Source organism: Mytilus trossulus, unplaced genomic scaffold, assembly GCF_036588685.1.
Source record: "Mytilus trossulus isolate FHL-02 unplaced genomic scaffold, PNRI_Mtr1.1.1.hap1 h1tg000085l___fragment_1__unscaffolded, whole genome shotgun sequence".
Taxonomy (NCBI): Eukaryota; Metazoa; Mollusca; class Bivalvia; order Mytilida; family Mytilidae; genus Mytilus; species Mytilus trossulus.
Genome location: NW_026963295.1, coordinates 3,893 through 75,981, shown reverse-complemented (window position 1 = coordinate 75,981; position 72,089 = coordinate 3,893). Strand labels below are relative to the sequence as shown.

General features: G+C 32.1%; 3 protein-coding genes across 3 annotated transcripts in view; 2 read left to right on the top strand and 1 right to left on the bottom strand.

The window, feature by feature from the left end:
• LOC134699752 (caspase-8-like) overlaps window positions 1-1,297 on the top strand; it is a 16,658-nt gene extending 15,361 nt beyond the window's left edge. Inside the window, exon 9 of the mRNA XM_063561178.1 lies at window positions 802-1,297. Coding sequence (XP_063417248.1) covers window positions 802-1,171 — 370 coding nt within the window. The 3' untranslated portion in view covers window positions 1,172-1,297. The remainder of the gene's footprint in view (window positions 1-801) is intronic.
• A 13,160-nt stretch (window positions 1,298-14,457) lies between these two features.
• LOC134699815 (epidermal growth factor receptor-like) lies at window positions 14,458-23,229 on the top strand. The gene is made up of 5 exons (XM_063561229.1): window positions 14,458-14,566; window positions 16,164-16,272; window positions 20,694-20,858; window positions 22,211-22,413; window positions 23,077-23,229. The coding sequence occupies exons 1-5, from the start codon at window positions 14,509-14,511 to the stop codon at window positions 23,208-23,210; spliced, it is 669 nt and encodes a 222-aa protein (XP_063417299.1). The 5' UTR covers window positions 14,458-14,508; the 3' UTR covers window positions 23,211-23,229.
• Window positions 23,230-33,164: 9,935 nt separating this feature from the next.
• LOC134699728 (solute carrier family 35 member F5-like) lies at window positions 33,165-60,381 on the bottom strand. The gene is made up of 13 exons (XM_063561157.1): window positions 60,259-60,381; window positions 55,621-55,909; window positions 54,254-54,391; window positions 53,640-53,714; window positions 51,237-51,309; window positions 49,969-50,025; window positions 47,580-47,716; window positions 46,495-46,664; window positions 44,005-44,171; window positions 36,477-36,636; window positions 35,439-35,529; window positions 34,332-34,486; window positions 33,165-33,520 (listed from the first exon to the last, which is right to left on the bottom strand). Exons 2-13 carry the CDS (start codon window positions 55,723-55,725, stop codon window positions 33,460-33,462), a joined length of 1,389 nt encoding a protein of 462 aa, XP_063417227.1. The 5' UTR covers window positions 55,726-55,909; window positions 60,259-60,381; the 3' UTR covers window positions 33,165-33,459.
• Between the last annotated feature and the right edge of the window lie 11,708 nt (window positions 60,382-72,089).

Sequence of the window (72,089 nt, the reverse complement as noted above, 5' to 3'; positions counted from 1 at the left end):
TTTCTCATATATTATACGGAAAAAAAATATACTTTGATAATTGAAATTGCTAAACAAATTCATAATTGAAATTAGGTAATAACATTCGTCATTAAAATTGGTGAACTCATTTATCATTGAATTTGGTGAACTCATTTATCATTGAAATTGGTGAACTCATTTATCATTGAAATTGGTGAACTCATTTATCATTGAAATTGGTGAACTCATTTATCATTGAAATTGGTGAACTCATTTATCATTGAAATTGGTACACTCGTCAATAATTGAAATTTGGTAATCACATTAATCATTGAAAATGGTAATCTCATTAATAATTGAAATTTGTTAATCTCATTAATAATTGAAATTTGGTTATCACATCAATCATTGAAAATGATGATCTTAGTGAAAATTGAAATTTGGTAATTACATTTATTATAAAAATGGTGAACTCATTTATGATTTGGTTATCACTTTTATCCTTGGAAAATCGAAATTGGTACACTCATTTATAATTAAAATCTGGTAATCACATTCATCATTAAAATTGGTGAACTTATTAATAATTGAATTTTGTAATCATATTAATGATTGATGCCATAAGAAATGTGAATTTTATCTGTTATTCAATTGCTTTATGAACAGGATGTTAATTTTTGGGTACTATTGGTGTTTGGATTGCAGTTTCCTTAACTTTTTATCTTTGGTCTAAGCATTGTTTATGTATTAATTTTAAAAAGACCTGTCAGATTTGCTCTTGCTCTCTTAATATGATGTACATTTCAGTGTCTAATTATTTTTTGTTATTTTATTTTACAGCCAGGATTTGATATCCATACTGACCAGGGTGAATCATGATGTGTCAACAGAAAACATCCCAGCTGGAAACAACTATGAAATAAGCAAACAAGTTCCTATGCCACAATTTACACTCAGAAAACAATTATTCTTCAGACTTGAAAATTTACCCAGAGATGGGACCGTGCCACGATCAGCTGATGGGTTGAGTATTATATCTCAATCAATTGAGGCTGTAAGGACTATCACACAACCCACTGATGCTACAAGTCAGCCAGGGGAGGTAACTAGTCGGAGTGACGCTACAAGTCAGTCAAGTGAAGTACAAATAGTAACTAGTCGTAGTGATAATATGAGGACCGTTACACAACCTAGTGATGCTAATATGTGATACCATATAATCTACTATGAGTTTAGAAATGTATCATTGCATTTATTATAAATATGATTGTTGAACATTGGTGAAGAATATGTGAATAGTTATTGTGATAGTAAGCAAAGCTCAATAAAATTTAAATAATATCCAAATTTTATATGCAAGTTTTTTTTTCCCCCAACCTTTTCAGTTGTAATTTTGCAAAAAATACAACCATCACAAAAATATAAATTTACAGTATTAACCATCACAGAAGAACATATTTGACATTATAGGATGACATTTTTGAGGAGGGGTCCTGATCCCGAAATCACTGGCTTAAAAACACGAAATCCCAAAATCCAGGGCTTAAAAATACGTAATCCCAAGGTCCCGAAAATCGGAAAAAGAATTCCCGCATCCCAAAAGGGTCAATCCCGAAATCCCAAGCTTGAAAACACACAATCCCTGAGTCCCGATAAAGGTCCTATCCCCCCTCATTTTTGATTTCTAAGTTCATTGTTTTGTAAGATTAAACAAATATTACAGATCTAGTCAAAATAAACCTGATTTTTTGTAATGCTTTACAAACAAGCTTTCTGCAGGAAAACACACTTCTGTAAACCAAGGAAAATAAAAGATATATTACAACTATCTACACACATCTTATTATATTATATTGACTTCAGGGTATTATTGTTAAAAAAAAAAGATATATATATATTAAACAATACAAAAAGTTATCAACCTTTTAGTCACTAGATCTAATTTAATTTTCATAGATTTATGATTAAAAGAAAGGACAAAGTTTTAGAAGATTCCCTCCCCTTATGCAAATTTCCAAAATTTTGACAGAAGTTAATTTGGCTGACAATTTCAATTTATAACACAGTTCAATACACATTTTTGACCTCAAAAGTATGTTATATGTTTGTAATTATGAAATTATTTATTTAAAATGACTACATGTATTTACCTGTAACTGTTGATATACTCTACATGACAGAATGATGTAAATAATTTCTCAGAGAGGAATTATTATAGATAAGAAAGATTATTTTTTAAGATATAAAAATGAAAATAAAATCTGTATGAATAAAATCAACTACAAGTTTGGTCCATTTTACTAGCAAAATCAGTCCTGCAATTATCTCATAAATCATTTTTTTTTTTGTGACAAATATCAGTGTATTCCTTGACAATAAACCTAGCATAAATCTAATTTATATATACAAGAGAGGTGAAAGATACCAAACTAATATCTTAACTCATAAATCGAAAACAGATTGACGTTTGCTTAGTTGACTTGTATTAATTTGTGATAAGGTCAATTTTTGGAGATCAACATAGTAGCTCATTAACCTGCACACTGCACATTGTGTTACCCACTGACATAAATGCATATTGAAGATGGTACCTAACACTACAGGGAGATAACTTTGTAAAGTCAGCTAAATGTTTAAATAACGTTGTGTTGCAAAAGGAATATCAAGCTTCTCAATGATCAAAATTGGTGTTTGTCAAACTGCTATATAACCAGTTTAATTTTTCTGACAAAACGGTTGGTTCAAAATTTTTGAAATTTTTTAACTTTTTTAAAGGGTCAAAGTAAATGCTTTGACAAAATTTTATGAAAATTAAACGAACTAGATTGATATCTTTGACTTCAAAGAGACTACTGTAATGTCTTTTTTTCCCCTTCCAATCCCAGACCCACGTGTACAAAAATAAAAGACAAAATATTATTTGAAATTATGCACATAAAGTTTTGAGTCACTTAGGAATTTGAGCAAAGACTTGTCAGTTAGGAGTTACAATAATATAAATTAACTTGTGATAATAAATGTTAAACAATTGAGTTCAGCATGTTTTTGGCACCAAGACATCCGTCAATAAATGTTCCACCTGTGTTGTTTTTGTATTGTCTTGTTTTGGACATCAACTGGTTAACAAAAGTGTTGAAAACAATCACCCATTAACAAGGGGCGAAATATACTAGAGGGACATTCAAACTCATAGATCGAAAATAAACTGAAAAAACCATGGTTAAAAAAGAAAAAGACAAACAGACCAAAATAGTACTTCAGACACAACATAGAAAAACGAATTACTTTAAGCAGTAAATCTGTTAACATACACCCACTAAGACGTGAATCCGGCAATACCAGCGAAAATATAAGATAAAAAGGGCATCTTATTACAGGCTTCAAACAACGAACATGTCTTTATCAATTTTCCCAGCATTCAATTTCAACTTGCAATATAGTTTTCCCTAATTACTTTCTTTGTTAATTTCGACAATAGTTGAGTCAGGTATCGCCAGGTTTGAATCGGACACAAAGGGTTTGAAAGTGTTGTTTAAACTATATTATTTATATCATTGTATTTCTTTTATCTTAATTGTCAATTTATTGAGAAAAGTTTTTAATGTATACAGTATGTACTATCAAACATAAAATTCCTTTATTTTTTATGGTGATGTTGTCTAATTTACACCAATGATAAGTCTTACTGCACCTTTTTGTAAACGTCTTTATTAGATTGTTATGCCCCACCTACGATAGTAGAGGGGCATTATGTTTTCTGGTCTCTGCGTCCGTTCGTTCGTCCGTCCGTCCGTCTGTTCATTCGTCCGTCTGTTACACTTTAGGTAAAGGTTTTTGGTCAAGGTAGTTTTTGATGAAGTTGAAGTCCAATCAACTTGAAACTTAGTATACATGTTCCCTTTGACAAGATCATTCTAATTTTAATGCCAAATTAGAGAATTTATTCCAATGTCACGGTCCAGTCAACATAGAAGATGATCGTGCGAGTTGGGCATCTGTGTACTGTGGACACATTATTGTTTGTATAGATGTTGAGTTGTTTAGTCAGTCATGTTGTATGTTGCAGTTGTTTTTACTTGTTCCGTTGATGCGTTTGAATTTATCAGCTTTTATGAAATTCCCCTTTTTGAAATTGCCTTGAGGCCATTTTTTTTGTTCCACTTTTTTCCAAATACTTTAATCTCCAAATCGGTCAAGGCAACACATCAAAATATCAAACAAAAACAATAAGAGCAAAACTCATAGACAGTATAACGTCTCTTGACCTGCATTAATCGCCAAACATATAAATCCAAACACGGTCAACTTGTAACAATCGTCAAAATATGTCAGTCCACACCACTATTTTGGTATACATGGTATATGAAGATTTTAAACTACGGAAACATATGCCAGTGAGCTGAGACCATAATACGAATGCAGTGTCGATTTTAGCCGTCCTCCCTAATCGACTTATGGTAACAGCTTTTGTGTAAAGAGTAGACCCCCTGCCATTGAGGTCCGTATAGTGTAAACAGAAACCGTTTACGTAGTTGCAACTTTTCGAAACTGTGCTAAACACACCATTCCCTCAATATAGTATATATCGATTGGTTGTGGCTGTAGAGATTGGAAACATCTCGAATGAGAAATTCACTGCTCTCTTAACCACAAGTGCTAATATGGATGCCATACTAGTAATTTTTCAGTACTAAAACTATACAGATTTAATCTTCACTTGTTCCTAACCTGAATTCGACCCAGTTCATCGGTCCAAAATATTTATGAAAATTATTTTCAAGTTTCCTATTGAAACATTTACAAACAGTTCACCGATCTTCTTATGACATAGAATAGTGATGAATATGCAGGTTTAAAGTGACTCTGTGTCTACTTATTACACGTCCATCTAGTTAACTTATTTAGTACAACCCCTGGTGGGTGAACATTTAAAAGAAGTTATTCCTACCTGGTGGGATTCATGTTCCTAAGTCTTTAGTTTCTTTGTAAAGTTATCGTATTCTTTGTTACTTGAAGAAATTTTTCGGTAGACATTCATGAAATATTCTATTTGACTTTTTGTCTTTTGTCTTTTCTTGTTTTGTGGACGTACATAATGTATCACGTTTTATCTTATTGGTTAACAATTGTCTTGTATTTTCATAGTTTGTATTTTAAGCCAATTGGCTTTAGGTGTCACACCACCAATTACTCCCTCAAATTTAGAAAGTAGGCCTACTCGGACAAAAAATAGTGCATTTGATGTCATTGTTCACCTATACTAACCAACAAATTTGTAGAAATGAAACTTTTGTTAAAAGAGAAATAGATTAAGATCATTTTGAGCCAAATTTTACCTGTCTAGGAGTTTGTATTTAAAATTGAGGATTAATGCGCTTCATGGTATACTAATTTAAGATTTCCAGAAAACCAGGGGTTATTTTTTTAGTGGTACCTCCTTTCGGGAACTGTCTTCTTTCGTATATGATTTTGTATGTATGTTGAAATTGGCATGCCGAAAGGTGACACCTGTACAAATCAGGATAAACATAGTTTCTATGAATTTAAACTTATATTAAGGTAAAATATTTAGAAAGATGTGAAAATTGCAAAATTTGGTTGAACAGATAGGGACTTTTAATTGGTGGTGTGACACCATTATTCATTTACTTGTTTTTGTTTCGAAAATCATTTTCGCATTAAATGTATAGTAATTATTATCCAGTACAAATGTTGTTCTATAACTATTTTGATCTAAAGTGCAAGTACTATAATCGATTACGAAAAAAATAACTAATTATACCACTGAATATTGTTTGTTAAATTTTTTTGAACCGTCATTACTAACTTATCTACATGATTCAGATGTCATTTTTTATTACATTCACTGCTTTTCAAAAAATGTTGTGGTTAATGCAACCAATAAAAGTACACGAACTTATTTCTTTTGACAGTGATTGTTAATTTAATTAATATTGTAAAAATGTGAAATTTTGTTGTCAATCGACAGACATTGCGATTGAATGAAAGTAAAACTAATTAGAAATAAGGTCTGAAGTTAAACAAATAATATTTCTGTAGAAATACATAAGATATATTCTTGTTTTGTGGTAGTACAGAATGTATCATGCTTTTACTTTAGTGTACAACTATTGGCTTGAATCGTAGGTTCGTATTTATTGAAGTTATGTCATAGGAATTAAAACCAATTTTGCTTATTTATTTAGTGGTTTTTGTTTCGAAAACCACTTTAAAACATTTGTATTAATTATATAGTAATAACAACTAAGCGCAAATGTTGTACTTTTCTCGCTACATTGAAGACCTGTTGGTGACCTTCTGCTGTTGTTTTTTTATTTGGTCGGGTTGTTGTCTCTTTGACACATTCCCCATTTCCATTCTCAATTTTACTATAACTATTATGTTATTATTAGTTATCAAAAGTACCAGACGCGCATGTAAGTAAAGTAAAGTGCATGTACTATATTAGACTACGAGAAGAAATAATTTTTATACTACTGATATTGTTTGTTCATTTTTTACTTATCTACATGATTCAGATGTCATTTACATTATTACAGTCACTGCTAAACAATGTTGCGGTTAATGCAATCAATAAAAGTACTCGAACCTATTTCTTTTGACAACGATTGTTAATTAAATTAATATTGAAAAAATGTAAAATTTTGATTTTAATCGAGACATTTCAATTGTATGAAACCTGTGAAAGTAAAATTAATTATAAATAACGTCTGAAGTTTAACAAAGAATATTTCTGTAGAAATACATAAAATATTTTTCTTGTTTTGTGGCAGTACAAAATTTATCATGGTTTTACCTTACTGTACATCTTTTTGCTCGAATCGTAGGTTCGTGTTTATTGAAGTTTTGTCATAGGAAATAAAACCAATTTTGATTATTTGTTAATTTTTTTTTGTTTCGAAAGCAACTTGTGCATTAATTATTTAGTAACTGCAACTAAGCCCAAATGTTGTGCTATAACTATTATGCTATAATTAGTTAATAAATGTGTTAGGCTCTTATTAAATACACCAGACGCGTATGTAAGTAAAGTAAAGTGCATGTACTATATTAGACTACGAGAATAAAAAGACTTTTTATACTACTGATATTGTTTGTTCATTGTTTTACTTATCTACATGATTCAGATGTCATTTACATTCAATGCTTTTAGAAAAATGTTGCAGTTATTGCAATCAATAAAAGAACATGAACCTATTTCTTTTGACAACGATTGTTAATTTAATTAATATTTTACAAATGTGAATTTTTTGTATCCATCGACAGACGTTTCGATTGTATGAAAGTAAAATTAATTAGAAATAAGGTCTGAAGTTGAAAGCGTACAATATGTTGCTTTCAAATTAGCAAAATTAATTTAATTTTGTCACAAACAGACGAAAACCTTTGTATTGCAGACGCCTACATATACAGACACAATTTGATTGAAGTATTAATAAATGTATGTTTTTTCAATAACTACAAAAAATAAAGAGCAATATTTCTTTATCATTCATCTTTGAATAAAAAGAGACATTTTCTTGATTTTACAAATATATAGTCATACGACACATGGTAGTGTGGTCATAGGAATTATAATTTTAAACGTTGAAGTAAGTTATATTAATAATGTGATCTCAAAAACATGTTAAACGAATACCGTAAATTAAGAATTTATTGCGTCGTTTTATTATTGCGAAAAATGCAACAGGGTTATAATCGCAAAAATTTAAGCTCTAATTTTAAAATTTTGATATGAACTAAACGGGATTTTTCCCAATTTCGCAAAAATTATAATCGCATTTTAGTGTTAAATGACTTAATCGCAATAATAAATGCACGCAATAATTTCTGAATTTATTCAACATTTTTTTAATTTTTTATTGAAACCAGGATAACAGTAATGTGTTCGCGAGTTTCGTCTACAAAATACTCATCAGTGACACTTGTATTGAATAAGTTAAAAAGGCCAAAATATACGTTTGCAGAGAATTTTTAACTTTGTACCATTTCAAACTTGGTTATTACGTTCATCTAACATAAAGGGTATGTAAAGTAAATGGTCATCAATCGATTAAGTGAAAACAAATCCGGGTTACACACTAAAAACCGACGGAAACACATCAACTAAAAGAAGAAAACACCTAACACAAAAACTGCTCAGAAATATGAACGAAATCGATCTTGCTTTACTGTCACAATTGTGGATATGCTGTGTTTTCCTCTAAACTAAGTTAACTAACTAGCAATAGGCGCACAATAAGTCCATGGGTCTGTCCGCTTACATTTCTGCACTTCTTCTATAATGCCTATTTCATTTTTCATGTTTGATAAGTTATTGATATAAAATGATATGAAGTCACAGATCGAGTTTGAATTTCGTTCTGTATGAGATATTTCAATGCAATGTTCGTCCACTTATCATCTAGCATAGATTTTAAATAGAATTTTTTTAACATTAACTAAGTACTAGTATACTATTTATGTACAGAAAAAAACACCAAATTGAAAGGACAAATTACTTAGACAAACTTAGACGAGATTCCTATCATATCTTCTTTGTCAGAATAAGCATAAATCAATAACGAGAAGTGCTGATTATGTCAGAGAAGTCTAATGTATCTTGAACATCGTAGATCGTTATTACAGGAAAAATAAACAACCCATATCTAATGTATAAAAATCAGAAATCTTCATTTCAAATGAACTAAATACTTCCTGTTTACCAAGGCGACTACTGTCTACCGCAGAATAATCATAAATATCTACAACTCACATTCCTGCCTTCGATGACTAGAAAGTCCATATCGTCTAATATGCATGCTTTAAAAAGTCATATAAATAACATCTAAAAGACAAAACTTAGACCAACGAAAGTCCTAGACTATGAACCACCGTATAAGGACCGATAAGATAATGTTGCGCGGTTAAATATTTTAGTGAGCGCGTAGCACTCCCTCAAAACGGAGACAGTGGTGTTGCACAACAGCATTAACACAAAATCTAAAAATGATTTTAAAAAAGACGGGTTATTAGACTGACTTATTAATTATAACCAGTACACTTATGCATGCATTCTACTTGTGTAATCACCCTGCGTTATTCTTTTTCTCGAATTTTATATTCTAAAAATCCCCGAAAAGATAAAATGTTGATAATTTAGTACGCTAGACGACGAATGCGACTTATTATTTCATTGCTTTGAGCAACACAACGTTTTTCATATAAGGGAGAGTTACCCACGATATTTGTGAGGGTTTGTGTTACTCAATATTTAGTTCCCTGAGTAGTGTTTTATGGACCTGTTTGCTTTTTTTTTGTTTTACTTGAAATGTTTTCTTTGCGTGCCTTGCTCTTTTGTCATGTTTGCTTTGAGTGCGTTTCTCTTCTTGCCGGGTTTGATTTTGCGATGTTCCTGTTTGCTTTGGCGTTGCTCTGGTCCTTTTGTCATGTCTGTTTTAACATCTCTCAGCTTGCCATGTTTGCTTTATAGTTGTTTTACTTGAAAATGTTTTCTTTTCGTTCCTTGCTCTTTTGTCATGTTTGCTTTGAGTGCGTTTCTCTTCTTGCCGGGTTTGCTTTTGCGATGTTCCTGATTGCTTTGGCGTTGCTCTGGTCCTTTTGCTAGTCTGTTTTAACATCTCTCAGCTTGCCATGTTTGCTTTATAGTTGTTTTACTTGAAATTTTTTTCTTTTCGTTCCTTGCTCTTTTGTCATGTTTGCTTGAGTGCGTTTCTCTTCTTGCCGGGTTTGCTTTTGCGATGTTCCTGATTGCTTTGGCGTTGCTCTGGTCCTTTTGCTAGTCTGTTTTTACATTTCTCAGCTTGCCATGTTTGCTTTGGAGTTGCTCTGCGTGTCACGTTTGGTTTTGCGTTGTTCTCCTTGCCATGTTTGCATTTTCGTTGCTCAATTTGTAACGTTTCGATGTTTGTTTTCAATTGATGGGGTGGATTGCATCATGGCATCGTCTCTTAGTAACATTGCAATAGGTACAGAAGTTTTTCCAATCTTCATCTATGTTTATTATGTATATATATATTATTCGGATTTGTAGTCACAAGTGGCTTTTGTACTTTGTACTTGTTTTGACTTTCGAGCTTTTATATCTGGACGTCACTGGTGAGTCTTGTGTGGACGCGCTTCTGGCGTATTGAATTTTAAACCTGGTGCCTTTTGTTAACTATTATTCATGCGTTTGTTTGTCTAATATGTTCTCCTATTTATTTGTATTGTAGTCCTGTAATGTTATGTTGTCATTTTAATGTTATATTCAACATTGCCATTAAAGAGGTAGGTTTGGCATGCCACAAAACCAGGTTTTATCTACCATTTTTTCTTTAAAAATGTCCTGTACCAAGTAGGGAACATGGGCATTGTTATATTATAGTTTGTTTCTGTGTGTCTTACATTTTAACGTTGTATTCCCGTTGTTTCGTTTGTTTTCTCTTATATTTGAGTGTGAATTCACATTACTATAAGACGTGTCACGATACTTTTCTATCCCAAATTCATTTAGAATCATATTCAAAACAGTGTGGTCCTGGCCATTGATTGACGACCTAAATTATCCCATTGACTGGGACAGATTAGGTGAACGTTTGTCTGTAACGACCATTGCTCACTTCTTACTTATTATAGAATTTAAACTGTGGGGTCACCAAAGGTTCTTAACGCCTTTAATAATAAAATAATTCGAAATATTATTCAGGAATAACCTTTGTGTTTTGATTTATATTATTGATATAAATCAACACATCGTATTATTCCGGATTCGTTTTTCGAATTGCTTTATTTAGGTGTTGAGAACCTTTGGTGACCCCCCAAATTCAGTGTCTTTAACAAGTACATAGTGAGCAGTGATTGTTACCGACAAACGTTCACCTAATCTGTCCCAGTCAATGGGATAATTTAGGTCGTCAATCAATGGCAAGGACCACACTGTTTTGAATATGATTCTATTTGGTTTTGATGTTATATTTGTTATTCTCATCGGATTATGTATAATGCTGAGTCCGTTTCTATGTGTGTTACATTTTAATGTAGTGTCGTTCAGTTTTAGTTTTAGTTTATTACCCCGATTTTGTTTTTTTGTCCATCGATTTACGAGTTTTTAACAGCGGTATAATACTGTTTGCTTATTTTTTTGTCATTTTTCCTGGTATGCATTTAGTAAGTTCATTTAAAGATTGCAAGGCGTCACTTCGGACAAGGATAAAGTTTTCAATTTAGTGAGAAAAATAAACTCCTTAAAAGACAGACAAAGATACCAGAAAGTCATTCAAAATTACAGATCGAAAATAAACTGAAAACGCCATAGCTAAAATAGAAAAAAGACAAACAGTCAAATAATAATACGCGAGACACAACGTAGAACACTAAAGATATGAGCAAAACGAACTCCACCAAAAACTGGGGATGATCTCAAGTGCTCCAGAAGGGCAAGTGTGTATCTTGCTCCACATGTGGTATCCGTTGCTCATATTAATACGAACCCGGTAAATAACATAATTCGGTAAGTGATCATATTCGTCCTAATAATTGTGTTGTGTTTATGCGCTGCCCTAGGTTGTTTCACGTGTTCGTTTTTATTCTGTGGTTAGTCAACACTTTGGTGTTGACATGAATATCAATTATATTATAATTTTTTGATCTAAATTTACTCTTTGTAAAAGTATGAATGGTATTTTTGATAACTATAACCATGTCGAAATGAATTATTGATTATTTGTGTATTTTTCTGTCCTGAATGTTTTTGCATTTATTTGTGTTGTAGTCCTGTTATGTAATGTTCTCATTTTAGTGTTATATTTAACATTGCCATACAAGTACCCGGTCTAGCTAGCCACAAAACCAGGTTCAACCCATAATTTTATCTTACAATATCCTGTACCAAGTCAAGAAAATGGCAGTTGTTGTCTTGTAGTTCGATTCTGTTTGTGTTACATTGTCATTTGGTTTTTTGTTGCACTTGAGTGTTTCTGTTGTTTCGTTGTTTCCCTCTTATAATTGATGTGTTTCCCTCGGTTTTGGATTGTAACCCGGATATGTTTTCTCTCAATCGACTCATGACTTTCAAACAGCGGTATACTATTGTTGCCTTAATTCGATTTGTCGTGATAAGTCTAGCAAATGAATAGTGTTTCGCTTGGATACGCAATATACCCGATTCAAATTCTCTGATTCGATCTATGAGTGGATGACCCATAATTCGTAATTGATAGCATATAAGTAGTCTATCGTTATCAAGAATTAAGTAACTGAATCAAATTAAAAGTCAATGACTTTTAACACCTATCATGTGTCACGGGTCCAATGTACATTTGTACTAATGATAATTGCAAATTACAATTACACTTTATTAGGATATTTTTTTATTATTTCAACGTAGAAATATTTTTCAGATCATTAGTGTTGTCTTATTGATATAACCCTATTTCTAATTCTAGTATTGACTATACTAATTAAGAGCCATACAAGCCAACTGACGATAGGAATGAAAAGCAGATGTTGATTAAAATTTGTAGTATAGATATTTCAGGTTTCTTATTATATCATTCGTCTAGATCTAACTGAATTTTTCTTATCTTATAAGTACATATAGTTTAGGGAATTCCCTATAAAGTAGGCGACATTATTCTTTTTGAAATAATATGTAATTAAATACTTTGATTGCAAGTAAAATACTGCAACTGATAAATAATCAATTTCTTTTTTACTCAAGATCTTGACAGAACAGTTTTAAATCTTGAAATGAGAAAAATATTTTCTTGAATTTAATCTTAATTAATATGTTAAGTCACATCAGAACGACAATTGCTTTACATTTCATTATGCATGACAATAAGTACCATTGAACTTCATCAATTAAAAACATTTTGTGGGATTAATAATCACTGGTAATAAATGAATTGAGTTTGTAACTTTTCTTAATTTCATGTACATAAATAGCCTTTTGCGGCTCAGCTGTTTGAAAACCTGGCAGATTTAAATAACAAAATATTATTGTAAACAACCAAGTTGATAGATTGTGTAATTCAACTATAACTAAAATTGCAACTATATCAGGTAAGATTGTTCAGTATTAACCAGACTACTTTACGTGGCTCAGTTAAATTTTGTTTTGGCTTTGATATCCTTAAATGATTGGTATTTGACCTAAACAGTTTTTTGTCAAACACACTAACTGATTAAAGGTGGCTCGGATGTATTCTTCCGTCTTTGATTTTGAAATACTACAAAAATAGTCGTGTTAGAAAATAAAATCAAAAATGAGCCACACAATGTTTTGCCATCACCTATTCCTGGATTTCTAATACATTAACCTTACTGTTTGTGTCGTACATGTGCATATGTATGTAATAAGTATCTGCCATAGATTTGATTTTCAAGAGTTAAAAGAGAGAAAAATGATTCCTTTTATGCGTATCCATGGAAATATTATGAATTAATTTACCATAGAATATTGCAAAAAGGGGGTTAAAATGTTACATATCTCCCCAAAATTTGGATCAAACTAGGATGTCATGCCGTTAAGTGATACCTTTTTAGACATTAATCTTCCTAATGATCAAATAAAAAATTGGTGTATTTCGCCTCATTTTTTCGTAAAATCTAATCGCAAAGTTCGTGCGACAAAGAGTTGGAAAACACAATGAATTAAATTGCACACTAGCTCTTATATTTGAAAAATTCCACAGGGGCCAAAATGCAAAACTACACACCTAACTGTGCAGTGCTACCCTAGATCTTTCACAAATGTGAAAAATTAGAGCGTAGAAGGTAATTTATATATGTAAGGTTTTTCGTGTTAATACAGAAAACGACATGTTTTATCATATTTACGGAATCCGATGAAGACCTGTTGGTGACCTTCTGCTGTTGTTTATTTATTTGGTCTGGTTGTTGTCTCTTTGACACATTCCCCATTTCCATTCTCAATTTTATATCCTAAATTTAAGATATTATGTTCAGGAAGTGGGATAAATATACCCAATAACATGTTTGCCACCACTCAAGATGAAATTATTAGTAAAACATGTAAAAGTGTACAACTTCAAAATAAATATTTTGCTAAAACAGTATGAATATTCTTTTACAATTCTGTTACTGTCTATTTGCTGTGTGATTCCATCCAAATGTTTATAACCGGAACATGTCCTTCACCGATAAACCACAAACACGCCCTTGAACACGATTTGCTTATCATGCTTCTTATTCCAAACCCAGTAGGAAAATTGTCTCAGCAAGTGACACACGTTTTCCGTATATATTTTTTATCGTCATATATAACAGTTTACTACAAACAGCAAATTTCATAAGCATCTAATAATCACACATATTTGATCCTATTATCTTTGATACCTAGCGAGACTTGACGCCAATGACACGAGTTCCTATGAAATATGAACGTTCAAAGAATGACAAAAATTTAATACCAGTAGAATTATATTTCAATCCGTCATAATTTTGTAGTTATAAAATCGTAGGTCTGTTTAATAAGCGTTCATCATCCAATTTTGTAGATCGTAGTAGTTTGTTGTTATCACGATGATTCGATTGGTGATAGTTGTGTTAATGCTAGGAAGTGGACAGGGACACGCGAAAGGTCAGTTATATATTTAAATCATATGTCAAAATATGTACGGAATAAACATCAATCATAAAATAATTTATGACATGTATTGTAGTTTAAAGTCCTTTTTGTTTGGGCAGCTGTTCACATTTGTAATGGGTTTTGCATTTTGATATATTTCGGCATCAAGCAACTTCAAATGGACATAACTTGTCGAAATTCGCATATATTGCAGACGTATCAAACAGTTTTGTTAGAATTGTAGAACCACATTTTCAAAAAGATAAAACCGATTGAGCAAAATCTACGGACTGTCATGAAATATTTGATTTTTAACGAACAAAAATTAGCAGCTGTTTTTTTTTACCAGGAATATATCGCTTTCAAATCTGTACGTTACTGGTCAGCTATCATATATGAGCTATGGGATCGGTAGTTCCCGAATTTTAATGTTAATCATGCGAAACAGAGTAATGACTGCATTTTTTGACATCTTGAGGCTGGAGAGGTATTTTTTTTTATCTTTATCTTTGAGTCAATTACGGGAATAAATCTATCAAATTTATGGAAAAAAATGAATACTTACCACCATTTATAATGAAATTGTTCTATGACTAAAGGTCAATGCGTTTTTTTATGATTCAATGAACATTTATTTTAACCCTCAATCGTCATACAAATGCATTAACTATTTACCAATGGACGTTTAGCCAAAATCAGTCAAGATTAAACTCCCAAAATTATATTCTTATACTTTTTCCTATATTATTCGTAACAAATAATTAAAAAAAAAACGTTGTTTCATGATTATATATACCGGTATGAGAATGTAATCACGGCTTGCTTTCCATTTTCAAATTGCATGTCCTAGTGTGTGTTTCAGTAAGTATCCTCTGTGAAATTAGTAAATTGTGTTTAAAAGTTAACTAAATGTCAAACGATTACTGAGGTCTATAATAATAATATCAATATACCAATTACAAGGTTGTTCATTGATCATAACCTTTACACGTCTGGTGTATTACATTATAAGCCTGGTACCTTTTAAATGTTTCATAACTATTTACTTCGGATATCTTCATCTATTCATCTACCGTTTAGTCAACTTAATTTGACGGAAAAGCATTACATCTTATTTATTGTATATATGGTGTTGGTAACTACTATCACGTTTAATAGATTGTTTCTGGAAAATTCGATTAATCGGTACAAGCTACACGCGCAGTGTCAATCATTTCAAGGATATTTTAAAGGCTTCTTGATATTTCTTAACATCAGTTCACTCAGATAAATATTCAAACAAAACTGCAAATTAAATATGTGTAAAACATTATCATTTCCAGGACGTAAAATTGATTTGTATTCTTTTGAAGTACTGTGGATTCACTAATTTTGGTTGGATACCAATTTTTCGCGGAAATCGTCGTTTCAGTTTAACCACGAATATAAATGTTCAACGAATTTCATATTTTTCATTGTTTTGTATGCAGACTTTGGCAAAACGACGAAATTAGATATCCATGAAAGTGAGGGTTTTCAGCAATCCAAGAAAAATGGTACCCAATGAAATGAATGAATCCACAGTAGACTTGATAAGTTTGCCTTTATTATCTTATTTTCCGTATTTCAGAATGTAAAACTAATAATATAGACTATATAAATAACTCAAACCTAGTCAAGCTGACCGGCTGTACAAAAATCATCGGCAACATAAACGTTGTAGAAGCTACATTTGAAGGGTAAGTACTATCATCTTTATTTGCCTTTTCATTTGTTTTTTCTTTTAAAAAATGTCCTGTACCAAGTCAGGAATATGGCCATTGTCATATTACTGTTCGTTACTGTGTGTGTTACATTTTAACGTTGCGTCGTTTGTTTTCTCTTATTTTTGAGTGTAAACTCACATTGCGATAAGACGTGTCACAGTACTTGTCTATCCAAAATTCATGTATTTGGTTTTGATGGTGTATCTGTTATTCTCGTGGGTATTTGTCTGATGCTTGGTCCTTTCTGTGTGTGTTACATTTTAGTGTTGTGTCGTTTTTTTCTCTTATATTTAATACGTTTCCCTCGGTTTTAGTTTGTTACCCCTATTTTGTTTTTTGTCCAAGGATTTATGAGTTTGAACAGCGGTATACTACTGTTGCCTTTATTTGACTTGGTAAGCACTTTCTCCGTCGCCTGACCTGGAAGTGCTGTCTCCTTTGTTTGATTTGTAACGTATTATCTCTTTTATCGACTTCGTTCGACATAATAAGTATCTCTGTCTCCCTCGTTTTGCAAGGTACACTTATCTTATCTTTGTTGAATTGTATGACTATCGTCTCCTTCGTTTGACTTGGAAGTGCTGTCCTCGTTTCACCGGGTACGTTATGTCTCCTTTGTTAGACATAATAAGTATCTCTGTCTCCCTCGTTTTGCTCGGTACACTTATACTGTCTTTGATGAATTGTTTGACTATCGTCTCCTTCGTTTGTCTTGGAAGTGCTATCTTCGTTTCACCGGATACGTTATGTCACTTTTGTTTGACTTGGAAGTGCTGTCTTCGTTTCACCGTATACGTTATGTCACTTTTGTTTGACTTGGAAGTGCTGTCCTCGTTTCACCGTGTACTTTATGTCACGTTTGTTTGACTTGGAAGTACTGTCCTCGTTTCACCGTGTACGTTATGTCATTTTTGTTTGACTTGGAAGTGCTGTCCTCGTTTCACCGTGTACGTTATGTCACTTTTGTTTGACTTGGAAGTACTGTCTTCGTTTCACCGTGTACGTTATGTCACTTTTGTTTGACTTGGAAGTGCTGTCCTCGTTTCACCGTGTACGTTATGTCACTTTTGTTTGACTTGGAAGTGCTGTCCTCGTTTCACCGGGTACGTTATGTCACTTTTGTTTGACTTGGAAGTGCTGTCCTCGTTTCACCGTGTACGTTATGTCACTTTTGTTTGACTTGGAAGTACTGTCTTCGTTTCACCGGGTACGTTATGTCACTTTTGTTTGACTTGGAAGTGCTGTCCTCGTTTCACCGTGTACGTTATGTCTCCTTTGTTTGACTTGGAAGTACTGTCTTCGTTTCACCGGGTACGTAATGTCACTTTTGTTTGACTTGGAAGTGCTGTCCTCGTTTCACCGTGTACGTTATGTCTCCTTTGTTTGACTATCGTCTCCTTTGTTTGACTTGGAAGTGCTGTCCTCGTTTCACCATGTACGTTATGTCTCCTTTGTATGACTATCGTCTCCTTCGTTTGACTTGGAAGTGCTGTCCTCGTTTCACCGTGAACGTTATGTCTCCTTTGTTTGACTTTCGTCTCCTTCGTTTGACTTGGAAGTGCTGTCCTCGTTTCACCGTGTACGTTATGTCACTTTTGTTTTACTTGGAAGTGCTGTCCTCGTTTCACCGTGTATGTTATGTCCCTTTTGTTTGACTTGGAAGTGCTGTCCTCGTTTCACCGTGTACGTTATGTCACTTTTGTTTGACTTGGAAGTGCTGTGCTCGTTTCACCGTGTACGTTATGTCACTTTTAATTGACTTGGAAGTACTGTCTTCGTTTCACCGTGTACGTTATGTCTCCTTTGTTTGACTATCGTCTCCTTTGATTGACTTGGAAGTGCTGTCCTCGTTTCACCATGTACGTTATGTCTCCTTTGTATGACTATCGTCTCCTTCGTTTGACTTGGAAGTGCTGTCCTCGTTTCACCGTGTACGTTATGTCACGTTTGTTTGACTTGGAAGTGCTGTCCTCGTTTCACCGTGTACGTTATGTCACTTTTGTTTGACTTGGAAGTGCTGTCCTCGTTTCACCGTGTACGTTATGTCACTTTTGTTTGACTTGGAAGTACTGTCTTCGTTTCACCGTGTACGTTATGTCACTTTTGTTTGACTTGGAAGTGCTGTCCTCGTTTCACCGGGTACGTTATGTCACTTTTGTTTGACTTGGAAGTGCTGTCCTCGTTTCACCGGGTACGTTATGTCACTTTTGTTTGACTTGGAAGTACTGTCTTCGTTTCACCGGGTACGTTATGTCACTTTTGTTTGACTTGGAAGTGCTGTCCTCGTTTCACCGTGTACGTTATGTCTCCTTTGTTTGACTTGGAAGTACTGTCTTCGTTTCACCGGGTACGTTATGGCACTGTTGTTTGACTTGGAAGTGCTGTCCTCGTTTCACCGTGTACGTTATGTCTCCTTTGTTTGACTATCGTCTCCTTTGTTTGACTTGGAAGTGCTGTCCTCGTTTCACCATGTACGTTATGTCTCCTTTGTATGACTATCGTCTCCTTCGTTTGACTTGGAAGTGCTGTCCTCGTTTCACCGTGTACGTTATGTCTCATTTGTTTGACTTTCGTCTCCTTCGTTTGACTTGGAAGTGCTGTCCTCGTTTCACCATATACGTTATGTCACTTTTGCTTTACTTGGAAGTGCTGTCCTCGTTTCACCGTGAACGTTATGTCTCCTTTGTTTGACTTTCGTCTCCTTCGTTTGACTTGGAAGTGCTGTCCTCGTTTCACCGTGTACGTTATGTCACTTTTGTTTTACTTGGAAGTGCTGTCCTCGTTTCACCGTGTACGTTATGTCACTTTTGTTTGACTTGGAAGTGCTGTCCTCGTTTCACCGTGTACGTTATGTCACTTTTGTTTGACTTGGAAGTGCTGTGCTCGTTTCACCGTGTACGTTATGTCACTTTTAATTGACTTGGAAGTACTGTCTTCGTTTCACCGTGTACGTTATGTCTCCTTTGTTTGACTATCGTCTCCTTTGATTGACTTGGAAGTGCTGTCCTCGTTTCACCATGTACGTTATGTCTCCTTTGTATGACTATCGTCTCCTTCGTTTGACTTGGAAGTGCTGTCCTCGTTTCACCGTGTACGTTATGTCACGTTTGTTTGACTTGGAAGTGCTGTCCTCGTTTCACCGTGTACGTTATGTCACTTTTGTTTGACTTGGAAGTGCTGTCCTCGTTTCACCGTGTACGTTATGTCACTTTTGTTTGACTTGGAAGTACTGTCTTCGTTTCACCGTGTACGTTATGTCACTTTTGTTTGACTTGGAAGTGCTGTCCTCGTTTCACCGGGTACGTTATGTCACTTTTGTTTGACTTGGAAGTGCTGTCCTCGTTTCATCGGGTACGTTATGTCACTTTTGTTTGACTTGGAAGTACTGTCTTCGTTTCACCGGGTACGTTATGTCACTTTTGTTTGACTTGGAAGTGCTGTCCTCGTTTCACCGTGTACGTTATGTCTCCTTTGTTTGACTTGGAAGTACTGTCTTCGTTTCACCGGGTACGTTATGGCACTGTTGTTTGACTTGGAAGTGCTGTCCTCGTTTCACCGTGTACGTTATGTCTCCTTTGTTTGACTATCGTCTCCTTTGTTTGACTTGGAAGTGCTGTCCTCGTTTCACCATGTACGTTATGTCTCCTTTGTATGACTATCGTCTCTTTCGTTTGACTTGGAAGTGCTGTCCTCGTTTCACCGTGTACGTTATGTCTCATTTGTTTGACTTTCGTCTCCTTCGTTTGACTTGGAAGTGCTGTCCTCGTTTCACCATGTACGTTATGTCACTTTTGTTTTACTTGGAAGTGCTGTCCTCGTTTCACCGTGTACGTTATGTCACTTTTGTTTGACTTGGAAGTGCTGTCCTCGTTTCACCGTGTACGTTATGTCACTTTTGTTTGACTTGGAAGTGCTGTCCTCGTTTCACCGTGTACGTTATGTCACTTTTGTTTGACTTGGAAGTACTGTCTTCGTTTCACCGTGTACGTTATGTATCCTTTGTTTGACTATCGTCTCCTTTGATTGACTTGGAAGTGCTGTCCTCGTTTCACCATGTACGTTATGTCTCCTTTGTATGACTATCGTCTCCTTCGTTTGACTTGGAAGTGCTGTCCTCGTTTCACCGTGTACGTTATGTCTCCTTTGTTTGACTATCGTCTCCTTCGTTTGACTTGGGAGTGCTGTCCTCGTTTCACCGTGTACGTTATGTCTCCTTTGTTTGACTTGGTAAGTATCTCTGTCTCCCTCGTTTTACTTGCTCAATGCATTTATAGTACTGTCTCCTTTGTTTTTGGCATAGTTAGTACCATCATCTTTGTTTGACTTGAGAAGAAAATCCGTTTTTTTCTCGTTTGACTTGCCCAGTACATTTATCTTCTTTTCATCTATTGCAGAGATCCCTATCTGAATATTCCTGCATTACATCCGTACCAGTTAGACGTTTTCAAATCAGTGAAGGAGATCACTGGTGTTTTAGTAGTGCAGGGGAAACATAAAGACTTCAAAGACTTGTCCTTTCTTGGAAATCTTACCACCATATATGGAAGAGGAGCTAAAAGGTATTTTTAAAAACGAGGGGCAAAAGAAACAGACGAACAGTCAACTTTGTAGTAAATTGATAATAAAAAAAAACTGTCAACGCGATGGCTAAAATTGAAAAGACAAACAGACAAATAAAAGTACTCAAGAAACAAATTAGAAAACTAAAAAATGAGCAACACTAACCCGAACAGAAACTAGGAGTAATCGCAGGTGCTCAAAGAACAACAAACATCAAAATAACCGAAAGCAAAATCGACTAAAAGATAAACAACAGTTACATGTTTAAGTAATGAAATTTGATTTACCACTGCATTATACAGTTTTATTAGATTCTGTATATGTAGTGTTTTCTATATACCATTTATTCGCGGTTTATTTATATTTTTTTGTATTTAATTTACAATATTTTTTGAAATGCTAGCTTATTCTTTAGTTTTCTGTGTTGTGTCATGATTTTACGAAGTAGGAACATGAGAATATTTGAGTCTTGCAAATTGATAGTGGATTTCAACTGTGGTTTCCGATGGAAAACCCAGTTTACTACGAATCGACGGTGCCAACTGTTATAATGCATAAAATGAGATTCATTCAACCTATATGCTACAAGACGATGTTGCTAATATGAAAAAGAAAATGGAGGTCTAGCTCGTTCCCGCTATCATCATAACGATTTAAAAGATCGAGTGGCATTTTTTTATATATCAAACCAAATCAAACCATGACACATATTTACAATATCATGCCAGCTGTTATAGTCATATGAAACGAGTGACTGGTGAAAAATAATGTTCATCCAATACTTGATCAAATACATGCATGTATCATAAACTTAGTCTTCTGTGCACGATTTTATCATTTTTTACCCAAACATGTTGAATAATTGTCATTATTTTTCCTCTCTGTCTGTTATGATGTGAAAATATGGCAGTTAATTATTTGTCGTGTTTTGAAGCCATAGCTTACTGATTGTCACCTTATAGTTAACAATCAACAAAGAAGCATGGATATTGAGCACGTGTTTAACATGAACAATCAGATAATAGTTTATTTTATTGACAGATTCATGCGAATTGCGATTTGTACGCGAGGGGTCACGCTAAGATAACTTTAATGCGTAAAATATGTCGGCGAATTGCTTTCTGGAAGCAATCAATTAAAAAAAACTCTTTTTAATGTGGACAATTTAAAGAATTTTCTTCAGAAAAAAGAATTTGTACATAACTTTTATAATGAAAACTATCCATTTAGCTATAAAAAAAACCCCATATGCATCCTTTTTTTTTAATATGAGTTTTCATATGACTTTAACGTTTGTTTGCATGCATTTGAAAAAATCCAATCTAACAATGGTGTAGCTGTCTACTTTCAGGTACCAAGGGGCTTCATTATCTGTTGCCTACTCATCAATAGAAGCGTTGAATCTATCTTCATTGAAGAGAATCCGAAACGGAAATGTTGTAATAGCCTTCAATGATAGACTTTGCTATGCTGATACTGTTAAATTTACGAATCTATTCCGACGAAAGGAACAACAAGCTACAGTTGTAAAGAACAGATCAAAACTAGAATGTGGTGAGATTTTTAATCTAATTAAAGCTTTGTCATAGTACGTTCGTTTTAGTCTTAAAAACTGTTGAACTTGACCGGATTTAAAGTTCAAATTCCAGTCTCCATTATCTGCTATTGCTAAGGACATTAATACTTAGAAATTTAGAAGATAAAGGATTTTTTTTAAATCTTGGCACATGTTTCAATTGATACTGTACTCATTTCTTATATTATGGCGTTGAATAGAAAAACATTATTTACCACATGTATAATAATTGATAGAGATCGACCTTAATGCTAATAAATATGATAACTTATTTCGGGTTCAACAAATATTTATGCAAAGTCTGTAACTGTTTGAAAATTTTATTTGATATAATTAGAAACCTATGTAACTATGATTAACCATAAAGAGTATAGATATATCCCTTAATTGAAATGAATATCAATACATCTTTTAACTTATTTCGGGTTTAAAAATCTCTATGCGAAGTATGTAACTGTTTGAAAAATTAGTTCATATATATAAATGTTGGTCTGTTTTGTATGATTATTATAATCATACAAAACAGACCAACATTTATCTTTTATTTAGTACATGAAATATTAAGGATACTTGCATAAGGTCGACGAAGCTCGTAATTATTCTCTTTTCCCCATTACTCATTCAACAAGTTGTCATTTCAGAATTAACGAGAAAACGCTGCTCCACGGTTTGTGGTACAAACGGATGTTGGGGACCAAAAAGGGAAAACTGTGTAGGAAATATCACCGAGAACAATTCAATCGAGGACTCTTTTAGTATTGATGATATGTTGTGAAAACATTGGTTCAGTGTAAAAATACATGCTTTTTTGGTAATTTTCATTTTATTATTATTATAATTGAATAACAATTATACGAACAAATACACAAAAGGGTATTCTTTAATTATTTTTTTTATGTTGTTTACTCTTTTTTTTATTTTCACCATTATCTCTATTCTTTAATGAATTATTATCCATTGTTCTCTTTTTTCTTTTGTTTGCCCATTTTGATAATGGAATTGTATGCGACTGCCATATACGTGAGAGGTTTAGCTAGCTATAAAACCAGGTTTCATCCACCATTTTCTTCATAAGAAAATGCCTGTACCAAGTCAGGAATATGACAGTTGTTACCTATTCCTTTGATGTGTTTAAGATTTTGATTTTGCCATTTGATTAGGGACTTTCCTGTTTGATATTCCTTAGAAGTTCATAATTTTTATGATTTTACTTTTGGCTGCATAATTGATCCATTATTTTCTATTACATAAACCCTTTTTACCCCCTCATGGTTGCATTTTTTACAGATCTATAACAAATGTATTTTTAAGAAAATGAATGTTAAGGTTCTAGAATGTTTTACTTTTGGATGGATTTGTAAATATGGTTGTATTCATAGTAATTTCAATCTTGTATGGTAAATCTGAAACGGTGCAATTATGAGCGCCATGGTTACCACAAGATTTTTCATGGCTCCATGCACTAGTTTCATCAATCACATCGGGGTTTTATTCCTTGGACAGATGAAATATTTCTACTTTTTATTTGTTTATTGAAATAAATTGAATTTGAACACGTTTGTTGAAAATATTAAAGAATACATCTTAACAGCAAAATGACTTGAATTTGTAGATATATGTAATATTATTGGGAAGCTTGCTTAATTGCTAGCTGCACCATGAAGTCATGTTTAGTTAGACAATTTTAAGTTATCGCCAACTGTAAGGCGGAGTCTTTTTGTAATTTTGCTTTTGTGTAGTTTAAACATATTTGATTATAGTGGATTGGGAAACAAGTTTTGCAACTTATATTAATCCCTTTCCACTTTGCGGGTGCGAGTGCTGCCTTGTAGCGGCATTAGCCTGCTCTTTTTCGAAATCTACAAGGGTGTCTTTAACGTGCAAGAGATATGGTTCTCTCTAAACACGGGTCAGCCATTTATCGTCCCCTTCCGACGGACTATCATCGTTTCCTCAAGACCATACTCGCAAATGGTGTCAAGGGAGAGCCCGAAAATTGAGTTCCTGAAATTTTCATCCCGAACGGGAATCGAACCAGGAACCTTTGTGATAGTAGTCCGATGCACTAACCACTACACCACGGCTTTTGTGCTTTTGTGTAAGTACGTGTATTTGTTTGACTTAGAAACCCGTGACTTCTAAACATTAGAGCCTTATTACGTAGGACTAAAGCCGTGATGGGATTATGTAAAACTGTTTATACGTTGTAACAAGATAAATATGAAAAGATATTGTATGAAATATAATATAACAAATACAATCATGTCAGATTAAAATCAGACGAGATGTTAATCCGCTGTGCATGATCTTGTCTTTGTTTTGTTGGTTTCAATTAACAACAGAAGACGTCATGGCTTAACTCAAACTCGAAATAATTTGACCTCAGTCCTGCAATAAGTACTAGGCTGCATGCAAGATACACCCATTTGTGATTAAAAGTAGCAGCAAACAGGAAGTAGGTGTCTGACAGATATGACAGCAACGTAAAACTAGTGACCATAAAGAGCCTGTTTCGCTCACTAAGTAGATATAGGAAGATGTGGTGTGAGTGCCAATGAGATAACTCTCCATCCAAATAACAATTTAAAAAAAAGGAAACCATTATAGGTCAATGTACGGCCTTCAACACGGAGCCTTGGCTCACACCGAACAACAAGCTATAAAGGGCCCCAAAATAACTATTGTAAAACCATTCAAAAGGGAAAACCAACGGTCTAATCTATATAAAAAACATGAGGCTGTCACAAAGACAGCAAACCGTATTTATTAACATTCACTTGTGTCCTGCCAATATCACAAGAACCATAACTGATGAATGGTGAAAGTGAAAATTGTCAATATCAAATTTGACCTCAATTTTGTCATCAGTATCAACATATTAAAATTTGAAATGCTTAGGTTGAATGGTTCATGAGTAAATGCAACAACATGAATGGAAACGCCATTTTTCGATCTTTCAAGAACCATAACTCTTGAACGGTAAAAGTCAAAATCGACATTATTAAACTTGACCTCAATTTTGTCATCAGTAACAACATATTAAAATTCGAAAAGCTTTGGTTGAACAGTTCATGAGTAAATGCACGGACACGACTGGAATAGTAATTTTTCAATCTTTCAAGAACCATAACTCCTGAACGGTAAAAGTCAAAATCGTCATTATTAACTTGCCCTTCATTTTGTTGTCAGTAACAACATATTAAAATTTTAAAAGCTTTGGTTGAACGGTTCATCAGTAAATGCACGGACAACATTTGGTTGCCGCCCGCCCGCCCGACTGCCCGGCCGCTCGCCGTACATCCCCAAATCAATAACCGACATTTTTGTCACAAAAATCCGGTTAAAAAACGATAACGAGAAACACGGTATGAATTACATAAGCAAACGACAACTATTGTACATCAGATTCCTGACTTAGGACAGGTGCAAACATTGGTCTATATGCATCTTCACTTATATCTTAGAATCAAATATAAGATAATTCATGACTCATATCTCTTATTTGTTATCTTGTATTGCTAACATTTTTTTCTATATTCAGTGCGCTGTAATTTTTGTCCCAAAACACAAAAAATGTTAAACAAATCATATGATGGTTAATAACGCCCTTTAGGTAGACAACTAACTATTTTGTATTTGCTGAACAACTTGCCGATTTTGTATAGCTGATCATTTGTGCTTTTTAACGTGATTATTTATATACTATAGTTTTTAAGATGATAAAGGAAACGTTCTAAAATAATGTCTTAGCCAAGGGCACTCACTACAATGAAGAGCTAACCAATAACCATAGCAATATCGATATATTTGTAGATCTGGTCGTAAATAATAAGTGCATTATCTCTTACCAGGAGAAACGGACAACTTTCGCAACTTTGACTAATTGTGGCTCTTGCGTTGCTAATTTCTTTTAACTTCTAAAAAGTTGTCAGAACACAAAACACAACATAGAAAACTAACCCCACCAAAATCTGGGGTGATATCAGGTACTCTGCAAGAATAAATAGGTCCTGCTCAACATGTGGTACCCATCGCGTTGCTCATGTTATATACATACCTGGTGACGTCTTATTCAGAAGAACATATTCAGATAAAAGATTATAAAGTTGTTTCGACAATTTGAACTTACCAGTTGTCATCATTGAAACATATATTTCGCAACTCTTCACGATGGCGTCCATAAAATTCATTAAAAGATGATTTATTTCAACTTCACCACTTGGAACTCTTGATTTAATTCCTTCCTTTTGAGTAGCAACCCTCTATCTAGGAAATCGTGATAAGAAATACAAGTTCTAGAATATCGTTTAAATTGGGAGATATATACTTCGTATGCAGGCGTTTCTGGAGTATTGCTACATAGAAAATGAAAGTTTACAGTTGGAAAGCTGAACTTATCTCTTTTGTCGTAAACTTTTTCTATCAACCGACCCTTATTGTCAACTTCTAGGTGTTATAAATATATGTTGCAGACTTCACATGCCATTTAAAGGAACTAACTCCTTTTTCAAATATTGTTGATTTGTTTGTTAAAATATGCAATAACACCCAAAACAAAGAGTAAAAATCGACATTTAAGGAAAGTGACACCTATATATATTAGTCCAGTTTTTTGTGAGGCTCGTGTTGCTTAGTTTTTACTTTCCTATGTTGTGTCTTCTGTACTATAATTGGTATGTTTAAATTTTTATTTTTAGCCATGGCGTTGTCAGTTTATTTTCAAGCTATCAGTTTGACTGTCTCTCTGGTATCTTTCATCCCTCTTCTTTATTAGAGTCAACAAAATTGGCTTATTTTCAAATCTTGTTTTAATGATAATTTCTGCTATTTAAAGTTTCTATCCTTCTATTACAGTTTCAAAAAAAAATATTCATAAACACAAAATAAAGATTAAAAGGAATATTTAAAGGGGAAAAACTCCAATGCAGATTCTACTGACAATTTGGGCTAATTTGAAGTCCATGTCCTTCCCATCAATTTTGCTATTTAAGTTTTTTCTATCTATTATAATTTTCAAGATAATAAGCAAAAATGAAAAAAATTGAAAAAATCATAATTTAAGGATAATACATCCTTTAAGAAGTAATTTCAGCAAACAGGAGTCTGAAATTCAGTTTGTCGTTTGTTTATGTGTTATATATTTGTTTTTCGTTAATTTTTTAACATAAATAAGGCCGTTAGTTTTCTGGTTTGAATTGTTTTACATTGTCTTATCAGGGCCTTTTATAGCTGACTATGCGGTATGGGCTTTGCTCATTGTTGAAGGTTGTACTGTGATCTATACTTTTTTTATATATGCAAATTATTACTGAAATAATATGGTACAAATGTTGAGTTAAATAGCCAATTATCCCAATTGAACAAATCAATTCAAATGATCACGCATCTCTGAAATAGTTTAATAGTTTATGGATTTATGATTAATGACATATTTTGTGTTAAATAAAAACAATCTATCATGCTGCAATACATATATTTCTAATTGATTCTAAAAACAACAAATGACCCAAAATGACACAAATCATAGATTGTACCTTGCATACATAATGAATTTTAACATAAAATAAACTATATCACATATTTAACAAAAAAATCTCTTAGTGCATAATGTGTACAAGATACATATATGTATACAATAAATGAACTTATTTTGTCCCAAAATAATACATTTACAGGGGCAGATCCAACCATTTTAAAAAGGAGGGGTTCCAATACAGGACAAAGGGGGTTTCCAAACATATGTCCCTATTCAAAAACATTAATCATAAACAAAAGGAGATGTGGTCCAACAACAGCCCCCCCCCCCCCCCCCCCCTTCCTCCCTTACCTCCCTCAGGCAAAGTTGGCTTTAGATGAATTTGGCTATTTATTTTAGGTATTTTTGACATACAGCTCTTCAACGGTTTCGGTACTTATACATCTTCGGATTTCAAATGTTTGGCTTTGAGCGTTCCTGATGAAGGTAAATCCAGAAAAGAGCTTCGGACGCAAGAAACTTTTAACGTGTTGTTTTCAATATTTTACATCACTGGGTCGATACCTCTGCTGGTGGACTATCAGTCCCCGAGGGTATCATCAGCTCAGTAGTCAGTATTTCGGTATTGACATGATTTAACAAACTTTACAAAAATTTGTCCGTTTATAAATTTATGAATTATTAAGAAACTAAGGTTTCAACTCCCTCAGGCAAAGTTGGCTTTAGATGAATTTGGCTATTTATTTTAGGTATTTTTGACATACAGCTCTTCAACGGTTTCGGTACTTATACATCTTCGGATTTCAAATGTTTGGCTTTGAGCGTTCCTGATGAAGGTAAATCCAGAAAAGCACTTCGGACGCAAGAAATTTTTAACGTGTTGTTTTCAATATATTACCCTTAGATCAACCACTGATTTAGACAAGTGAGGTTACAATCTTTAATGGACTTACTTAATCAACCTACTTTAACTGTTTTTTCAGTCATTCAATTTATATAATTATGAAGAGAGATCAATATTAATGAAATAAAATTTTCATTTCTGTGGATTTTGAACTTTGGATTTTACAATGATCTGACAAAGGCTAGTTCACTGGTCCAAAATTTATCAGGAAATTGTATGGAAAGCACCAAGATTATTAAAATATGGATGGTTGCATTTTCTTAAGAATTTATTTCAGAATTATAAGTAAAATGATTTTTTTTTAAATTATGGGTGGTCCAGTCTTAGAAATTTGACCCCAACCCTCCAGAATAGCTTTTAATTCTTGAACAGTCACAATATGGATGAAATACAATGTATACTTAATGGAACTTCTTTTGCAGCAATCTTTAAATAGATAGTTTTGTCAACAGTGAGTCATTATATGAAAATCCATCTTTGATTGTATTTACCATGAATTAAAAAAAAAAATCAATAAATACATTATTTTTGAATTCAGTAAATGTATAATTTAATGGGAACATAAACTAAGATACTCTAAAATGGAAAATGTCATCAAAATGAAACAAGAGGCTGTCACAACGACAGCAAACCGGATTTATTAACATTTATTTGTGTCCTGGCAATATCACAAGAACCATTACTGATGAATGGTGAAAGTGAATATCATCAATATCAAATTTGACCTCCATTTTGCCATCAGTATCAACATATTAAAATTTGAAAAGCTTAGATTGAATTGTTCATGAGTAAATGCAACAACATGAATGGAAACGCCATTTTACGATCTTTCAAGAACCATAACTCTTGAACGGTAAAAGTAAAAAAATCGTCATTATTGAACTTGACCTCTATTTTGTCATCAGTAACAACATATAAAAATTTCAAAAGCTTTGGTAGAATGGTTCATAAGAAAATGCACGGACATGACTGGAAACACCATTTTTCAATCTTTCAAGAACCATAACTCCTGAACGGTAAAGTCAAAATTGTCATTATTGAACTTGACCTCCATTTTGTCATCCGTAACAACATATTAAAATTTGGGAAGCTTTGGTAGAACAGTTCATTCGTAAATGCACGGACACGACTGGAAACTCCATTTTTCAATCTTTCAAGAACCATAACTCCTGAACGGTAAAAGTCAAAATAGCCATTATTGAACTTGACCTTCATTTAGTTGTCAGTAACAACATATTAAAATTTTAAAAGCTGTGGTTAAACGGTTCATGAGTTAATGCAGGGACAACATTTGATTGCCGCCCACCCCACCGCCCAACTGCCCGGCCGCCCGACCGCTGTACATCCCCAAATCAATAACCAACATTTTTGTCACAAAAATCCCGTTAAAAATGCTCACTATCCCTGGTACTCAGAAATTATTGTGATGTTTTTATTATTGCGAAAAATTGGGCAGGGTTATAATCGCAATAGTTTAAACTCGCATTTTGAATTTTATATATGATTCAAACAGGATATTCTCAATATGGCAGTTTAGTTTAAGATGGCAAAATCACAATAATAACTGCACACAATTTTTTTCTGAATTTACAGTAGTTCTTTACAAATTCACAGTTGGTGGGTTGGGATTTTAATCAACTTTTCATTGTTTGGATTTAGATTGATAAAATTATCAAGGGGGAGGAGTGTTAAAAAATTTCATTCATTCAAAAATGAGTTTTGTGAAAATCATGACCCATATAAATATTTAAATGCAAAATTATATCCTCTTCAAATATTAGATTTTAGTAGAGTATTCTGATAGGAATATCAAAATGTATAACCCTATGATATATTACCTTAGTGAACATGACCCCCATTGTCATATAAATTGATATACAGGCAGAACTATGAATAAAGGTCACTCTCATGAACTGAGAAATCTGACCTTACAATAGTGGTGACCTTCATATTGAGGTTCAAACTGCATACTTATTGCTACATTCAAACACTACAAATGTTTCACCTTTTGCAAAACTTTGTTGTGACTTTGGAAACATAAGAAAAATACAGGAATATTGGTCTTTAAACTAGTACATCTAGTTGGAAAATATTTAATGCAGACTGAATTGTGTTTTGCTACAGTTTTAACCATAAAAAAAAGACAAATAGACTTAATTTTAGAAGTAACAAAAATTGTAATAAATACAAATTATGAAGTAAAATTCAAAATGTGTAAGGGGTTCACCAGAAACCTGTGTCACACAAATTCAATTGCAAACATCATTAATGAACAAAAAACCTTAAAATGAGCTTAAGGTGGTACCAAATATGTTGACTTTAACTAGTTGAGTTTGTTTGATTTTCATAAAATTCTGGAAAAATATCTATTTAGAAAAAAAATTTGTAAGGGTTCCGCGGAACCCAGTGTCTCGCCTACTTTTGCTGTAAATTGCAGGCTCAACAAAAATGAGGAAAAAAATCAATAAAAATATTCCTTTTGATACAATCTTTTGATTGTAAAAAGCTTCTGTCCAAGTTTGGTAAAATCCAGCATAGTTTATTATTCTAATAAATGCTTTATAAACTTTAACTGCAGACTTTACAGGTATGTAATGTTAACTGGAAGAAAATCTAAGTCCATTTAAGCGTAAAATACCGAGAAAGTGGATTTTTTTTTACAAAATTTACTTCTGGATACTATCTTCTGATCATAAATAAGCTTCTGTCCAATTTTGGTACAAACCCAGGATAGTTTAAGAAAGTTATTAAAATTTTAAAAACTTTAACCACAGAGTGAATGTAATGTTTCCCCGCAGAAAAACTAAGTCCATTTAAAAGTAAAATATGGGATAAATGGATTTATTTTTTTACAAAATTTACTTCTGGATACTATTTTATGATCATAAATAAGCTTCTGTCCAATTTTGGTACAAACCCAGGATAGTTTAAGAAAGTTATTAAAATTTTAAAAACTTTAACCACAGAGTGAATGTAATGTTTCCTTGCAGAAAAACTAAGTCCATTTACAAGTAAAATATGGAAAAAGTGGAATTTTATTTTTACAAAATTTACTTCTGGATACTATCTTATGATCATAAACAAGCTTCTGTCCAAGTTTGGTAGAAATCCAGTTTAGTTTAAGAAAGTTATTAAACTTTTAAAAACTTTAACCACAGAGTGATTGTTATGTTTCCCAGCAGAAAAACTAAGTCCATTTACAAGTAAAATATGGAAAAAATGGAATTTTATTTTTACAAAATTTACTTCTGGATACTATCTTATGATCATAAACAAGCATCTGTCCAAGTTTGGTAGAAATCCAGTTTAGTTTAAGAAAGTTATTAAAATTTCAAAAACTTTAACCACAGAGTGAATATTTGTGGACGCCGCCGACGACGACGCCGACAACGACGGAATGTAGGATCGCTTAGTCTCGCTTTTTCGACTAAAGTCGAAGGCTCGACAAAAATCATAAAAAAAATCTAAAAACTTGAACCGTTACTTTATTGGATAAATTTCATTGCACAAACACTTACTTTGGTCATTGAGAAGCTTATAAATATTCCCTTAACCATAGAACATGTTTAAAACGTCTGGATGATTTGTACAGAGTTATCTCCCTATAGTGTTTTAATATACCCCCCTAAAGGACATACTATTAGTAACAAATTTTCCCTGAAGAATTTGTTCCACAACTCGATCATGCAACTTTTACAACCTTTATAGTCCTTCTTATATATTATAAGGCGGTCCAAGTAAATATCAGGCAAATCCTATGATATTGGTGGCAGAACATATTTTTTTCCCACTGAATATTTGGTTCCCATGCAATGTTTATATCATACAAAGGATATATATGTCAAAGATATTTTTGAATCAACAGTGGATGGCTTAGAAATTGATTTTAAAGTTCACTATCAATGCAACAAAATTTTGTACAAAATGAAGTTATCTCCCCTTTTCAATGAATTTTCAGTGCTTTCTATGTATTTTTTTCTCTTTATTTGTTGCAGTTAGTAAAAAAACAAAATTTAACTTTAAGAAAGAATAAATTTGTGATATGCAATAGATGAAAAAAATTTGAAAACAAAACATGTCATGTGCTATCCACTGCCTGGTTTTTCCTCTTAACTATACAAGTTAAACTTGATTAGAAAATGTTTAACTGTACTGTACTGTACCTTCAAACAAAGGCCTTCCACAACTCTTAGTTAAGTAGAACACTACTACAGATTACTTAAGTGAACATCATATTTAACATTTTATACTATTTACTGTCGATTCATTAATATTCGTTGGATACCAGTTTTCGTGGATTTCGTGAGCACAGGGAAACAACCAATTTAAATGTTCAACGATATACCATTTTTTTTTTAAAGGAATGCATATCAACTTTGTCAAAACCACAAATTTAGATAACCATGAATATGCAAGTTTTCCTCTATCCACGAAAATATGTTCCCACGTAAATAAATGAATCCACAGTATAACACATTAAATTTTCAGTATATGTTTGCATAATATGTGTGACCTTTAAAAAATATGACTAGTATGCTTAACAACTTTGAAAGTTATCACTGAAAATATGAATTGTGAGATAATTAAAAACACAAATTGTTTGTTGTCCATAAATAATATCATTGGTCACTGTGGTCAGTTCTGTTACTGGACACTATTATCATTTATCAGACTTTCTGTTTGTTCTCTGTCCACTTCTCTGTATCTGTAATTAAAATATATCTATGTATGAAATTGATAAATTATATATAAATAAAACAACTGCTTTCAAATGTCCCGAGCATTGCATATATTTATCTGTCAATATCCCAAAACAATTTTTTTCTTATCTTTTAAACTTTTTAATGAATATCTTTTAAGTTATGTAAACATATATGTATATGTATACAAAATATTGCCAATGAAAGAAATTAAATTTATAAATATTGTCTCAACCATTACAATTTTTCTGTTGTGACCCCTACATTAACTGATTTGTGTTTAACTCCACTTTCAGCACTATTGTGTTACTGTAAACAAACTTATATTTGCGAAAACTTTATTTTGCATTTTCCCCTTCAAGTCAATTTCACGGCTATTTAATTTCTATATTTTCTAATTTTCTTGATGTATTTTATTAAGGAGATATCCAAATTTACAATGTTTGCGATGACTTATATTCGCGTTATTTTTCTACTCCCAAAAGTCGCGAAATTAAATCGCTCACGAACATAAGTTGGTTTACAGTATTTCGTGATGTTCAATTGTTATTGGTGGAGGATGCCAAGTTAATTGAAATTGGGGTTAAATGCACCAGTAAAGTGTTGAGTTTGAAGTCACATCCTCAGTGTTGACAAGCTAAGGATACAGTTGTTTGACTTCTTATACCATTCAGCCATCGCAGCAATTTGACCAATAATTGCTAACTTTTTCAAAATTGTGACTTAGAGGGGGGAGTTGTGTCACTGGCACTCATACCAAATATTCTTATTTATATATATATATATATATACACTGCATATTTTTAATCTTCTTACCTTGGCAAAATTCTTTTCCTACATATACAATGTAGAATTTTTTTACATCCAATCAAGACTGGATCCCAGTTCTCGTAATGGGTTAGTAAACTCACAGCAAAGAATGCAATAAAAACTGGTAAAGTACCAACATAAAATAACCAAGTGTATGGAATCTGAAATGAAATTAAAACTTTTTTACTACAAATTTAAACTTTGAGCCTTCACATGACGTTTAAAAATTAAGTGATTACTTAGCCATTTTTATTGTGATTATTTGATTATTTGATCATCTAGGACTGGTTTTTTTTATTAAGTCATTGTTTAAAAAAAATTATGATTATGTGATCATGTTGGCATAAAATTTGTGATTATTTTGTTACTTGGACAACCCAATGAGTGGCTCTTAAATATTTAATTGAAGGTAAATTAGAAATCTATTTTTTTTTATTTTGATCAATACAGAACTTTTTATCTCCCTTGAACTATAACAGAATTTCTTTCTCAACACTTTGGTATTTTCAGGATTCTTATATTTCACAAAAAAATGCTTTTATTGAGGTGTAAATGTTTAATATATATTGTGCAGAAAGTCAATCTTTTTTATTTGACAATTATTTCTTTAAACGACAATTAATTTTCGGATTTACTTGGCTTTTGTTTTATTATTAAAGATTACAAAATTAGAATGTGTCCCCAGTACACGGATGCCCCATCCCCACTATCATTTTCATGTTCAGTGGACTGTGAAAATGGGGGGAAATCTCTAATTTGGCATTAAAATTTGAAAGATCATATCATAGAGAACACGTGTTTCAAGTTGAGTAGACTTCAATTTCATTTAAAACATAACCTTGACCAAACACTTTAACCAGAAGCGAGACAGACAGACAAACGTTTATCATTCACCCTTTGACAAAAATACAAAATTTTCAAACCACTTAAACCACAATTTATTATCAAACTTTCATTGGATGTATAGCAGCTTGACAAATACTAAATTTGATTGACATTTCCTTAACAATAGAATGTAATTAAAATATTCAGCTGATATTTACAGAGATACCTCCCTGTAGTGTTAGGTACCACCTAACATTATAATTAAAGTTGAAGTTAATGGAAACTTACTCCTTTAAAAATAACATCTGCTAACATAGTAAGCGGTATAGTAAGACTCAGTGATAGTGTAGCAATGAGTGATGATGTCAGAAAACATCCCCTGAAATAAAATTAAAACATAATTTATGTATGTGCCTGTCCCAAGTCAGGAGCCTGTAATTCAGTGGTTGTCGTTTGTTTGTGTGTTACATATTTGATTTCGTTCATTTTTTTTACATAAATAAGGCCATTAGTTTTCTCGTTTGAATTGTTTTACATTGTTTTATTGGGGCCTTTTATATGCGGTAAGGGCTTTGCTCATTGTTGAAGGCTGTACGGTGACCTATAGTTGTTAATGTTTGTGTCATTTTGGTCTTTTGTGGATAGTTGTCTCATTGGCAATCATACCACATCTTCTTTTTATATAGTACTTTACCTGTTGTTTATTGAAGTGGTTTATAAGTGTTCTTTTTTTCTTATATATATATAAATTATACCATTGGTTTTCCTGCTTGAATGGTGTTACACCTGTAATTTGTGTGCTCCTTAATAGCTTGCTATTTGGTGTGAGCCAAGACCCCATGTTGAGGGCCGTACTTTGATCTATAATGGTTTACTTTTAAGAATTTGTGATTTGGATGGAGAGTTGTCTCATTGGCACTCATACCACATCTTCTTCTATCTATATGTTTTATAAAAACATCTGATATCATAATAAGCCTAAGCCTGTAAAGCAAAACAAACTTTACTGCAATTCTATTTTTTGCTTGTTTTGTATATGTAGTACTGTGGATTCATTTATTTTCGTGGGTACCAATTTTCGTGGATTGAGGAAAACTTACATGTTCGTGGATATTTGATTTCGTGGTTTTGCCTAAGTCTGCATACAAGCCATGATAAAATCTGTCTTTCGTTGAACACTTAATTTCGTGGTTCAACTGTTCCCACGAAATCCACAAATATTGGTATCCAACGAATAATAATGAATCCACAGTAACATAGTTTACCATGAAAATAAATCTCGCTTGCATTAGATTTTAAGCATAATTATTTTTCTCAAAATCTTACCACAGCCATAAAAATTCTGACACAACAGTTCCTATTAAACCGTTTATACATATAAACAGCCATTGCTTCCCATTTGGCCACTGGAATGTCTCTTCTTTACTATAGTGAGTTATGAAAAAGCCTGGCCATATAAATATCACACAGAAAAAACCTACAAAACCTGTAAAACAAATAATATGTTGATTCTTAAATTTGTTTCTTTTAATCTTAGCTGATATAAGCTTTCCAGCTGTCATTTTCATATACTGTGGATTCTTTTTTTTTTTTTTTTTTTTTTTTTTTTTTTTTTTCAGTAGTCAGGCTTTTACAATCCCTTTACATCACCACCTGACTATGGTGTTAAGAGGTTTGATATATATATATACAACAAAAAATTGACTACATTTTTTTCTTCTAATGTGAATATATATTATTTAAATATTAACATTATAATAAAAAGTGGAAAAGAAACAATCACACACACATACACACACTCTCGCACTTGCATTAACATAACATAAATCAACTTGTGTATTGCAAAGAAAAATGTTATCTTTGTAAAGATCTGCTCTTTATGAACTGTAAGTTTCATTTTTTATTTTATATGATTTGAATCAAAAGTAATGGTGACTAATCAGTAAAAATGTAATCTAATGGGGCCCAGAATTTTTGAAAATAAGTTGTGGTACCATTTTTCTTTGCTATATAATGTTCATTTTCCTGATATTTTCTTATTTTTGCTAATAACCCTATAATACTTGGTTTCTTTTCATACAATTTACATTTGTATATATAGTTCTTTGCAATAATAATAATCAAATTCAACAGTAAACTCTCATTTTGAAGACCAAGAAAAATGTGCTTCTTAGATAATGTAAAGTTCACAAAATATTTTTTCAGTTTTTGTGAAAAAGTTTGCCATATAAAATGTGTTATTGGACATTCATAGAATAAATGCTCCATGGTTTCATCAGAAACCTTACAAAAAGTACAAAGCTTTGAATCTTTAAGTTTAACTTTATATAAGAAAGTGTTAGTTGCAATTATTCTATGTAAAAATTTATATTGAAAAGTTCTTAAATAAGTGTCTTTACATGATTTTCTTAAAATAACATAATATTCTGACCAATCTGCAATTTCAATACCTAGTGATTCCTCCCATTGTAAGAACTTTTCTGTTGGCAGTTGCACATTTCTGTCAACAAGATCTTTGTATACAAACTTTGCCTTTTTGTTACACAATAATCTTTCCAAAAAAATATCAATACAGTTAAAAGTTTCAAAATTTACATGAGCAATCTTTTCTTTAATATATTCTCTCATATACTTTGGAATGTTAACAATGAGACCATAATACTTTAAAAAATTATTTGTTTGAAGTCTTGGTCCTATCTGATCAAAATTACAAAAGTCCTTAGTCTCTAAGTTAATAAGGTCAAACAAAGACTGCACTCCCCTTCTATGCCACTGAATAAAATACGGAAAATCTACTAGAGGTGCAAAATTTAAAATATCTAATGACAAAATATCTTGAACAGAAATATTGGTAGCAGGCCTTGCTACATGAAAGCTAAAAAATACATCCTTCCAAAAAGGATTGCTAAGACTATCAGAGATTTCTCTGAGTTTCTCCTTTTGAAAATGCAATACCCTTTCTCCACCATACTGTTCAAGGTTTTTTAATAATAATGATTGCCAACAACCATATAAATTGGATGAAAACCTCTTTATCCAGCCAATCTTAAGGTATATATTAAAATAATGTATATTAATCATATTTAAACCTCCTTGTGGAATATCTCCGATTAAAGTACTTCGTCTAATTCGATCAGGTTTTCCATTCCATATGAATTGAAAGAACTAGATTTCATTGAGATGGGAGCCATCTCTTTGGGCCCCGCTGTCAATAATGTGGGGTAAATAAGTTGTATGGATAATCTGATATGAAGCATTATTTGGAAGTTATTACATAGTCTCATATGTGATTTTAATCTAAGATTTTAAGTTAAAACTGATAAATATTCTCAACTTACTTTCATAGTATAATAGTGATATGACTGCATGATGTGAACTCATTGTTGACTACTCTAAGGTGACTTCTGGATATATGGATTGATGTTTGAACAATGTTTAAAGATGCTGCCCAATTGATATTTGTCACATATTTTTAGAATTATGCCTTCAATATATTATGACCCACCAAGTATAAAGTATGAAATATTAACGGTTCTCGAGAGGTAAAGCGGACACAATTTGTTAAGAACAACGAACGGATGGACAGACCAACGGACTGACCTTTGACCTAGGATGCATACATTATGACACATTTAATATATATGTTAAGTTGAAAATGTTTGTCAGGTATAAAGTATGAAATAATAACAGCTGTCCTCTCAAAATATAGTGTGGATCAAATTTGTTAGCGATGGACAGACCAACAGACAGACAGACCTTTGACCTAGGAAGTGGTACATACATCATGACACACCCTCTGGTGTTGGTTAAAATGGATGTCAAGTATAATATTTGAAATCATAATGGTTCTCAAGATATAGAGCGGACACAATCTTCACAACAGAACACAGGGTTGTCAACTGAAACCAAAGTTTTTTTGACGTTGACCTTTGACCTAGGAAGTTGTACATACATCATGACACGCCCTCTGGTGGTGGTTAAAATGGATGACAAGTATAAACTTTGAAATCATAACGGTTATCTAGATATGGAGCGGACACGATCTTCACCACAGGACACGGGGTTGTCAACTGAAACCAAAGGTTTTGACCTTGACCTTTGACCTAGGAAGTTGTACATACATCATGACACACCCTTGGGTGTTGGTTAATAATCATGTTAAGTATTAAGTATAAAATCATAACGGTTATCTAGATATGGAGCGGACACGATCTTCACCAAAGAACACAGGGTTGTCAACTGAAACCAAAGTTTTTGACCTTGACCTTTGACCTAGGAAGTTGTACATACATCATGACACACCCTCTGGTGGTGGTTAATATACATGTAAAGTATAAAGTATGAAATCATTATGGTTCTCTAGATATTGAGCGGACACTAAAGTGTTACGGACGGACGGACAGACGGACGGACAGACGGACGGACAGACGGACGGACGGACGGACAGACGGACGGACAGACTGATCACTATAGGGCGACCCGCCTTTTCGGCGGGGCCCTAATAAAGTATTCAACTCATTTAATTTTGATTCTGGCAAGTTGGGTAGTGCAGTCAACAGGTGAATTAATTTTGGAAGTGCCAAAGTCTTGATAACAGTAATCTTTCCCATTAGGGTTAATTTTCTATGTTGCCAACTCTTAAGAATGCCTGACACTTCCTTTATCTTTTTGGAGAAATTAATTTCTGGCATACTATCAAGATCTAAAGAGAATTCAATTCCCAAAAGTTTAAAATTTGAATAGCACCACTGAAGTTTTAAATCAGGACAGAGAATCAGATCTGAATACTTTTTATTCCCAACCCACACAGCTTTAGTTTTAGAAGAATTAATTTTTAACCCAGATACTTTTTGGAATGAGTCGAAACAATTTAAAGTCTCCCTCAAAGATGTTTCAGTTCCATCCAAAACAAGGAAAGTGTCATCAGCATATTGACTCAAAAGGGATTCATTTTCATGAACAAAAGTTCCCTTTATTTTGGGGTTTGACCTTATTTTCATAGAAAGTAACTCAACACCTATAATAAAAAGATAAGGGGAGAGGGGGTCACCTTGTCTACAGCTTCTCTCCAAATTAAAGAAGCTTGAAAGATGGCCATTATTTATAACACAACTTGATGCTTTCAAATAAAATACTTCAAACCATCTGCATATAGATGGCCCAAAATTGAAACTCTTCAATGCTTTTTTCAAAAAAGACCATTCAATAGAGTCAAAAGCCTTTTCAAAATCTACTAGTAGTAAAAGACCAGTTTTGTTATGCTTTTCCAAATAGTGCATCAAATCATACAATAGACGTGTATTCTCACCCATAAATCTATCTTTAATAAAGCCTTTCTGACAGTCACTGATAATAGATGGTAAAACAGGTTTTATTCTATTAGCAATAACGGCAGAAGCAATCTTGGTGTCAGTATTCATAAGGCTAATTGGGCGCCAATTAGCTAGATAACGTCTATCTTTATCTTCTTTTGGAATACACGTAATGACACTTTGATACTGAAATTTAGAAAATTTCCCATTTTCATAGCCAAAATATAATGATCTAAAAAGAAAAGGTCCAATATCTCGCCAAAAGACTTTGTAAAATTCTACAGTATACCCATCTGAGCCTGGACTCTTTCCATTTGACATAGATTTTAGAGATTCTGCACATTCTTTAAAAGAAATATTACCCTCACACAAATCCTTCTCTTCTTCTGTGAGTTTAACATTGTGCTTGAAAAAGGAATCATCATCACATTCCAGATTTTTACTTGAGTATAATGTTTTATAAAAATTCATTTCTTCTTGTAAAACTCTAGATTGATCTGATATATGTTTTCCATTTTCATCTATGAGCTCAGTTATCGTTTTTTTAATAAAATTTTTCTTTTCCAATTTACAAAAAAACTCTGAACACTTTTCCCCATTCTCTTGCCAGTTAGCGTGGGATCTTAAAAAAACACCTTCAATTTTTCTTTCTCTTATATTTTCTAATTCTAACTTTTTCTGGTTTAAAGCTGCATGAATTTGACCATCAGGAGATATGTTCATATGATTTTCCAAACTTTGAATGTTATTTTCCAGTGAAAGTGTTGCAGCTTTTTCCTCTCTAGCTTTTTGAATACTGTAACCAATAGACAAAGATCTAATTTTCATTTTTATCAACTCAAAAAATACTTGATCATTGCATGAGAGTTTAACATTTAACAGATCATCTATGTTGCCTGATTCATAATATTCTAAAATACTCTCATTTATACATGTTTTAACTTTTTTGATATAGTCTAAATCTCGCAACAGTTGGGAGTTAAATTTCCAATATCCCTTTCCTCGCTTTGCTAAACTGGCAGAAAAGGTGAAAGTTATAGCAGAATGATCTGTCTTATACCCAGGAATAATGTTAGTATTTTTCATGAGTGAAAACAGATCCTCTGTGACTAGAAAAAAATCAAGCCGACTTTGTTTTATGGGTGAGCATTGACGCCATGTATATTTTCTATCGTTTGGATAACAGGTCCGCCAAGGATCTAATAACTCAAGACTTTCTACTATTTCTTCAATCTTTTTTCGTGAGTTTGGGTTTCTATTATGAATAATATTATAAGTGTCTATGTTTGTATCTTGTACAACATTCCAGTCCCCACATAATAAAAAGCTAGTATTTGAAAATGATGCCATTTTCTTATAAATGTCATTAAAAAATGAAGGTTCATCAGTATTAAATCCATACAAACAAACAAAAGTAATGCGTTGACTTGACAAGGATAAATCTAAGATAATATAACGACCATCTATATCAATAATAGAATCATGCACTTCAAAATCAAGACCTAATTTGAACATAATACTAACACCTGCACTTTTGTTACTATGATGACTGAAAAAACATGTATTTCCCCATTCCTCTTCCCATTTTTTTTCAATATCTTTATTACTATGGGTTTCTTGAAAGCAAATTACTGAAGCATTTTTGCCCTTCGCCCAATCAAAAACATCTGTTCTCTTTTTTGAATTAGAAAAAAGACCCCTTACATTCATAGACAACACTGTTACAATATTATCCATTATCATATAAAACAAAACAATATTTCAAACTTGAGCAGATAAATTCTAACTTAAAAACCAATACACAATCATAGTTTATACAATCATACACACATTCAACAATAAGATGACACTTTGGCATAGATACCTGTAAAGTCATTTTTGTACAACAAAATTTCATTTACAGTATGGCATTTAATTATTTACAATATAAAGATAGTTGTTTTCTAAAGACAATGTATTAATTAGTATATATATTTAGTTGAGAGATTCATGATAAGTAAAAATAATAAAAGATTTTCGTTATCTCCCTTTGATTTGCAATTTTTTTTTTTTGAGTTATCTCCCTTCAATAAATATACAGTTATCTTCAAATTAAGAAGGGTTCACACAAACAAAAATAAATAGAATTATATATATAAAAAAAAGTACTTTGAATCAAATATGAATTCAAATTATTTAAATCAAATTCAAAGAGATGCATTATAAGTAAATAAATTGATAATATACACAGCCCAGATTGTTTTAATCTTATTACATGTACTATCTTTCATTTTTTACAGTGATGAAACATTAAGCAATGTATCAAATAAGGAAATGAATTTCAATGACCTTTTTTGTTTTTGTTTTTCAGTTTTTGTTCAATATTGTCAAATAAGTCAAATCTAATTCTACTCCCATCCTGCTGCTTGGCATAGACATTGCAATTATAAAACCAGACGTTTTCAAAATGTTCACCGTTTTTTAATCTTGTCATCAGTCCTAGGTTACGCTGTGTAATATCATCATGGAACTTGATGTCATTTTTTAGCCCTCTCTTCTGTCTCATAATTTTAATTTTCAGTTCAGTATTGCGTACTTTAACAATGATAGGTTTTATGTGTCCCTCTTTCCCAGGAATTCTGTGTATTGCCTGTACATCATCAGGTTTAATGTCTACCTTTAACTCTTTGTTTACCATATTAACAAACTCATCTTTCAATACCTCATGAGGCCTTTCTGGGTAGTTGAGCATTCTGATGTTATGCTTTCTACTATACTGTTCATTATAATTTCCAAGCTTAATTGCATCAATAGCTCTATTGTTGTTATCACTTACTTGTTCTTCTAATTTCTCTATAGATTTATCTTTTGCCCTCACACGTTCTCTCAGGTTTTCATTGTCTATCATCAGAGAATCCATTTGATCTTGTAACTTTCCAGTTGTCTCCCTTACTTTTGCTTCTATTTTTTCTGAGAAATTCTTTTCAAAAGTTAATAATAACTGTTTAACAATGTTGGTAACAATATCTTTTAAGTCTTTTTGTTGAACCAAACAGTTAATTGCACTACTTAAATCATCTTTAGTAACTGTTACCTGAAGGGCCTTTTTGATTTCACTAAGAGTAGTTTGAATACTAGTCATGCTACCAGTACATTCCAAACTTTCATCTGCTACATCTGAATGAGTTCGTTTGTTCTGCTTTGGTGGTTTTTCTTGTGAAGATTCTTTAGCTCCAGGCTTTTTAGCTGCCAACATTGTTTGTACAGTTTTAACACCTTTCTGATTACTATCCCCAGGCATACTTTCTATATTTTAAACAACAGTTCAAAATACAAAATTATTAAATTCCACTGAATCCAAAATGTTTTTAACACTAATACAATGGATTCTTTGTTATTTATGGGATACAAATTTGATAAAAATTCAAATTTGCTGAAGTCTGCTTTCAAGCCTATTGAAATTTTTTTATTACCTGAACATTTAAATATGAGGTTCACCTGTACATATATACTGGAGAAAAATGAAAACTATATAAAGTATAGTTAGTTATATGCTAACTTACCAAAAAACATAGGAATATCTAGTTTATCTTCATGGTCAACATTTCTTCGAAGAGAAACTAGATAAAAAGCATAGAGCATTGAACCCAGGACAGCCCATAGAGCTCCTGCTGGTATCCCTTTCTCCATATTCATATCAGCTAGGCTCACCATCACAATGCCACCAATACTGCAATAAACCAGTTCAATAATATACCAAAACTAGAGGCTCTAAAGAGCCTGTGTCGCTCACCTTGGTCTATGTGAATATTAAACAATGGACACAGATGGATTCATTACAAAATTGTGTTTTGGTGATGGTGATGTGTTTGTAGATCTTACTTTATTCTTGCTGCTTACAATTATCTCTAACTATAACAGTAGTTTCTGTGGAAAATATTAGTGAAAATCTACAAATTTTATGAAAATTGTTAAAAAATGACTATGAAGGCCATTACTCCTTAGGGGGTCAATTGACTATTTTGGTCATGTTGACTTATCTTTAGGTCTTACTTTGTTGTACATTATTGCTGTTTACAGTTTATCTCTATCTATAACAATATTCAAGATAATAACCAAAAACAGCAAAATTTCCTTAAAATTACCAATTCAGGGGCAGCAACCTAACAACCGGTTATCCAATTCATCTGAAAATTCCAGGGCAGATAGATCTTGACCTGACAAACAATTTTACTCATGTCAGATTTGCTCTAAATGCTTTGGTTTTTGAGTTATAAGCCAAGAACTGCATTTTATCCCTTTGTTCTATTTTAAGCTGTGGCGGCCATCTTGGTTGGTTGGCGGGGTCACCGGACTTATTTTTAAATTAGATGCCCCAATGATGATTATGGTCACATTTGGTTTAATTTGGCCCAGTAGTTTCAGAGGAGAAGATTTTTCTAAAAGATTACCGGTACTTAGATTTACGAAAAATGGTTAAAAAATTGACTATAACGGGCAATAACACCTAAAGGGGTCATCTGACCATTTCGATCATATTGACTTATTTGTAGATCTTACTTTGCAGAACATTATTGCTGTTTACAGTTTATCTCTATCTATAATAATATTCAAGATAATAACCCAAAACAGCAAAATTTCCTTAAAATTACCAACTCAGGGGCAGCAACCTATCAACGGAATGTCCGATTCATCTGAAAATTTCTGGGCATATAGATCTTGACCTGATAAACAATTTTATCAATGCAGATTTGCTCTAAATGCTTTGGTTTTTGAGTTATACGCCAAAAACTGCATTTTACCCCTATGTTCTATTTTTAGCCGTGGCGGCCATCTTGGTTGGTTGGATGGGTCACTGGACACATTTATCAAACTAGATACCCCAATGATGATTGTGGCCAAGTTTGGTTAAATTTGGCAAAGTAGTTTTAGAGAAGAAGATTTTTGTAAAAGTTAACGCAGGACGATGACGGACGCAGGACGCCAAGTGATGGGAAAAGCTCACTTGGCCCTTTGGGCCAGGTGAGGTAAAAAGGCACTACCTCCCTTTCTTATTATTAAGAATTTCTCCAGTTTAAAACAATGTTTATTGGTGGTGTTCATGTTGCTCAGTATTTTTTTTTCTATGTTGTTTTTGATAAATTGTTGTTTTTCTTTTAGTTTTTTTCCCCCCTTTTTTTGCTTTTATTGTTTTTTTCACTTTATTTCTGACTTATGAGTTTGAATGTACCTTTGATATTTTTCGCCTTGCTTTTAAAATGAAGTTTATTTTGATAGATTAGAGAGGAAACTGATTGCCTTTAAAATAAAATAGCTGTTTATCATATATTGTGTGCAATAATAGTATGTGTTGATATTTTTCATTACAAAAGTATTTCATAAAATTGAGAATGGAAATGGGGAATGTGTCAAAGAGACAACAACCCGACCAAAATAAAAAAATACAACAGCAGAAGGTCACCAACAGGTCTTCAATGTAGCGAGAAATTCCCGCACCCGGAGGCGTCCTTCAGCTGGCCCCTAAACAAATATATACTAGTTCAGTGATAATGAACGCCATACTAATTTCCAAATTGTACACAAGAAACTAAAATTTAAATAATACAAGACTAACAAAGGCCAGAGGTTCCTGACTTGGGACAGGCGCAAAAATAAACTATTTTTTAGATAAATTCCATAAACTAAAGCATATGCCCACACATTTGTTTGACCAAAAGAGGCAGAATAATCAGAAATAAGGGTGGCCATCAAAAGGCAGAAGCAGACACACAATTAATGTAGATTATTATGAAATTCATCATAAACAAATTTAGGACAATCAACATGTGTTTTCTTTTTTATTTAAACATATTTATTTATAGTGGATTGGGAAACAAGTTTTACAACTTATATATATCCCTTTCTATTTACGAGTGTGAGTGCTGCCTTGTAGCAGCATTAGCCTGCTCTTTTTTGAAATCTACAAGGGTGTCTTTAATGTGAAAGAGATACATGTGTTTAGTACTCCTACCTTTGTCAAATTAAAGAAACATGCTTCCATGGTATCATCTTACCTGACTAAAACTGTTACTAGTTTTGATAATGAAAATCTGTCTGCTCCTGAGCTAGGAAATATAGCTGCACATATTAAAGTAAACAACCCTGACGTAGACGATAGGACGTTCACTACTCCAGCTTGAGTATCCAACAAAGCTTGCTGGTAGGAAAAATTAGCAAAAAACCACTGAAATATTTAAAGGTATTATGAGAATAAAGGAAACACTTATATGTGTTCTAATAAAGCAAGACAAAAAAAAATTGATGGAGTGCTGTTTCAATGACATTAACAATCTACTCATTTTTCTCTAACAGAAGTCAATCCAACATATATCTCTGATTAAAGTATTACGTTTAAAAATTGGTTTTAGCTTCATTTAAAAACAGGTTAAATGTACTGTAAAACTGATGGTTAGACCCAATTACCTCCCTTTGACCAATAACCAAAACATTATGCATAACTATCTTGCAGTATAAGAAGCAGCTGTCAGTAGTTTCTTTAACAAGATTGTCTTTGTTATATTTTTCATAACTTTTCCAGACTAGATGCTGTTATGAGATTTATACATTTTAAAGACAATTCATTGCATAAAGAAAATCATGTGTTGACCAATAATCGTCTTTAGACAATTGTGCATAACTTATGTACATACCTGCCAACTGTCACTATTTGCGGGGGATTTCCCCCATGGAGGCTTCCAAATTGAAATTTTGAAAGAGCAATTTTGTCCACAATTTAAACAAAACAATTAATTTTACAATGATTTTAGGCTCAAAAGCAGTAAGAAGAAGACAAAAAACAACATTAAAATGTATTTGCAGGCCCCCTTGTAGGTTTTTTAGGACCATGACAGCCATCTTGCACGCAAAACCCCATGGGCATTTTGAAAAGTTGTGCATAACTTATGTATACCCCAGGTTTTCTTTTATTCTAAATTAAAATAAATCATTTGCAAATTCTATCAAATACTAATTAGGGTTTGCATTTTTTAAACCCTGAAAAATATAATCTGTAAGATTTGTCTTTTAACATTGAAACCTTTTAAAAATCGTTTATGAAATCTGATAGCTCCCTGTTTTTTAGTGTAATGTTCAAACTCACCAATATACAGAAAAATAAAGCTAACTTCATGACTTGTTTGACAGATAATTTGCTCATAGATCTCAATCTAGCTTCCTCTGCCAGCAATGAGGCAGAGTAGGACAATCTAGCAAGATTAGCATCCTCTGCATAGGTCTCTGTGAAAATAAAAGACAATTAATATTTCATTATACATGTACTGCAAGGTTTGTTGATTGTGCTGTGTGGATGCTGTAGAATGTGTCCCCTGCTTGTAGTGTATGCCCTCATATTTGATAATTATCGTTTTTTCTCCTGTGAGAGATAAGTCAGGAATCTGATGTTCAGTGTATGATGTTTATTGATGTGGTCCATAAGTGTTTTTGGTTATTATTTATAGATTAGACTGTTTGTTTTCCTGTTTAATAGGTTTTACACGTCTAGTAAGTTTTGTGGCCCTTTATAGCTTGTTGTTTGGTGTGAGCCAAAGCTCCATGTTAAAGATTATTTTGACCTATAATAGTTTATAATTATAAATTGTGACTTGGATGGAGAGTTATCTCATTAGCACTCATATCTACATTTTATCTACATCTTAAGTAACAGAAAATTAACTCCTCAAAAAACTTATTCCCTTAAATAAAATGTTTTAACTAAAACTAAAGAACCTAAAAAGGTATTTTGAACCGATATATCATGTAAAGAGGGGTATTTGCAAAAAATACCAGTCAAGAGAATATAAAATTTCACAAGCTGTAAGGCATGGGAAATTCATTTCAAAACTGGGATTTTTCCCAAATACCGCTCAAGAACATGCTATATCTGTTTAATTACACCGAATGTTAACGTTCAAAAAGCATTGATGAATGTGACGTTACAAGCGTCCACTCGGATAGAGTAGTTTTTGGCTTGTTTAATTTAATCGGAAAATAATCATTGGATATTTTTAGCAGTTTGACAAAGACTTATTTTGATAATTGGAAAGTTAAATATTTCCTTAACAAAAGGACTTGAGTTAAACCTTTCACTGATTTTTACAGAGTTATCTCCCTGTACCACCTTAATATTTCATTATACATTTATAGTAACAGAAAATTAAGGATGTACTGAGGTGAGGTTTGGGAATTCGTGTCAAATGTTTGGACTCCTTGATGTTTTTCAATACAATACAAGGTAAAATATTTTGCCCAAAAACATGCATTTATTTTTTCATATAAGACTTAATAGGTCAATTACCAAAATTTTAGAAGATTCTTGATTTTCTTTCTTTTTTTTTGAGACCCAAATAATACCAATGCAAATAAAAGGTAAATGTCCGATTCAGCCTTTTCCTGCCATATTTCAAATCTCAAATATCTCGAAAAGGAGGTCCTTGACCTATCATTATTTTTAACTTATTTTTATCCTTTACAAATGCTCTACCAGCTAATAGTATCAATTTTAAATTCTTGATTAATTAATCTTCACCTAACCTCACCTAAGTACATCCTTAACTCTTAAAAAACATAATGTTCTAATAAATGAAATATTTTTACTAAAATTAAAAAGCACATACAATGTTTTTAAGGTGGTTCCAAATGACAAAAATTATTTTGGCTTGTCTTATTTTCATAAAACTTTGACAAAAATATTTACTACAATCCTTTGACAAAAATATAAAAATTTCAAAAAAATTTGAACACAAATAATTATACGACAATATCTGAAAAATGTCATTGGATATGTATTCAGCAGTTTGGTTAAAACGTTCAATTTAATTTTAGAGTTATCTCCCTGTAGTGTTATGTATATATTTCATTGTACATCTACAGTAACAGAAAATTAACTCTCAAAAAACATAATGCCCTTAAGAAAAATGTTTTAATAAGCAGTTTAACAAAAAATTATTTTGATCATTGAGAAGCTTAATATTTCCTTAACAATAGAACCGGATTAAAATGTTTAGCTTATTTTTAGAGTTATCTCCCTGTAGTGCTATGTACCAACTTAATATTTCATTATACATCTATACTGACAGAAACTTCATTTCAAAAACTTATGGCGATAAATAAAACATTTTACCTAAAAAATATAGCACCCAAAGGTAATTTAATGATTTCTTTGCGATTTTTTTTTTTTTACCTCATCTCATGGACGCTTCTGGCAATCCTGAGATCAATCCGTTTTATTTTATTTTATTCTATTTATTTATCTTTTTTCTTGGGGGGGGGGGGGTCATATTGCTTATTTGTGAGTAATTTATCAAGTGTTTTGTAGAAATGTTGTCTTTTTTTTGTTTTTTTTTCAGTCTCTTCAACTTGTGAGTTTTGACTGTACCAAAAATATCTTTCACATTTTTTTACATGATAATTAATTCTTTCACATCTATCTATCAATTTTTATTAAAACTTACAATATTTGATATTATTGTTTGTCCTAATAAAAAAGTTACCTGAAAGATGTCTCACTTCTGAAACTTTATTGAACCTAACTGACTTCCCCGATGATACTGAAACGAGATAAAGTATTGGAATATATATCAATGTAGAACACTTTTCACTGCAACTCAACTTCATATCACAATTTACATAGAAGTTTTGATAAAAATAAATAAATAACAGCATGTGCTTTTTTTTGGTTAAAAATTGTATCAAGGAGAAACATATTTTTTTTAAACAATAAAAAATTGGACAATAATCTACCAGATATGTTCCTAATTTCCTAACAACTATCCACTTCCCTTTTCACCACGAATGTGACCTACATAATTAGACTATTTACAGGATTCGTAATAACATGAACAACACGACAAGTGCCACTTGTAGAGCAGGATCTGCTTACCCTTCTGGAGCACCTGAGATCACGCTCAGTTTTGGGTTTGTTTTGCTTGATATTCAGTTTTTTTATGTTATGTCTTGCTATAAATTATATTTGTCTGTTTATTTTTTTATTTTTTGTCCATGGGGTTGTCAGTCTATTTTCATTTTATGAGTTTGACTGTCCCTCTGGTATCTTTTGCCCATCTTTTCTGTGGTTTGCACTACACAATTTCCAAAGAATTTGACATCTTTTACACCAAAATCTGTTTAAATTTGCCAATTTTGTGACAGTTGTTGTATACCTATCATTTGAACAAGGTTATATATTTATCTGAAGTTTTCAACTCCAAATATTAAAATTCATATTAAACTATTGTATAAAAATTATGAAAAAAGCCTTGAATTTCATTCATTTGATAATAAATGTGTAAACAACAATTCTAACAAAATCACACTTATTTCTTCTTTTCTATATAAGAATAAAGAAAACAACTTTACATTTGTATCATGTCTTTTGTTTAACTCCATTTTTTGTTTTCTTGTTATATAACATTTTCTTTTTTCATTTTGGTAGATCTCAAATGTTGTTTCCTTTTGTTTTATGTTTGTTTTTGTGTGTTTTGAACAATATAGGAACTTACAAAAGTATCTGAATTTTTTTAAGACATGACTAAGTGTTGAATTTGCATTAATGAATACTCTAGAAATTTGATGTGTGTGAATTGCTTTTCTGGATAAACCTTCACCAAGAATGCTTAAACCTTAAAAATAGGAGGCCAAGGATGTATAATGACTGAATACCTAAGGAACTATTTGACCAAAAGCAAAAGGGACCTTTAAAGAATAGTCCAGTTTATACAGTCAACTGCCACCAGTTAAGTAATCATTGATCAATACTTACAGCTACAATCATCAGATTCTGTGCCACTGGTTTTATCCTCACCCCTCCGTACTGGTACATAAACTGGATCACTCTGTACAGTGAAAAAAAATAAATACAAGAAAGCAAACAATGTACATGACTACTCATTTAAATTATTCTGTTGATGAATAGTTTAAGATATTCTAGAAAAAGCTTTTTTATGGTATCGCCAACTTCTAAAATCTAATAGTAAATTTGGAACTCGTTTTACATTTAAATTTGTGATTCACCTGTACCAATGACACCCACCAAAATAAGTATCTAACACATAACAATAGTTTTATTTGGATGTAAGGCCTTTTTTTTTTAATTAGTTGGTTTACGGACAACTAGTGTCAAAGGTTAGGGTCGGAGGAGGTAAAAAAAATAAAAATAAAATAGCAATCTTAGATTTTTTTTTGTTCACGTATAACTGTTCTGAAAAATTTGAGTCGGAGGAAAAAAAAATAAAAAAATGCTGTTCATTCATGACATTACAGGGGTTGAGGAGGAGAAATAGTTTAGCTCTTATCTTGATATGCTTTGCATTTGATGGATGGATGGTCAATTGTTGTTTAATGTCTAGTGGCTAATCAGATGCATAATTAGGATGAGAATATGATAATGAGAAATGAAATGCTAAACTGACACACTGAGCCAGAATTTAAATGTGCTAGCTCACAAGGTAACAGTTCCCCCAAAGATATGTTACCTTACCCAAACACATTATTCTGACTCCTTTAATAATTGCAATTGCAGCGTGCTTGGCGAAGAAGCAGCAGATACCAATTTTTAAGTCTTTGATTTGACCGGGTCAAGGTTCAAACCCAAGATCTCTCACTCTCCAGGTGAACACAATACCATCACATTTAAGGTGCATGTGGTCTTCACGTATGAATATATGTGCATGTTTGACCCAAAAATCTTTTGAGGACAATATACTTGACATAAACAAATTTCTTTGATTTATGAAATGTTTGATAATCAACTGTGTTCATGATCCTATCATGCTGATGAAGAAATAGCAATGTACCAAAGTTTGACTAAAACACATATTTTGTACAGACAAGAAATTTGTTAGCATCTAAATTATGCATGAATCCCGTTCGCTGAAAAGTGGAAATGCCCTAGTTTTGTTTGGTGGCGAAACTGTTTGTACCTTGACAATGGCAACATTTTCATCAGCCATATTGTCGAATATGGCATCGCCGATTGTTTGCTCAGGTTTGCATTTGATAAAAGTGCTCTCAGTGCGTTGACCATCAAAGTTAATATTCAACTGAAAGTAGATGAAGCCGTCAGACTCCATGGTCCTCCCTCGTTGGGTTTTTGAATTCGTCTGCGTCATTTCGAAGCTTTTCAAAATACGCCGTTCACTACAAACGCTTTATTGACACAGACAAAACGTTTTGGAACGCCTCAGATTTTTTTATTCACAGCACTCGAAAAATCGGGTCGGCGGAATAAAAAACAACACGAAATCAAAATTTTAATTTTATTTCACTTTTAAACAAAATCGGGTCGGCGGATCCGTAAACCAACTAATTAAAAAAAAAAGGCCTAACACGTCTTCTGATTGGCTGACATTATTTTGTTATGAGCCCATAGACATAATTTAGTCATGTGACCATGATGTCATCGACGTTTTTTCATGATTTTCTACGGTTTAATATGGAATTTAGAATAAAATTAAAAGAAATGACTGTAATATTTTTTCTGTCTATTCGAAATAACATAAAAAATTTGGTGCACACTGTTAAATAACCTGCTACACATGTTATTCAGTGTGTACCAAATTTTGTATGTTATTTCTTCATAGACAGAAAAATATTACAGTCATTCCTTACATAAATCTTCAATTTACATCAAAGAGGCTTCTTAACAAATATCCAGTTCCTGTGCATATAATAATTTGAAATAATAGACTTTTCTTTAAGGACGGGTGCCACATATGGAGCAGGATCTGCTTACCCTTTGGGTGCACCTGAGATCACCCCTTTTTTGTGTGGTTTGTGTTGCTTAGTCTTTAGTTTTCTTTGTTGTGTTTTTTGTTGCTTAGTTTTAGTTTTCTTTGTTGTATTTTGCTTAGTCTTTAGTTTTCTTTGTTGGGCTTTGTGTTGCTTAGTCTTTAGTTTTCTTTGTTGTGTTTTGTGTTGCTTAGTCTTTAGTTTTCTTTGTTGGGCTTTGTGTTGCTTAGTCTTTAGTTTTCTTTGTTGGGCTTTGTGTTGCTTAGTCTTTAGTTTTCTTTGTTGTGTTTTGTGTACTAATGCTTGTCTGTTTGTCTTTTTCTTTTTTGACCATGGTGTTGTTTGTTTATTTTTTATCTATGAGTTAGGCTGTTCCTCTTGTATCTTCCCTCCCTCTTTTGAAGAACAGAACGAGGTGATATAACATCAATCTTACCAGAGTATGGTTAGTGTCTGGACTACTAGGTCTTTCTTCTTCAATGTTGTCATCTTGCAATTGAGAAATTAAATTCTGAAAATATAAACACAAACTACATGTACTATAAAGTTAACTGCATAAGCTAAAAAGAAAGCAAGAAAATCTTAGCTTAGTGCAAATAAATGTATCAAAAAGAAATCTTAATATGCATGTCTATTTGAAAAATTTATGGTTTTAGGAAAGACCACAAGCTATATAAGCCAAGGTTGGTGTCATAACGGTGACAGTGATTGTTCAGTGTTCGGCCTATAGCTGTTAAGAATCAATGTAATGTAATGCTATATTTCTTGAATGTGCTGCTTTCTGTTTTGGTTTTTCTTATAAATTTATGTTATGAATGTGATGCTATAATTTTTAGAAACAAGATAGTATTTCAAAGTTCCTTGTTTATATATATAACTAAAATTTTAAATGAAATATCTGGGGAGAACACAACACTTTTTACTAGTAAAAATATTTTGCACAAAAAATTCCACAATATATTTGATCAACTGTGGAAGATACAATGCACTTTATGTTTCACTCTACCAAATGTAATGGTATTAATTGACATACATGTATATATAACTTACAGGTAAATTACCGCCATTTCTACACTGTCTTCTCCATGGTTCCCAAAACAGGAAGCCAAACAAATATATCATAAACATGCTAGTCTTGGCATAAGTTGTAAAAAAAGGTTTATTAAAATCTTCTTCTTTAAACAAGTACTGAAAAAATAAAATAGTCTTGTATAGGGGAGGGTTGAGATCTCATAAACATGTTTAACCTGCAGCATTTTTTTAGCCTCTCCCAAGTCAGGAGCCTCTGGCCTTTGTTAGTCTTGTATTATTTTAATTTTAGTTTCTTGTGTACAATTCAGAGTTTAGAATATATTTGTTTAGGGGCCAGCTGAAGGACGCCTTTGGGTGTGTGAATTTCTCACTACATTGAAGACCTGTTGTTTTTTCTATGGTTGGGTTGTTGTCTATTTGACACATTCCCCATTTCCATTCTCAATTTTATTGTACAATTTTGTATTTTTCAATATTAGATCATTTATATGTAATGGAGTTTTGACTTATACACATTTTTGTTTAAGGGCCAGCTGATGCATCTAAGTTCATAGTTTTCTCTGTGTTATGAAGACCCTTTGGAGCCCAGTTGGACTTTTTTCTGGTCTTTATTGTTGTCTCTTTTTCCATCTGATGTGATACAAATAGTGCAGCTTATATTATCATTCAGATGAATGTCATTTATTTTAAAGCAATGAGCAATGTTTATTGGAGTTTTATACTAACCGTCTCTATTTTTTGGTAGCATTTTTGTTTTTTTAAATCATTTGTACAAATAGCCCAAGCGTGTTGATATGGCATATCCAACATTCTTCTACAATGTTCTTGTGAGTGTATCAGATTTTGGTATTAGTTTGGTGGATTGATGTACTCTAATTGTGTTTACATTAAATTGTGGTTAACAATGTGTGTCTCCTACAGTTTGCATTGAAGGATGTTTGCTCTTCTTGTTTTTATTTTTTTGGCAGATATTTAGAATCCTTTGGTTTGTAAGGCCATTAAAATCATACTTTTCTTTTCAAAATTTGATAACATATACATTTTGTGTAATTAACATGGTTTATATAGCCATCTTTGAAAATTTTATTAAATTCTTGTTATTTTTTTTATACTTTTTGGAAGAAAAAGGGTGCCAATATTGAATGTATGAAAATTCTAGAGAGATTCTTTTCCAGGTAAATTTTCAATGGCTTATATCTCCAAAACAAGCACACAGAGTGTTCTGTTTTTTCTGCTTTTATAATTCCTTTATTTATATACTATCAATTTATAATATTCTTTCTAAAAGCTTTTCATTTTGAAACAAAGAATCAAACATCTTTAACATGTCATAATCAACACTACCGTGACAACAGTTCATGTGATCAGAATTTTGTAAAAATTACCTCTGTTAACTCTGATGATCCAACCCAGATTAAATCTACAACCAATAGAACTATTATACCAAGAACCAATCTCTGGACTTTGGTTAGTCTAGTTGTTCCCAACATCTTGATGAATAGGTTTTGAATTTCTCAATGGGTCTTGGTCATTTTACCAATTGAAGATACATGTAACCCACTAAAAGGGACAGTTACTAAACATAATTCACCATTTCAGTTACCGTAATATACATTTAGTTACATGTAGTTCTACATATTGTTGATTTTTCTTATAAGCTCTTACAATCAAAATCTGAAAAATAAAAAAATAAAATATTACACACCCGTCTATATGTTCTAGAGTTCTCATGATTTTTTTGGCAACAAAAGTTATACAAATATGAATGATATAATTTCACTAAATGTTCTACCTAAAGTTGTAAACTGGTATACTTTGTAATTAAATCAAATATGAAAAATTAAATGATGTCTTTAATGATTTTGAATGAAGATTTTTTTGTTTGTCATACATTTGTCATATACATGATACATTTTTATATGCATGTTACAAATGTACTAGCATACATTTGTACATCATGTATCATGCTTTGAAACATATATTTTAACACAAATACGGTCATCGCAATGTAATAAAAATTAGGAAGAATAGACCCTTGGCGAACCGGTTATCAGGTACTACAGGTACTCTGTACTAGAAGGAACATGATGAATCAGGGTGAACAGACTTTGGATTCGCTAATTTTTAAATACTAAAATTAGATAGCTATGATTTATATTTTTATCTGCATGAACAGTATTATTTTATTTGCTTATGTCATGTATGTGTTTTAAATATCCTGCTATAATGTATGTATGTTTGTCTTAAAATGTGTGTTTTGTCAGTCAGGGGTACTACTTGTACAAGTGTATTTTTTTTACTTGAAGAAGTGAAAAAAAATATACACATATAAGTAAATAAATAATGTTTGAATAATCTCCCCTTAATTTTCTGAAAAATTTACTTGTACAACAAATTTTTCTTACAATCCCACAAAATTCTTCAAGTTTTGAGATGTAAAATCATGCCTTTAATGATTTTTCCCAGGTTTGCTCAAATTTTTTCAATAAAGTTTAATGTTTCATCTCATTAATTCATCAAAGAAACTGATTGAGCAAAGATCTTGTATATTTGCGCAGGGCAATCAAAAATTGCTCCTTTGGGGCTTGTAAATGAGCAGTGTTAAGAAGATAACAGACAAATGGGACTTTCATTGTCCATGAAATTACACTTGAATGATTAGTAAAGACATCTGCAAAGAGTACACAATTTAAAATTCTATTAGAGCAAAGAAATCTTCAGAATTCAAGAAAAGAAGAAAGGATGATTTTTTTACCTATACAAGTAAAAAAATCTGAATGCGGAAGGGACATAACTCAGCCAATTTTTTTTTTACCTATACAAGTAAATAAAATTCACTTGTGTAAGTATCCTACAAATTTACTTATATGTGTATATTTTTTTTTACTTCTTCAAGTAAATAAAATACACTTGTACAAGTAGTACCCCTGACTGTTTGTGTACAAGTTATTTGCTTGTGTGTAATTTATTTTAATGTCGATTTTAAAAGCTCACTAGACTTTGTTTTACTTTGTTTACTATGTATGGACAATAAATAAATTAAACGTTGATTTGATTTAAAAGACACAACACTGCCAAGGAATAAACAACTGACATTGACTAACATGACTAAAGCCCAAGTGACTAGGTCATGTAGGTGATGCTTAAAGTTTTCTTTACTAGTACAAATATTATTGTTGTACCCTTCTTTGGCCATCATGTGCCTAATTTTTTTAGAGTATTGTTTTAAGGTTCATCATACATGTAACAAATAGACAAACATGGCTGTATTTACCATGTTTACACCTCATCATAAGGTCGTTTGGGTTACACTAATGTCCTGACAATGTCCTGACAATGACCTGACAATGTCCTGACAGAAATATAAATGCTTAATACTTTTTTATTATTGGAAGGATTTACTTGAAATTTGGAATCAAGCAAGATGAGAACTTATATTTAATAAATAAAATTTAAAAAAAATAAAAAAATATTTTTAAGAGTTAGAAAACTTGACCTGACCAACTTGACTTTGAAACTACTAATGTCCTGACCCATATGAAACGGCTAAAAAATGTTTTATCATTTACAGGATAGACTTCAAATTCGATACCAAGGAAGATTAATACATTTGATACAAAAATATAAGAAAAAATAAGAAAATAAATATTTTCAAGAGTTAGAAAACTTGACCTGACGAATTACACCCCCGTGACTAATGTCCTGACCGATGTAAAATGCTAATAACTTTTTTGTTCTTTGAAGGTTCGATTTCAAATTTGATGTCAAGGAAGATTCTAACATTGAATACATAGATATAGGAAAAAATTTAAAAAAAAATAATTTTAAGTGTAAGAAAACTTGACCTGACCAACGTCGACTCTGCACTGGCTAATGTCCTGATCAATGTAGAAAATGTTAATTGCTTTTTTGTTATTGAAATAATTGACTTAATTATAGATCCTTACCAAGGGAAATTATAATATTCATAATAAAAGTTTATGAAAAAAATGTTTGTTATTTTTTTAAATGTAAGAAAAATTGATCTTTGTATATATCATGATGAATGTCCGTTCAATAACTTTTTTGTTATTGAAAAGGATATAATTAAGTTTAATATCACTGAGAAAAGTGATATGTGATTAGAGATGCTGTAGATATAAGTAAATGCACCTTTTCTACATTTAATATGAAAGGATTATAAAGATGTACAGAATGCAATTTAGTCCGAAGACAGTGACATGAATAATTAAAATTTATTCACACATACATTGATTAAAATTAACACAAATTGGAGTGTTTACTTAACTATATTTTTCTTATTTATTTCACTCATTTTTTGTTGTTTAGTTAATGAGGGATTAAACATGTCAAATAACATAAACATGATAAATAAGGACAGGAAATGGGCTTCTTTTGATGTCGATATATTGTTTTTACAAGCATTCAAAGTAAAATTATGTTAGAATCACACAAAAATATAATTTTATTATTTGCCTTTCTTATACACATATATTACGAATAATAAAAAGTGCATCCAAGTTCTTTCTTTACTATGTTTAAATAAAAAAAAATATAAATATATTTTAAAGAATTAAGTATATTAATTCTGTCTTTAGATAGAGAAAAAAAACAGTTTTATAATATTTGTCTTTCTTCATCAGTCAGAACATTGCAAGACAAGCATGACAAGGTAAACATTAGTGAGGTCAAGTTTAAAATATGTTTTTACATGCTTATAGTAAGTGTTGTAATCTTCCCTGATACCTAACTTGGTAATATCCCAATAAATAACAAAAAGGTTATTGATATCTTTATAACGGTCGGGACATTTATCATCACAAATATCAAGTTGGTCAGGTCAAGTTTTCTAACATTTCAAAAAAAAAAAAAAAAAAAAAAAAATCAGCGTTTTATTTTCTCTCTCACAAATTCCTATATTTATTGCTATCATCTTCCTTGGTAAGGAACTTGAGTCATTTTTTTTTAATAATCAAAAGTTTTCTGCATCGGTCAGGACATTAGACGTCAGAGCAGAGTCAACGTTGGTCAGGTCAACTTTTTTTACTCTTTAAATTATCTTTTTTAATCTTTTTCTTGCATCAATAAATCAAGTATTATAATCTACCTTGACATTAAATTTGAAATCCATACATTAAAGAATAAAAAAGTTTTAGGCATTTTCTACATTGGTCAGAACATTATAGTCATGGGAAAGACGTAGTTGGTCAGGTCAAGTTTTCTAACACTTAAAATTAGTTTTTTAATTATTTTTTCTTATATCTCTGTATTCAATGTTAGAATCTTCCTAGACATTAAATTTGAAGTCGAACCTTCAAATAACAAAAAAGTTATTAGCATTTTACATCGGTCAGGACATAAGTCACGGGAGTACGTAGTTGGTCAGGTCAAGTTTTCTAACTCTTGAAAATATTTTTTTTCTTATTTTTTCTTATATTTGTGTATCAAATGTATTAATCTTCCTTGGTATCGAATTTGAAGTCTATCCTGTAAATGATAAAACATTTTTTAGCCGTTTCATATCGGTCAGGACATTAGTAGTTTCAAAGTCAAGTTGGTCAGGTCAAGTTTTCTAACTCTTAAAAATATTTTTTTATTTTTTTTAAATTTTATTTATTAAATATAAGTTCTCATCTTGCTTGATTCCAAATTTCAAGTAAATCCTTCCAATAATAAAAAAGTATTAAGCATTTATATTTCTGTCAGGACATTGTCAGGTCATTGTCATATGATTGTCAGGACATTGTCAGGACATTAGTGTAACCCAGGTCGTTTAACTTTTTCAACTCACAACTGCACAGGTTATGACTGTACTCAGTTCTTAGAGAATTTTTTGAGTTGTAAATACTATCATGTTTTTTTTAATTTCTTACATGTTTGATGAACCTTTAGTTACTGATTCAAACGTTTATTTTAGGTGTAAATTATGCACATCGACTTTTTTGTCTATTATCATTGACCATACATTAGTTATTAACCAGTTGTATGTTGTTAAGCACAAGTTAACCCTCATAATTACTTACTAGGTATGTTTATTATTCAAATTTTATATAAATTGGTGTCTGTGATACACTGTAGTAAAACTATCTGCGATCCAGATGAAATAGAGATTAAAATTACAAAAACGTAATCTGTCAAAGTCCCGGAAGTTGTTAATCGAAAATAAACAAAAATCGAAACCGGTTAAAATAAGTTGTTGCAAGATTGTTCCTTCACTGGTAACATTAAAGAGATATAATAGCCACCAAAAACTATTTCATAAATTATAAACAGCAACGTACATGTATGCCAATGAAATTAAATACCTCTCAAAAATGTGATTAAATCAACAAATGACAGGTATAAATAAATCAAAAGATAAAAAATATTAAGGATGTTCTAAGTTGAAATTTGAAAATATAGATTAAAAAAAATATATACCTTAAGTTTGACGAGCATTACATAAGAAACAAATTTAATTAAAATAAGCTAAATATATTGATAGACATACTTACACAATCTGATACAAGAACACGACAGCATTCACATATTTACTCTTTCGGACACATACAAACCACTAAAGACTCATACAAGTACTCATTCTACCCTAGAACAATCTTGCAATGGAACCTTCTCCCAGTAGCTGCAGTTCAATGTACTACTCTTGAAAGCTTCCGAGAACAGATTCCAATATCTGTTTTCAATAAACATCTAAACATTTAAATAAATTCCACAATGTATATAGTTTTAACCAAAATGTATAGTACAAAAAACAGAAGAAAAAGAAGTTATTTTGAAATTTTTATTTTTATTTTTGTATTATTCACTGTAAATAAAATTTATATCCCACGCACGCGGGGCATAGTAAAATCAGTGCCCGGCACGTTATCATCAGTATGTTGATGGAGTGCTGAATTATAAAGAAGAAGAAGAAGGTTATGGAGCTTCATGTCGAGATTGTTATCTTCTAAAAATGGTGGGGAAAAGCTGACTTGAACTTTAACCTTTTATTTGCAGTGTTATTATATGGGTCTCAATTCGAAATATAAGAAATTGAGAACCAGCCTTAATTTTGGTAAATGAACTTTATTGAGCTTTTGAAGTCTTATATGAAAAGAAAAATGGGTGTTATGGGACAAAACATCTTACCTTGTGTTAAAGAAAAAAACTATGGAGTCCGAACATTTGACAAAAATTCATAAACCTCACCTTTATAGTACGGGTAGATAGGGGTCTTAATCTAAATCCTCAGAACTTTTAAAAAAAGTTTTCAAAATACAGTGTAAAGGTCAGATTTTGTATGGATTATGCATGGAAAACCTTAATTTTGTGTGATTAAAAGAAAACTACACCATAATATTTTAAGATACAATGTGAAAAGAAAGCTATTAATTAATAATTTGCTTTCAGATAAGAAAAAGAAAAAATGGGACCATTGATATAAAAAGATCAAAATGAAAAGTCTCAGACATAAATTTCATACTACTCTCTCGAAGTTTGCACATTTGTATCAGACCGAGTTTTATAAGCTATTTCAAAATCCAACATGGTGGAAGAAACCCCAGCAATCTTAACTGTGCAAACGGATGAATATGTCAGTTTGCCACATAAACCAGTAAGGTGGCAATAAATTAATGGCTACCACTGCATTGTAATTCTGAAAGATGGTTGTCTCATATTTTTTTTTATAATAAATGAAATAAGTGAGAAATGTATTTGTCTTATTAATTGAGGTGTGAACCAAAAAAAATACCAGGTTTTTTAATTTCTTGTACAGTTGCTGTTGATAAGCAAGCCGAAAAATGAAATAGAATATGCCATAGATTTGGAATCCGCCAAAGATTTGAATCATACAAATTTTACCATAATAACATGAAAAATTTAAATTGTGTACACAAAAGCGCGTTTCATCGACAAAAGACCAATCAATCAAAATCGAATAAAAAATTGGTAAAATAAAATACCAAATAAAGTACGAGGTTAAAAAGCCTTGAGGACCCTGTCTCTAATAATTTGTTTCATGCATAAAAAATCCCATATTATCTATTGGTTATTTTCATTATTATTTCTTTTTTGTCAGCATAACCCTTATTGGAAAATGCCAAAGGATATAAATAAACGTTCTGTTCAAAGATATAAAGGCTTCTAAAATTTAGAAAATGTAATTCACCATTAGATTTTTTTCCGTTTCGATTCATTTGCCATATGTTTTTTTATACATAAAGCGTATACATTACCGTCCTTTTGTATATGCCGCCTTTATAATCAAAGTAATAATTGTCCAGTGTATTCACCGAAAATATTGCATTTGCATGGTTGAGAATTTTGATTCTTATTTTGGTCATTAGTTTGCTATTGGTTGGTTCCAGCAATGATGTTCAAAAATATAACAAAGGACATTGCCAATATAACGCTACCAATTTTGGATATTAGAATCTTAGAACCAATTGACTTCGCTGTAACTGTATATATGAATATTTATCGCCTGTTGTTATTTGCTGGATTTTTTTTACAAATCCATTTGCCTGTGTTGTTCTACTGCAGAAAAACATGCGATCTCCAATAATATATACAGATTTATATATTATTTTGTAAATGATGTTTAACTCACTTTTCCTAATTGCAAGAACCATTGCAGGCGATGCAAACATAACAGGAGACACTTACCCTGCCAACACAAACGGCTACAGCATAATTTGATTAAACATGCATCTATATTGTCGAACGCCAGGAACTCGTCATTTATTGTCTTACATATCGTATATTTTCATTCAACCTATGTAAACACTTTTAGAATTAGGTGTACACATTTAATACTAAACTTGAAACTGGGGTTTGGTGTGGTTAGAGTGTCATTCCTTCTTATTCTATGTTGTTAGATATACGAAGATGTGATATAATTGTGCTCATGAGAAAACTCTCCATCCAAGTCACCATTTGTATAAGCAAACCATAATAGATCAAAGTTCGATATTCAACGTATTTGTTTGTATATTGTGGCTTTTCTTTTGGTAGTTTTTTTTCGGTTTTGCCATTTTATTGTCGGTTTGTTTTTCGACATATGAGTTTGAATATTTCTTTGAAATCTTTCGTCTCATTTATGTTTATGACAAAATAGCTTTTTTCGATATACAACATTTAGGAGACGGTATTTCGATTTTATTGGTGATCTACTTATTGATAACAATTTGGTAAAAGTACAATTTAGTAAAGGAACATAAATTCATTTTCTTCTTCAGTGTCCTGTTTTAGACAATAAAAGATCTGAATATATAGATTACTTAAATAAGGTTAACAAAAACTTTAAAAGCCTCCCAAATAAATCAAAATTAATATGGTTAATGTCATCTGAGGATAATGTTATAATTAAAAAAGTAAGTTTATTATTGTGTACTTTATTCAAAGAGAGAAAATCAATTCTAGATACAGTTTAGTCACCGGTAGTTTGTCCATCTATATTATATTGTAAAACTATATATATATATATATATAAACGAGTCTAAATTGAAAACTACGTTCAAACCTATGACTGCGTTGGATAAAAACCGCAATTTTTATACGTGTGCATGTCAAACAAATTTCGTTGTAGAAGGGTCTAAAAACAGCACAAACAACATTTTCCAAAAGACGAAAAGAGTGAAAAAGTATATTTAAACAAAACGCATTTGACTAACAGGTCGAACAACTGATGTTCTTTAACCCTGCTGACTGCCATTGGCGATTGCCAAATAAAATTGATCACAGGTTGTAACAAAATGGATCTTATTATAAATTTAATACGTCACAGAAAAAAAATTGTTAACTTGTGGACAGGATGTTGTGCCACAAACATTCGGTGTCAATATTTCTTTAGTACACCATATCCGGATTTCGACAATAAATGTCTCTTCAGTGATGTTAGGGATCGAAACGGTATTTGGAAGGCCATATAAAAAGCACCCTCATTTTTAGAGAAAGTACCCTCATTTTTAGATTAACTCTTGAATTTTAAGAGTCAATATATAGGATGAACGGATCATATAAACCGGAGGGAAAATATGATACATGCCCAAACAAAAAATATAAACGAGTCTAAATTGAAAACTACGTTCAAACCTATGACTGCGTTGGATAAAAACCGCAATTTTTATACGTGTGCATGTCAAACAAATTTCGTTGTAGAAGGGTCTAAAAACAGCACAAACAACATGCACATACCCCCATACTTTATATGCCGTCATATGCAATGGAAATAATGCATTTGATTGACCATTTTGATCTTAAAACGAAGGAATAACTTGACTTTTATGTAGTTTCCCGCGCTCTATATTGTATATAAATGTAACTGGCAAATCGTTGTAAATAATCTGAAAACAGATGGTACTGTTTTAATTTCTTACATATACATTCTTAAATAGACATTTTTACCTCTTAAAACATTCTTCTTTATATTTGGGTTACATAAGACCCTTGCTCTACATACTATTTTTATTTTTATTTTCTATTTTGATATAATGATATCATGAAATATAATGAAAAAGAAACATCTAAAGATGTAGACACTTCTGGTCGAAATAAATCATTATCATAGGACCAATCATTATTAATATAAGACTGATAATATTCGCTTTGCAATTAAGATTTTTGTTTTATATTGACGTATAAATTATTTACAAATATCCTGTACTATCAAAGTGAAACATCATAAATTAAATATACAATTCAGCCTTTGGTGATTACTCAGCAGAGTGCATCTGGATATAATTAATTAATTTGAAATTGATCTGAATATAAAACGGTTTGTAAATCCGTTCAAATTATATATTTCATCGCGATGGCTATTTGTTGCAATTTGTTCCAGCAATGATGGTGAAAAATATAACAAGTGACATGGCCAATATAACACTACCAATTTTTGATATTAGAAACTACGAACCAAATGACTTCGCAATACCTGTATATGGATATTTATCACCAATTGTTATTTGTTTGACTGTTTTTACAAATTCATTTGCTTGTGTTGTTCTTCTACAGAAGAACATGCGATCGCCAACAAATATACTCTTTGCTGGAATAGCTATTTCGGACATGTGTACCGGTATTTTCCCCTTGCCATTGGACATTTATTTTTTTCTCCTTCGGAAATTACGAGGAAAGGGTACCGAAAAACTGGTGTGTTGTATATTTCTATTTTGGACAATGTATTCCAATATTATGGTTAAAAGGAAGTAAATATAGATCGCTGGCGCCACCTAGATTTTACATCCAAGATAATAGGTAGAAGTAAATTTATTTTCTGCTGCCTTGGTAATTAGAAATTAAAATTGAAATAGTGAGAAATGAGTGTTGGCCATTGGTGTAGAAATAGCGAGAAATTTAGAGAAAACTCTCTAAGACTAGCAAGATTTTCTGTGCCAAATTAAGCATGGGGTGTTCTTCATTCATACTATTTCGAAAATTCCGGAACCGTTGAGTACCCTTAAAAAATGCCATTTTTCTATCAAAAAAGCTGCGGCACCATATGTGTTTGACCATTGCGATTACACCCAAAGGTGTTGATAATTCAGAATTCAAATTTTTTTTTAATGGATCTTTGATAGTGAAAAGGCAGGACCAAATAAGGCTACCATTGTCGCCTATGTAAATAATTACTTCCTTGTAACCTAAAGCAAAATGACGATTTCTGGCGCATCACTGTATTTTTCGAGATATTTTAGAAATTGGATCGGTAAATTAATAAGGTACTAAGTGATTAACTATATCAGAAGAAAATTGCTGATCGCCGTGAAACTATAGTCTATATCAAATTTTTACTGTTTTTTTGTTCTTCTGTCTCAGGGGTAGGGTTCATCGAGCTACTGTAAAAACGAGAATTCTGTCAAGGACTCTGTCTTTAATATTTTCTCCTCATCCTCGATAACACTGAATGTATTTATGCATATCTAAAAAAAGGGGGGCTTATTTTTGCTCATATTAGCGATTTTTTTGTATTTTTAATGGCTAAAATGTGCCAAAATGACCGTAAAATATTAAAAATTAGGTAAAAAATTAAAGGCTATACATGTTTCTCCTTAGTATCGTCGAATTGAATATTCTGAACACAATTCATATAAAACACATAACAGCAATGATGAATTCTTAGTTTCAGCATTTTTATAGTCTATTTCATAAAATATTTTGACTCTTATGCAACGGTGTCCATATATTCGCGATAAAGACATATAATTTGGACACAGTTATTAAATCATCAGCCTAAAGTCTTTAATATACCCCAATCGAACTTCATTAATCAAAAAACGCGTTTTAAATATAACCAAACAGTCAAAATGAGCTGGTCAATGGTCCCAAGTCTGTAAAAAGTAACGTTTTCTGTAAAGGGGGGTACCTGTAAAGAAAGTCATTTTAAATGGTGAATAATTGTCTCTTTAATCCAAAATTTTGAACTTAAGCAGCAGTAGTATATAGTAATCGACTAACGTAAAGGTTGTCCGATTTTATTTCAATATGTGTCAGTATAGGTTAAAAGGAAGTAAATATAGATCGCTGGCGCCACCTAGATTTTACATCCAAGATAATAGGTAGAAGTAAATTTATTTTCTGCTGCCTTGGTAATTAGAAATTAAAATTGAAATAGTGAGAAATGAGTGTTGGCCATTGGTGTAGAAATAGCGAGAAATTTAGAGAAAACTCTCTAAGACTAGCAAGATTTTCTGTGCCAAATTAAGCATGGGGTGTTCTTCATTCATACTATTTCGAAAATTCCGGAACCGTTGAGTACCCTTAAAAAATGCCATTTTTCTATCAAAAAAGCTGCGGCACCATATGTGTTTGACCATTGCGATTACACCCAAAGGTGTTGATAATTCAGAATTCAAATTTTTTTTTAATGGATCTTTGATAGTGAAAAGGCAGGACCAAATAAGGCTACCATTGTCGCCTATGTAAATAATTACTTCCTTGTAACCTAAAGCAAAATGACGATTTCTGGCGCATCACTGTATTTTTCGAGATATTTTAGAAATTGGATCGGTAAATTAATAAGGTACTAAGTGATTAACTATATCAGAAGAAAATTGCTGATCGCCGTGAAACTATAGTCTATATCAAATTTTTACTGTTTTTTTGTTCTTCTGTCTCAGGGGTAGGGTTCATCGAGCTACTGTAAAAACGAGAATTCTGTCAAGGACTCTGTCTTTAATATTTTCTCCTCATCCTCGATAACACTGAATGTATTTATGCATATCTAAAAAAAGGGGGGCTTATTTTTGCTCATATTAGCGATTTTTTTGTATTTTTAATGGCTAAAATGTGCCAAAATGACCGTAAAATATTAAAAATTAGGTAAAAAATTAAAGGCTATACATGTTTCTCCTTAGTATCGTCGAATTGAATATTCTGAACACAATTCATATAAAACACATAACAGCAATGATGAATTCTTAGTTTCAGCATTTTTATAGTCTATTTCATAAAATATTTTGACTCTTATGCAACGGTGTCCATATATTCGCGATAAAGACATATAATTTGGACACAGTTATTAAATCATCAGCCTAAAGTCTTTAATATACCCCAATCGAACTTCATTAATCAAAAAACGCGTTTTAAATATAACCAAACAGTCAAAATGAGCTGGTCAATGGTCCCAAGTCTGTAAAAAGTAACGTTTTCTGTAAAGGGGGGTACCTGTAAAGAAAGTCATTTTAAATGGTGAATAATTGTCTCTTTAATCCAAAATTTTGAACTTAAGCAGCAGTAGTATATAGTAATCGACTAACGTAAAGGTTGTCCGATTTTATTTCAATATGTGTCAGTATAGGTTAAAAGGAAGTAAATATAGATCGCTGGCGCCACCTAGATTTTACATCCAAGATAATAGGTAGAAGTAAATTTATTTTCTGCTGCCTTGGTAATTAGAAATTAAAATTGAAATAGTGAGAAATGAGTGTTGGCCATTGGTGTAGAAATAGCGAGAAATTTAGAGAAAACTCTCTAAGACTAGCAAGATTTTCTGTGCCAAATTAAGCATGGGGTGTTCTTCATTCATACTATTTCGAAAATTCCGGAACCGTTGAGTACCCTTAAAAAATGCCATTTTTCTATCAAAAAAGCTGCGGCACCATATGTGTTTGACCATTGCGATTACACCCAAAGGTGTTGATAATTCAGAATTCAAATTTTTTTTTAATGGATCTTTGATAGTGAAAAGGCAGGACCAAATAAGGCTACCATTGTCGCCTATGTAAATAATTACTTCCTTGTAACCTAAAGCAAAATGACGATTTCTGGCGCATCACTGTATTTTTCGAGATATTTTAGAAATTGGATCGGTAAATTAATAAGGTACTAAGTGATTAACTATATCAGAAGAAAATTGCTGATCGCCGTGAAACTATAGTCTATATCAAATTTTTACTGTTTTTTTGTTCTTCTGTCTCAGGGGTAGGGTTCATCGAGCTACTGTAAAAACGAGAATTCTGTCAAGGACTCTGTCTTTAATATTTTCTCCTCATCCTCGATAACACTGAATGTATTTATGCATATCTAAAAAAAGGGGGGCTTATTTTTGCTCATATTAGCGATTTTTTTGTATTTTTAATGGCTAAAATGTGCCAAAATGACCGTAAAATATTAAAAATTAGGTAAAAAATTAAAGGCTATACATGTTTCTCCTTAGTATCGTCGAATTGAATATTCTGAACACAATTCATATAAAACACATAACAGCAATGATGAATTCTTAGTTTCAGCATTTTTATAGTCTATTTCATAAAATATTTTGACTCTTATGCAACGGTGTCCATATATTCGCGATAAAGACATATAATTTGGACACAGTTATTAAATCATCAGCCTAAAGTCTTTAATATACCCCAATCGAACTTCATTAATCAAAAAACGCGTTTTAAATATAACCAAACAGTCAAAATGAGCTGGTCAATGGTCCCAAGTCTGTAAAAAGTAACGTTTTCTGTAAAGGGGGGTACCTGTAAAGAAAGTCATTTTAAATGGTGAATAATTGTCTCTTTAATCCAAAATTTTGAACTTAAGCAGCAGTAGTATATAGTAATCGACTAACGTAAAGGTTGTCCGATTTTATTTCAATATGTGTCAGTATAGGTTAAAAGGAAGTAAATATAGATCGCTGGCGCCACCTAGATTTTACATCCAAGATAATAGGTAGAAGTAAATTTATTTTCTGCTGCCTTGGTAATTAGAAATTAAAATTGAAATAGTGAGAAATGAGTGTTGGCCATTGGTGTAGAAATAGCGAGAAATTTAGAGAAAACTCTCTAAGACTAGCAAGATTTTCTGTGCCAAATTAAGCATGGGGTGTTCTTCATTCATACTATTTCGAAAATTCCGGAACCGTTGAGTACCCTTAAAAAATGCCATTTTTCTATCAAAAAAGCTGCGGCACCATATGTGTTTGACCATTGCGATTACACCCAAAGGTGTTGATAATTCAGAATTCAAATTTTTTTTTAATGGATCTTTGATAGTGAAAAGGCAGGACCAAATAAGGCTACCATTGTCGCCTATGTAAATAATTACTTCCTTGTAACCTAAAGCAAAATGACGATTTCTGGCGCATCACTGTATTTTTCGAGATATTTTAGAAATTGGATCGGTAAATTAATAAGGTACTAAGTGATTAACTATATCAGAAGAAAATTGCTGATCGCCGTGAAACTATAGTCTATATCAAATTTTTACTGTTTTTTTGTTCTTCTGTCTCAGGGGTAGGGTTCATCGAGCTACTGTAAAAACGAGAATTCTGTCAAGGACTCTGTCTTTAATATTTTCTCCTCATCCTCGATAACACTGAATGTATTTATGCATATCTAAAAAAAGGGGGGCTTATTTTTGCTCATATTAGCGATTTTTTTGTATTTTTAATGGCTAAAATGTGCCAAAATGACCGTAAAATATTAAAAATTAGGTAAAAAATTAAAGGCTATACATGTTTCTCCTTAGTATCGTCGAATTGAATATTCTGAACACAATTCATATAAAACACATAACAGCAATGATGAATTCTTAGTTTCAGCATTTTTATAGTCTATTTCATAAAATATTTTGACTCTTATGCAACGGTGTCCATATATTCGCGATAAAGACATATAATTTGGACACAGTTATTAAATCATCAGCCTAAAGTCTTTAATATACCCCAATCGAACTTCATTAATCAAAAAACGCGTTTTAAATATAACCAAACAGTCAAAATGAGCTGGTCAATGGTCCCAAGTCTGTAAAAAGTAACGTTTTCTGTAAAGGGGGGTACCTGTAAAGAAAGTCATTTTAAATGGTGAATAATTGTCTCTTTAATCCAAAATTTTGAACTTAAGCAGCAGTAGTATATAGTAATCGACTAACGTAAAGGTTGTCCGATTTTATTTCAATATGTGTCAGTATAGGTTAAAAGGAAGTAAATATAGATCGCTGGCGCCACCTAGATTTTACATCCAAGATAATAGGTAGAAGTAAATTTATTTTCTGCTGCCTTGGTAATTAGAAATTAAAATTGAAATAGTGAGAAATGAGTGTTGGCCATTGGTGTAGAAATAGCGAGAAATTTAGAGAAAACTCTCTAAGACTAGCAAGATTTTCTGTGCCAAATTAAGCATGGGGTGTTCTTCATTCATACTATTTCGAAAATTCCGGAACCGTTGAGTACCCTTAAAAAATGCCATTTTTCTATCAAAAAAGCTGCGGCACCATATGTGTTTGACCATTGCGATTACACCCAAAGGTGTTGATAATTCAGAATTCAAATTTTTTTTTAATGGATCTTTGATAGTGAAAAGGCAGGACCAAATAAGGCTACCATTGTCGCCTATGTAAATAATTACTTCCTTGTAACCTAAAGCAAAATGACGATTTCTGGCGCATCACTGTATTTTTCGAGATATTTTAGAAATTGGATCGGTAAATTAATAAGGTACTAAGTGATTAACTATATCAGAAGAAAATTGCTGATCGCCGTGAAACTATAGTCTATATCAAATTTTTACTGTTTTTTTGTTCTTCTGTCTCAGGGGTAGGGTTCATCGAGCTACTGTAAAAACGAGAATTCTGTCAAGGACTCTGTCTTTAATATTTTCTCCTCATCCTCGATAACACTGAATGTATTTATGCATATCTAAAAAAAGGGGGGCTTATTTTTGCTCATATTAGCGATTTTTTTGTATTTTTAATGGCTAAAATGTGCCAAAATGACCGTAAAATATTAAAAATTAGGTAAAAAATTAAAGGCTATACATGTTTCTCCTTAGTATCGTCGAATTGAATATTCTGAACACAATTCATATAAAACACATAACAGCAATGATGAATTCTTAGTTTCAGCATTTTTATAGTCTATTTCATAAAATATTTTGACTCTTATGCAACGGTGTCCATATATTCGCGATAAAGACATATAATTTGGACACAGTTATTAAATCATCAGCCTAAAGTCTTTAATATACCCCAATCGAACTTCATTAATCAAAAAACGCGTTTTAAATATAACCAAACAGTCAAAATGAGCTGGTCAATGGTCCCAAGTCTGTAAAAAGTAACGTTTTCTGTAAAGGGGGGTACCTGTAAAGAAAGTCATTTTAAATGGTGAATAATTGTCTCTTTAATCCAAAATTTTGAACTTAAGCAGCAGTAGTATATAGTAATCGACTAACGTAAAGGTTGTCCGATTTTATTTCAATATGTGTCAGTATAGGTTAAAAGGAAGTAAATATAGATCGCTGGCGCCACCTAGATTTTACATCCAAGATAATAGGTAGAAGTAAATTTATTTTCTGCTGCCTTGGTAATTAGAAATTAAAATTGAAATAGTGAGAAATGAGTGTTGGCCATTGGTGTAGAAATAGCGAGAAATTTAGAGAAAACTCTC

Coding starts and splice junctions, on each gene's coding strand:
- LOC134699728 (XM_063561157.1), bottom strand. CDS start 55,725: ATGTTGGGAACAACTAGACTAACCAAAGTCCAGAGATTGGTTCTTGGT. Junction 53,715..54,253: donor GAAATGGCGGTAATTTACCT/GTAAGTTATATA, acceptor TTATATTTTCAG/AATTTAATTTCTCAATTGCA. Junction 46,665..47,579: donor CTTTATTTTTCTGTATATTG/GTGAGTTTGAAC, acceptor TAAATATTTCAG/TGGTTTTTTGCTAATTTTTC.
- LOC134699815 (XM_063561229.1), top strand. CDS start 14,509: ATGATTCGATTGGTGATAGTTGTGTTAATGCTAGGAAGTGGACAGGGA. Junction 16,273..20,693: donor GTAGAAGCTACATTTGAAGG/GTAAGTACTATC, acceptor CATCTATTGCAG/AGATCCCTATCTGAATATTC. Junction 22,414..23,076: donor CAGATCAAAACTAGAATGTG/GTGAGATTTTTA, acceptor TTGTCATTTCAG/AATTAACGAGAAAACGCTGC.